The sequence below is a fragment of the Sebastes fasciatus genome, chromosome 16, assembly GCF_043250625.1.
Source record: "Sebastes fasciatus isolate fSebFas1 chromosome 16, fSebFas1.pri, whole genome shotgun sequence".
NCBI lineage: Eukaryota > Metazoa > Chordata > Actinopteri > Perciformes > Sebastidae > Sebastes > Sebastes fasciatus.
In genome coordinates, this window is record NC_133810.1 from 24,044,826 (window position 1) to 24,113,218 (window position 68,393).

Here is a 68,393-nt window from a genome sequence, read left to right on the forward strand (position 1 = left end):
TTACGATCCATATTTGAATGCAGACCATGTCTGCTCAACCATGACGTGATGGCACGGCCACTGGTAGGCTACACTATGATCGTAGAGTGTTACTTTGAATGTGTTTGCATATTTCAGTGTGTGTGTTTTACAGTCATCCAGTATAGATAAACTAATCTTATTTCTATTCATACACCTTTTCATACTTTGTTGTGTGAAATATTTTAAGCTTAGAGTTAAATAATGCAACATAACTGGGATAACAACCATTTATTGAGTGTTTAAAAATCCCAATGCCTTGAGAAATCTAAAATTTAAAAATAATCCAAAAGTTGGAAAAAATACAAAGAGTTTGGAAATTTGAATTAATCTGATGATTATCTTTCCTTTCCCTATGTGAGACCTTGGTCTGTTCTCTACAAAGTCTCTGGTGGAGGCCAATGCGGAGCATGCAGTGGAGGTGAGGACTCAGGTCCAGCAGCCCGCTGATGAGAACTGGGATCCAAGCGGTTCGGCGCAGACGTGGCCCTGTGAAAGCAGCCGCTCGCACACCACCATTGCCAAATACGCTCAGTACCAGGCCTCCAGCTTCCAGGAGAGCCTGCAGGTAGACATTTTCCCTCATGACAAACACATGTACACACGTGCACACAGATGTTTTGATATATAGTGGATATGGATATAATTAAAGGGGTTATTAATTGCAACTCTCATCTAAATGAAAAAAACATTTTACACAAAAAAAAACAGAGATGCTTGCTTTACAGACAATGAGCCTCATTCAAAAAACACTTTCTTCACAGGGCAAAACACTCATCATCATGGCTTGCCAATTTAGTTTTTTGTTTTTTTTAGATTTCATGTTTTTAATTTGCATATTCGGTATGAGTTAAATAATGATGTACACATAATCTTTGTCCAGGACTAAGCTCGAAAAGTGAATCATGTAATGATGCATCCATTTTTAGCTGTTGGCCAACCTGTCAGCTAAGCTCATGTAGATGTGTTATAGGAGGAGAAGGAGAGCGAGAATGAAGACGAAGGAGAGCAGTCTTCAGACACAACAGCCGCCACCAAAGCTGCTCTGACATTAGACAACATTAAAGGTGGTCCTGCCTCGACCGCCATGAAAGCCAATTCTGCTACCGTCTTCAACAAAGCCCAATCTGTTCAGGCCAACAGCACACCCAGGTTAGCACAAAACTGTGATCTGTCTGTATGAAGAATTCACTGTGTTAACAATACTCAACTCAGACGTTGTTCTTTTCTCCAGCTCCGAGCAGAAAACAGGCGGAAAGGTCATTAAATTTGGGACCAATATTGATCTCTCTGACCCTAAAAGGTGAGATTACGTTTTGAAATGCTGCTTCAAAATGAGCTCACTGAGGGTCCTTGTTGTTTCACATTACCTATCTTATGTTTTTATTAAGGTGGAAGCCCCAACTGCAGGAGCTGCTGAAGCTGCCAGCTTTCATGCGTGTGGAGTCCAGCAACAACATGCTCAGTCACGTCGGTCACACCATCCTGGGCATGAACACCGTCCAGCTCTACATGAAAGTGCCAGGCAGTCGCACGCCAGGTCAGTGTGTGTGTGTGTGTGTCTGACAACACAATTAGGCACTAGTAAACCTCTGATTGATGTTTCAAATGAAGGAAAGTTTTTGAATGAATAAACTGACTTGTTGCACTTGTCATCAGGTCATCAAGAGAACAACAATTTCTGCTCTGTCAACATCAACATTGGGCCCGGTGACTGTGAGTGGTTCGCTGTCCACGAGCACTACTGGGACGCTATCAACAAATTTTGTGAGAAGTGAGTGAAGAGGTTGTTTAACAACTAGGGCTGTCAATTGATTAAAATATTTAATTGTGATTAATCGCATGATTGTCTATAGTTAATCGCGATCAATCGCAAATTAATCACAATTTTTTTTTTTATCTGTTCAAAATGTACCTTAAAGGGAGATTTGTCAAGTATTTGATATAAGTATCAACATGGGAGTGGGCAAATATGCTTACTTTATGTAAATGTCTGGATATATTAATTACTGGAAATCAATTAACAACACAAAGCAATGGCAAATATTGTCCAGAAACCCTCACAGTTACTACATTTAGCATAATAAAATATGCTCAAATCATAACATAGCAAACTGAAGCCCAACAGGCAACAACAGCTGTCAGTGTGTCAGTGTGCTGACTTGACTATGACTTGCCCCAAACTGCATGTGATTATCATAAAGTGGGCATGTCTGTAAAGGGGAGACTCGTGGGTACCCATAGAAGCCATTTTTTATTCACATATCTTGAGGTCAGAGGTCAAGGGACCCCTTTGAAAATGGCCATGCCAATTTTTTCTCACCAAAATTTAATGTAAGTTTGGAGCGGTATTTAGCCTCCTTCACGACAAGCTAGTGTGACATGGTTGGTACCAATCGATTCCTTAGGTTTTCTAGTTTCATATTTTGCCAGTATCTTCACTCTATCTCTAAGAATGAGCCCGCTACAACTTAAAAATTGCAAGTTGCGTTAATGTGTAACAGAAATTAGTGTCGTTAAAATGAATTTGCATTACCGCGTTATCTTTGACAGCCCTATTAACACATTTAGCTTCAGTATCTGTGCATGCTAAATTACATTGTTGCAAATTGTTTCCTTCAGGCATGGAGTAGACTACCTTACAGGGTCCTGGTGGCCAGTCCTGGAAGACCTCTACAGCTCCAACATCCCTGTGTACCGCTTCATTCAGAGGCCGGGAGACCTGGTGTGGATTAATGCGGGGACTGTGCACTGGGTCCAGGCGGTGGGCTGGTGCAACAACATCGCCTGGAATGTGGGCCCTCTCAACTGTAAGTCACAGCGAGGACCAAAATGGCGGCGTAAAGCTTGACAGTCAGATGTTGTTCTTTGTGTCAAATTACAACTTAAATATGCTGTTGAATATGCGGCCTACTTTCAGGCTCAACACTGTTTTTTTGCTCTCTCAGCGTACCAATATCAACTCGCCCTGGAACGCTACGAGTGGAACGACGTTAAGAAGGTTAAGTCAATCGTTCCCATGATCCACGTTTCCTGGAATGTGGCGCGCACCATCAAGATCACCGACCAGGATACCTACAAGATGATAAAGTAAGATGTCTCTTTGTGCTAATCCATGTGTGTGAGAAAAAGAGTGTTACATCTTTCACTATTCTCTCTCAGACACTGCCTGATGCAGTCCATCAAGCACATCCAGATTCTGAGAGAGCAGCTCTTGGCTGCAGGGAAGAAGATCTGCTACCAGAGTCGCGTGAAGGACGAGCCGGCCTACTACTGCAACGAGTGCGACGTGAGTCCCCTCTTCTCCTGTCTGTCCATACAGGAAATTGCACATTTGTGTGTGTGGTGATGCATTACAAACATGATATGAACTGCAGTAACCAAAACTGTATCTGTGCAGGTGGAGGTGTATGACCTGTTGCTTGTGACCAGTGAGAACAGCACTAAGAAGAGCTACGTGGTGCACTGTGAGGACTGTGCCCGAGCTAAGAGCCCATCGCTGGCAGGTGTAGTGGTGCTGGAACAGTATCGGATGGAGGACCTGACTAGAACCTACGACACCTTCACACTGGTCAGTGTCACTTTCTAATCACTAACAGTAACGTCAGAGTAGTTTTGAGCGAGGTTCTGAGGCTAGACCAGGTACAAACAGGACTCCATATTGCATCATCCATATCTTTATCTTCTTTATCAAGAATTGCCCTTCTTCCACAGTGCAAAGGTGCAGGGCTGCAAGCAAAGTGAAAAAATGTCTCACATATCAGATATGCCAAAAACTCAGATAAGAATTTCTGTTTACATTGCTCTTAACCCTTTTCCAAAGTAAACCATACGATTTTAGATTGATTTCCTTTCTTTGAGTCACCCATTGGTTCAGTTCATGTCAATACAATAGGAAAATCAGCTTGAAGCTTGCTTGCGATTGGTGATCCCTTTTGGTTTGTGTAATCATTCCTCTTGTCCATACTGGTCAAGAAGAGATCCCTCCCTAAAGCAGTTCTAATGGAAGAGAAAGGGGTACAAACTCAACAGTCCTCGTTTTGTGTAAAAATGTATTTTAGAGATAAAAGATAACCCAGTCAGTTTTTTTGTGGCCTGCCTGGATCGGAAAACATGTGATTCAACAAGCCATTCAGATGTGGCTCCCCTTCCTACAGTATGTTACATGCAGGCTCATTAGAATATTTCGCCACAGCTTGAGAACTAACTTTGCAAAGATGGACCATGTTTTTCTCGCAAGCCAATCAGAGCAGACTGGGCTTTTTCGGGAGGGGGGGCTAAAATGGAGCGTTTCAGACAGAGGGTGAATACGGGTATATTCAGACAGTATAAGAAAAATGTCTTTTTTGAACATTAAAGACCAAAGCCTGCTTCACGTCGTGCCGAACAACGCCCCTTAGCTGTGATATTATCACAACATATCACAGTCTGAAGGGAGCTATTACATTTATAAACGGTCAACAAGTATGGCAATATGAAAGTTACAGACGCATTCCAATTTAAAGCTTTTTTATTATTAATAAATAATGTTAACAATAAAATGGACCCTCCTGCCTGTACATACTGAGGCGGTTGCTAGAACAGCGGTTGCTATGGAACGTACGACAACACAGGCTAGCGTTGTATTGATTTAAATTTGTGGCTCTTTATTTACATTATTTGTATGTTGCCATTTATTGTGCAACCACTGAGAAACTGTCCAGCGTCAGTAGGAGGACTTTGAAAACTGCTTGTACTAGGCTTGCCTTTTTTTTGTGTGGAGGAGGTGTGTTGCTTGGCGTGGCGAGGATGTTGCTCCGGTCCCCGAGTTTCGGTTGCAAATCTACTAACCATCATATCTCTCTCGTGTCAAGACCCGCATTAAATAGTTTCTGAATCGTGCTGTAGAGGCAGTGGTAATGTATTTCAGCTGCATTACTGCTTGCTTGCATATTGCTTGCGTAGCGCTGCATGTTGTTTAGCAGGTGGATTTTCTTCTGGAGATGTGCACGGCTCAATCCAGTCCTCCATAGAAGTTAATGTTTCCATTTTGTAGCAGGTTTTGGCAGCTAACACTCTTACTTTGTATCTGTAACCTGTGCCGTGTTGTCAGAAGTGATCCCCCCCTGTGACCATGTCTCTAAGCAACCATGAGTCTAACGTTTTTTTACCGTATTTTTCTCAGACGTGTAGTGATACTGAAAGTGCAAAGGTTAGACGCGTTATAGCAGTGGTATGTGGGTATTATATCACGGCTATTGCTTGATTTTGAGTTACCCGTTTTATAACATCTAGAGTGATGCGTGGACATTTTTACCACAAAATAAAAATAAAGATAAATTACGGTAAGTATTTTGTGCATATTAGTTTCCGTATCATAAGTTCACTTTTTCAAAGTGGCAAGCTGAGCTGTGTCTCTTCTTCTTTTTCTCCCCCTTCAGGCTCCATCACCCCTTTCAAAGTGAGGACTCCTCCCTGGTGTCTTTCAGCCATAACCAAAACTCTAATGGCAGCACAAATGTTGTCTTAAAAGGCAATCTATTCCTGCAAACATTCTCTGAATCAGCCAATCACGTTTACTCAGTATTGTTTACATCACACAATAAGGTATGGATACTCAGCCAATCCAACTATAGCTCACTGTCTTCCCCATACCAGCTGCTGATTGGACGTGTGTTTTGAAATAGAATGACTAGAATGGTACTTCTCATGAAAAGCATTTCAGATATGTACACAAGGAAAAAAAAAAAAAAAACATGAGCACTGCTAGCACTGAAAATCAGGTTATATGTTCAACGGACACTGCTGTGATTCAAAAAGCGTCAAGTAGCCGGTTCTGTGTGTAAATTCAGGTACTTTTATGCAAATTCCGTAGAACTTTTTTACACCAATCTAGTTATTCTATATGTCCATGAATTTGCTGTGATTCTGTTGTACCAGCAGGGGAATCGCTTCACAGGAGAAGTAGCTGATTGTCACATTTGGCATCGTATTGGTTCCTGTTTTTTCTTTGGTATTCAGGTAAACTCTGACATTTGTAATTCCTGTCTGTATACTCTTTGAGGTGCTATTCCAATCTAATTTATTCCTGTTAGATATTTAAAAAGTTTTACCAGCCTATAAGAACACCACATTGGCCTTGCAAACTGTATTTAAAGGAGAGGTAATTAGAGGATTAAACACACAAATAAGGATTTATGTACGTATTAAGATAAAAAAAAAAAACTTGTCAGTTTCTCTAAAATACGGGTTTACTAGAGGACTAATATGGTTTCATTCTCAGTTGGAAATTAAGTATGTTGATGGAAAATTCGATATTTGTTGTTGTTTTTTCCAGCTAAATCATTGGTGCGGTTTCTATGATACACCCGGAAAACAGACAGTGTCGTTTTTTTTTATGTTTGAAATGGGAAAACAATCCCAGTTTTATACCTCTTTTGTTGTTATGTTCTTGTTTTTTAGATGACAGAGAAAAATAAATAATTGTAAATTGTGAATGAATTTATGGGATACACAGTGGTGTGCATAGACGGGGTCCAGAGAGGAGGGGAGGGAGAAGTCACCATCGGTGTTGGTGTCAGTGAAGTGCCCGTTACGGTCTGAAAAAAGTAATACGTCCAAAGAGACACACAATCATAATCTTGAAATGCAAAAAGCCAACGAGGCCAAATAGATGAGCAGACTGAATGGCACCTCAGTGTTTTTCATTTTGCCCCCAAACATCCGTCCTGATGAGAGTCCATGCACTGCCAGGTGGTTCAGTATACTGCATTCCCAGTTGAACATGTTGAAGAGCACACAAGTTGAGACATCACATGAAAGGCCCAGTCGTTGTTTTTATTTTTTCCCCCAACATTTATACAGACATTTTGTTGAGATGTTACTCCACTGGACTGTATTCAGATGTAATGATTTGGTCGCTCTAGATTAGACCTATTTTTTTCATTCTCATCATTTGCATAGATGTTCAGCATTACTGCTGTAAAAGCATAATAATGAAATCCCCACAACTTTCATATTTTTAGCCCTGCCCTCGTTAGGTCTGTGCACACCATTTACTGTACATACTGTATCTGTTTTCAGGTTCACTAAAAGACTTCTGTAGTTTTGTTCTTTAATCACAAACCTAATTTGTATATGGTCAAATTTGTCCACCTCAGTCATTTTTGTTTTTTGGTTGTTGCTGTATTATAATACACCCTAAAAAAAAAATATCCTGTTTCACTCTAGTTTAAATTACTGCAATGGGAATTTCTTCCCACTTTTATACCTCTTTTTGTTGTCAGTTTCTGTTTTTTGGATTACAGAGAAAAATTGTAAATTGTGACATTATTTATACTGTACATGGTTGTTTTCTTATATATTTATTGCATATCAAAGGTTACTTCACATGATAAGGGGCTACAAGGTATTTTAAAGATGTAGTATGGTCATAATGTGTGGATAAGGAAAGTGCAATCAGGGGGCGGTTTAATTTTCATGGTGCTAGACCCCTCCTTGCCTCGATGCCCCCTCATTAACAGCATATAATGATATACAGTATGAACATATACAACTCAACCGGTTGGTGCTTAGAACCATTTCAACACAGTTTGGTGGTAACAGAAATGGAATGATGTCTTTGTACTGTATCTAAGAGATGAATTACAAGATCTTTTAAAAAACGTTTTTTCCATTGTATGAAATTCATAATCTTGTGAAGCATTAGTGGTTTTATGATGAGCATTAGCAGTAGTTGTAATTCTTGACACTTTTGCAGAGACTTTTAGGGATGTGACTTTTGATGATGTTGAGGTTTCGTTTTTATGTGTCTTGTCCTCATTATTAGTATTATTTGAAGGATGTAATGATGCTCTTTTTTCCTCGACTTGTTTTGATTTATGCTGCACTTATTGTTTCAAAAAAGAACTCACATAGAAGAAAACCTGAGCCAGACCTGTCTTAAATCCCTCTGTGATTTTTCTGTGACATATTGTATTGTTGTTCAAGAAAATAAAAATGTTTTGATAAATTATTCAACAATGACTCTTTGCCTTTGATTTCCTCTCCGTAGTCTCACCAGGCATGTTCTCCGTATGTGTCCTACATGATATGCTTGATATGAGTTTCATCTGTTATCAGCTCTTGGGTAAGTAGATCGGATGTAAAGATTGAATGTGAGGAAACTTGAACTACTTGATAGGCATGATACTGTTGAGATGAACTCAATGTGAACATGTACATATTGAACTACTATCTTGCAACAATTATAGGATAAATAGCCATGAAGTACCAATGGCGAGTTTTCACTCATTTTGTGAAATATCTCAACTTGTACTTGAATTGTACTATGACTTTTTTTTTATTGTTTTTATTGTTTTGACATACTTTTTTATTTTTTGGACATATTATATGACTTTTATTTTTTGGCATATTATACCATGACTTCTTTTCGACATACTATGACTTTTATTTATTTTTTCAACATACTATATATTTTTATACAATGACTTTTATACGACATACTATGCTATGACTTTTTAATTATTTTAGACATAATATAATATGACTTTTCGACATACTATGACTTGTTTTTATTCTTTTGACATACCATATGACTTTTTTTATAGATACTATAATATGACTTTTATTCGACATTCTATTATTTATTTTAGTTTTTTGACATACTATAATTTTACTTTTTTCATTTTTTTTACATACTATATATGCCATACTATAACTAGTGAAATAGCTCAGGGTGGTAGATGTCTGGTTGGAATACTGGAGGTTGTGGGTTCGATCCTTATGTGGCACAGTGAGCTTTGAGGGCTAACTTCAAATAAAGAAGTCAAATACGATAACAAACACTACATTAGTGTATCTGGTCAGATAGCTCAGTGTGGTAGATAAATGGTTGGAATACTGGAGGTTGTGGGTTCGATCCTTATGTGACACAGTCTGTTTTCAGTTCTAACTTCTAATGACGAAGTCAAATATACGAAGAGAACAGTCCCAAGTGCGTGCGTGTGGCATTGGTGGCATTGGTGGCTTGGTTGCTAAGTTCCCGGTTCTGTCTGCGGCAGAGCAGGGTTCGGATCCCCACCCTCGCATCGATGCCCGGTGCCCGACAGTGGAGTGAGACAGGCGTCTCTTCCCAGGGTTTACCAGAGATACAACTGGGGGGTTATGCATCAGTATATATATTAAATATTGTTATGTTTTTCTGTATGATGTTTATCACCATGTGCTGTATGATATGTAACCCTAACCCCGTTTTATATAATATATAGCCCTAACCCTAAATAATCCCTCTATTTATTTTTCTAATATAAATATTAGAAACCATTGACAACGGACATTAACCATCCCAGCATAGCAGCAGTAAAACCAAATTTCCAATTTCTGTTGCATAACCCCCCAGTTGTATCTCTGGTAAACCCTGGGAGGAGACGCTCGTCTCACACCACTGTCGGGCACCGGGCATCGATGAACCCTGCTCTGCCGCAGACAGAACCGGGAACTTAGCAACCAAGCCACCAATGCCACACGCACTGACTGTTCTCTTCGTATATTTGACTTCGTCATTAGAAGTTAGAACTGAAAACAGACTGTCACATAAGGATCGAACCTTACCTCCAGTATTCCAACCAGATTTCTACCCCACTGAGCTATCTGACCAGATACTCTGATTTAGTGTTTGTTTTTGTATACATGCTATGAATTTTTTTTCATTAAATCTTTCGACATGCTTTTTTTCGACATACTATGACTTTTTGTTTTTACTTACCATACTATAACTTTTTTAATTTTTTCGACATACTATGACCTTTTTTCGACATATGACTTTTTCCCGATATACTATAGTATAACTTTTTTTCAACATACCATACTATGACTTATTTTTTACTTTTTAGAAAAAACTACTACTGTATGACTTTTTGTGACTTTTTTCGACATACTATATGTGTTGTATATTATATACTTCATTTTTTACTTCTGTTTGACACAATATAAGATGACATTTTTTATATATGATGTCTTGACTATTTTGACATACTGTGCTATGACTATTTGCAACATATTAACTATTCAATGACTTTTTAAAAACTTTTATGACCTTTTTTCGACATACTATATCATGATATTTAGACATATTATGATGTGACATTTTTCAACATACTAGTGTAAGGTTTTGAGGTAGTGAACCCTTACATTTAGGATCAAAGTCAGCAGGATTGAGGTGCAAAGCATGGTCGAGAAATGAGCAGCAACAGACAAACAGGGACTATTCCAGAGCTCCGATTTTTACCTGTGATCAGAGAGAAGTTAGAAAAATCCCCCAAATCTCACCGACAGGTAGCAGATGCCAGTGGCTGAGGTAACACTCAACCTGATCCCCTCCCTCTGACAAACTACAATGCTTTCCCATCTGGTATATACCTATACCTGCATCTATACCAACAATGAAGGGCACGAACACTCCCACAATAAATTAAATTAATACATTTACAACTTGACCTTAATATTTACATATACAAACAACAAACAATTACATAATACAGATTCATTTAAAGAAATAATAAACTGAAGAACCCCTCGACCCACTCCCTTCCCTCTTCCCTGGCTAGCCTAACAAGGTAGGTCTAATTGATGTCAGCTGCAGTCTGGTGGATGGATTGTCAGGTGTGCACTCCATGAAAACACGCCCCCGGAAGTAGGCCTCAGTGAGGGAGTGCTTCGAGGAGTTCTCCAAAATAAAAGTAAAACATAATAACATCAACTTCCTTTATTAGTCTGTTTTGTTGAACTTTACACATTCAATGGGCATGTCCTTTTGTTCACCTCATTGAGGGGGATGCTTTCAAGCTCCTTTTCAACTTTTTTTTAATTTAATTGTTTTACTTTTTTCAACATACTATGAGGTTTTTTTTAATTTTACTTTTTTCAACATACTATGATTTTTTTTTAATGACACCCTTGCTCTTTTGTGGTATAATTGTTCAACAACATTCACATGTTGAGTGGCAGCTGTGGCTCACGGGGTAGAGCAGGTCATCCTTTAACCTCAAGTTTGTCAGTTCCATCCCCCAGCCCCTCCTGTCCGCATGTCGAAGTGTCCTTGAGCGAGACGCTGAACCCGCTGCATTTAACACTGTTTCTAAATGCTTAGGATGGGTTAAATGTCAAATTTCATGTATGTATGCGATGATTGAAATAAAGTTAAAGTTAATGTTGCAGCTGCCCTTTAGTCACAGTCTGCAGCTGATGGCCACAGGGTGGTTCCACTGGACAAGTTTACTTAAGGCTACCTCCAGAGTTCATGTTGAGGGAGGAGAGAGCAATACTCCTTTATTTTTCCCTCCAATATTTCCCTGATACCATCATGTCAAAGCTGCAGCTGCTCCATTTAGTTAAGAAACATTGTTATCAAAATAATGTGAATAATAATAATATCAAACTAATGAAATCTCTGACTTTTTGAGGTAATAGTGTGGCCAAGATGATATGATCCAGCTGTACCTACAGTTTATATACTGTCAATGATACAAACCAGGTTGTAAACTAGAATAACATAACAGATTTAACATTAAAACAGCAAAAAGCAACAATATTCAGGGCAGTACATGTAATCAGACTGACGTGCTTCCTTTTACACGTGTAAACTGGAGCTTTTGTCTTTCTGGTTGCTATTTTTGCCATTTTTCCATCTCAATCTCCAGGGTTAGAGGACAAAAGGTTGCCAAAACTGCAGATGCGGGGACATCTCATCTTAGAACGTGGACACAGCAGCGGATATCCCGGTTCCAAGGACAGGAAGGCCGCTCTTCCTCTACCAACCCCCTCAGACATTGACATACGCATATAAACAACACACTCTGTGGCATTGTTAATGACAAAACCACACTGCATTTTTTTTTTTACCCACTGCACTAATGCGGCGGACTCTTTGATCATTTTCCCAGTACTAACTGTTAAAATGCCATTATTCTCTCCGGGGAGTATCTATCTACCCCTGTGAAGAAATTGTAAATAAACAAAGCGGGATGAAAAAATGAGACTTCATATCAAAATACTAATTTCACCCTTTGAACTGAGTCTCTCTGCTTTCTTATCAGTCCCATGATAGCCTCTTTTCCCCCACCAAATTAGTCAGCACCCCCCACCCCCACCCCCAATCCTCATTTCCTTATGTTTTCTGAGAGCCGAGCTCTGTTTTTCATCAAAAGGTCAAGGGCCAATCTCTCTGTCATCCCTGCTTCTGAGACCAATCTTAAGCAACTCTTGCTTGCCCTTTTTACCTCCTTATTTCACAGTTATGTGCTTTCGGAGTGGTTGCTGTCTCATTGTTCACATCCTTATCAGTACAGTATAGTGTGATGGAGTGCAGCATGGCCTACAGCTTATGTAACAGTCAGTCTTAAAGACACAAAATGTGATTTACCTTTGACTTTTTATTTTGCATGAACGCCAACATAATACTTGTTTTGAATTTTGTAACCCACCTTATCAGTATTTAACAGTGGAGCAGAGAAAGTGCTCAAAGTAAGGGGGTGTAAAGTGTTGTGGATCGGGCAGCATACCCTGACTCCTCTAATCTCTCCAAATAAACACTCTTCCTCCCTCCCCCCTGGTTCCAGGGGTTATCACAGAAACCCTCCACTGCTCCCCTGCCCAGACACTAACAGCTGCCTTTAACACAGCCCAGCCTGCGCCTCTGTGCATTCACATTAGAAGCAACACAGGATACACACTCACACACACACACGCTCGTAGCCACTCAATCATATCTCAAACTGGAGTCGGAGTGAGGAAGCAGAATGTCAGGGAAGGAAGCGCTGAAGCCAGTGGGAAAGCAGAGTTTGCCTCAAGTCTACAGAGCTCTTTTCTGACCCACTCTACAGAAAGGTCTGAGGGAGACGATTTGGATTCATAAAAAGCGAGCAAATATCTGATGATATTGTTGTGGAAATAGTCCAGAACACAAAGGGATTTTATATTTAGTTTAAGTAGTAGAGAATTTACGCGGATACCACTCTCAAGATCTGGATTTTTTCAAACCGAGAAGACACACATCAGGAGGAAATTCTTGAAATTCTCTTTGTCTCCGAGCACTCACCGCTCACCAGGCGTTTCAGAGTTCCATCATCTGCTGCCACCATTGACCTGCAGCAGGACACAGAATCAGGTTTACCGCACAGTGAGTACAACAAACTCATCACTTCTTTTTTTTACATGTTGAAGTAACAGAAAAATGCTAATCTTGAGACTAAAAAAGGGCTCAGTTTACTCTAATTCAGGCAGTACACCACTGAAATGAAACATCCTAAATTATGTTTCTTCACTAATGCTATTCCTGTTATTCTGGAAAGTTAGTTTTGACTCCTGAATTTGGTCAATCTGTAAAATAAGAAGGCTGTGTTGATGACGTCATAAAAAAGCAAGTGTTTGAGCTGCTCCGTGATTGAATGGAAGGCAGACTTTGCTGACGTACACTCACTCACTCAATTCAGGATAGTTGGAGAACCTAAAAAAGTCTTTCAAAAGAGCAGGAAACATAATCTTCTGTTTGTTATTGCTATTTAAACAATCTAAAGAAAAGACAAGAACTACAAAAACTGAAAAAGAGAGTGTTTAAAAATCACATAATGTGCATAAATCCTTAGATTTTATCTTTAAAAGAAGCATCACAAACAAGTGAGCTGATGATGATGGATGGGGCATACTGCAATTTACTTAAAATGATGCTGACGGACACAACAAAAATGACTTGTAAAAATGCTTGTAAAACCCATGTGTTCACATGGTTCTTGGCATTATAACAGTAGCTGCTAACACACTCGACAACAGAGGGAAATGGTGGAGCTTGCCCCTGTCGTTTTCTCATCACAAAGTGAAAGCATTTATTTCCAATTCACTTTTATTTTGTAAACTCAATCTACCATTAATGTGTAAGAAAAGGTTGTAGCATTTGTTCTTTCAAAAGTAAAGTCATAACATTGTTCTGACACTCAGATTAGTGGGAATTTTTCCAGTTTCCCAGCTGTTCCTGGCTCATTGTTCTGGGTCGTGGTTATCCTGGAGTTTGGAGGTGGGGTCAGTGGAGCCCCATTTCCTCTGACTAAGAGCTGTGCAGTTATCTGTGTTGACTTTCCACAGCTTTCACCACATTATTTGAAGGAACCCATTACTTCATGGATTAACATTCTTTAGTGTTCTATGGTTTTGGTGGATGTATACTGAAGAATTCAGGGCGTGCAGGAGAAGAGAAGATTTTTAGTGCAACAGAAAATAGACAAAATGTTTTATGGATATGGTTTTTCGACAAAGTGCAGACGCTTAAAATACTTGGCACACTCTAATAAATACACATCTCAATATTGTGAAATACAAAAATTCAGTGCAGACTTTCAGTCCTATAACAGCAGGGTTAAATCAAAGCGATCCAGGATATATTTATGGAGTTACTGGGCTAAAACTGTTTTTCTTACCTGCAGCATAGACGACAAGGAAAAGATGAGTCTGTCACGGAACGGGACGCTGGAGAAGGCGATGTCCGAGCAGACCCACTCTGAGCTGGGCTCCCCCTCCAGAGCGGGGTCAGGGCTCGTGGTGCCGCCTCCGTACTCTCCGGGCGGCAGCGAAGGAGCCGACACCCCCCTGGAGTTAAGGGGCTCTCTGGACTGCTGGGCCTGCTCCGTGCTGGTCACTGCACAGAATCTGATCATAGCGCTGGTCAACGGCGGGCTGGCCAGCGTCATTTTTGGCACCATCCTCACCCCTGCCCTTGTCATGATCATATTCGGCTTCCTCTGCCACTCCACGGTAACAATCCCTTTTTTTTTACTGCAGACTGGTGCTGTGTCCAAATTCCAATACATACAGTCATAATAAAATATGTCATGCTGGATGGTTTCTAAAGTTAATATACAAGAAATCTTTTGCACTAACAAGATATGATGATGTAGACTTGTCAATCAAACTGTGACTTTCAATCAAACTGCACAAAGAGGAAGAAAAATGTTTTTCCAGACATTTGAAACTGTTTTCCCAAGACCTTACTGGCTCTTCCTGGAGCTTAATTAAATTATTTTGCAGCCGTGACTAAACTACTCTTGTTCCCTTTGTGCAATGCATTGTGGGACAGTAATGTACCTCAACAGCACACTCAAAAATATGTAGTGCATACTGACTTTTTTGAGTATAGTTAATTAATCACACGTGGGAGAAGTTCAGCCAGATATCTGCTTAGGTTTAGGCAACAAACCTGCTTGGTTAGGTTTAAGAAAAAGATCATGGTTTGGGTTGACATAACCCTTTCTTGCAGAAAAAAGAGCTCTGAAGGCAAACTTCTCCCATGTGCCAACCAACTAGATGTAGTTTTGTGCGTGGGTGTGTGTCCTCTATACTCCCTAATTTTTGCATACATGCCATTACTCATCATCCTCCTCCTCCTCCTCCTCCTCCTCTTGCCCTCCAGGTGCAGCCCCATGGAACATCTCTGTATTGCTCAGACATTCTGGATGACGGCGGCTGCGTGGCTCTGCTGGTGGTGGGCTTTCTGCTGCTCACCCCTCTGCTGGTCCTGGCACTCGCCGCCTACTGTCGCCTGGCCAGACACCTCCAGCTGGGAATGTGTTTCATTCCCTACAGCCGTGCCGTCTACAAGAACCTGCCTGCCACACGCCGGAGGGCTGACGCAGGAGGCTGCTGTGGCCAGCAGGGAGCTTCAGAGAGGGAGGGAAAGGGGAGCGTATGGGTGTAGGAGAGGAGGAGGAGATGAGGAGGAGATGAGGAGGAGGAGGAGGAAGAGGATTGTATATGGTTGTAATATGTATCCCTGTTGGATTGTTTGTATCTTTTTATTTTTTTAAGCCAATTGCAACTGTATTTCTATTTCTATTGTAAAAAGCCATCATATTTCATCATATATAGCAATTGTTTGGAGGTCAATATTTTGTAACTTTTGTATGCGATTTCAATGTATTGAATGTATTTTATACCTTTTTACAATAAAGTGTCACTTGACCTGTCGAGCTTTGTGTTTTGCAAACTGAAACAGGGTGGACAGTAAACTTCCTCTATTAGTGAAGGAGGTGAAGTTTAAAGATGTACACTGAATAGGGTAAACAGGTGAAAGATTTGTGTCTCATGCAAGCTTTCATTATTATAGTATGCCATAAAAATGACATGAAAAAGTCATTTAAAAAGTCATAGTATAGTATGTCATCATAAAAATTAATTGAAAAGTATACAGTATGCCATAAAAATGTCAAAATAAGTCATAGTACCATGTCATAAAAAATGCCATAAAGAGTTATAGTATAGTATGTCATAAAAAACACGTTTAAAATAGTAATATAGTATGGTGGCTCACACGATAGGTGCTCTTCAGTAAGGCAGGTAAAAGTACATGAAACAGAATCCAGGAATGCTTGGATAAATCGTCCTCAAGTGGTACAGACAACCGTGGAAAAAAAAAAAACTAAAGCACTCCGTGTTCAGGGGAAAATATATATTAGTATTGATATAGTATGTCTTAAAAAAATTCGAAATAAGTCATAGTACTAGGTCATAGAAAAGTTATAATAAAGTTTGTAATTAAAAATGTTATAGTATAGTATATCATAAAAAACAGGTAAAAAAGTCTTAATATAATGTCATTAAAAAAGTCAAAATAAGTCATAGTAATATGTCATAAAAAGTCCTGAAAGTCATACTATGTAATATAAAAGACATTAAAAAAGTCAAAGTATAGTATGTCATAAAAAGCCATAAAATATTGTCATAAAAAAGTAAAAAAAAGTCATAGTACAGGATTTCATAAAGAAGTCAAAGTATAGAAATTCATAAAAATGTCATTAAATGTCATAATTTATGACATACTATACTATGACTTTTATGACATTTATCACTCATAAATGTCATAAAAAATCATAGCATAGTATGTCCTTGTTTTTTAGCCGCCAAACACATGTTGCCTATTCTCTAATACGAGCTACCGTCAGTCTACATGGCCCAGGCAGATAGGTACATGTGCTATCTGGTTCATAGGCTATCATCTCTTTATTCACACTGGAGTTCTACTTATGAGCAGCGAGCACACTGTATATATCGGCAGTTTCATTCTGATGTTGTTTACACATCATAGATTAATTATTATGTAGTTGATGTAAGTTTAGTTATTAATTTAGTTTTCTAAAAATGTGTTCTTCTCAAATAATAATTTGTTCAAAAGTAATAATACATTTCAAGTCAGACTAACAAATAACTGATGTCCAAAGAATGACTCAAAACAAGCTTCACCCACCTCTATTGGTGACTGTTAGGAATTACATATGTTTGCCATTAAAATACATTGACTCTGTGGTAAATTAAGATTCTAAATTACTATTATTTACTTCATGGAAAATATCGTCAGTCTAATAATGATTATATTCTAGTATTTCTGAAATGACGTTCAATAACAAGTTCTATTTATGTTCAGACATTTAATGTTCTGTGTACTGGAGTGTGGCCCTTTGTGTTTGTTAAGCAGATACGTGTTTAGTGTAGTACTGGTGATATTAGACATATTTTGTATAAATGCATATAAATATGGATAAACATTACAATTTGATGACACAGTTGTGACATTTCGGTTTATTTAATTGAGTGTATCCTTGATTTTTAAAGACAATTCTAAAAGATTAATATCATTTGATATAATAATTTACAGTCGGAGTAGTAGCTGATCCCAGACCATCGTGTACAGGTCACCAGGTCACAATAGATACCGAATAAAGAGCAGCGTTTTTTTGTGATTGAGATCAAATAACATGTCAGAAAAGGAGATTTTAGACATTTCACTGTTCACATTTTACCTCTGACTCAATTAGATTAAAAAAAACTCAAGCATTCTGGGATCATTAACCTCCATGTAAGACTTGATATCTGATGGTAGACTACACGACTAATGGTCAACTCATGTCATGGGATTTTAAAACAAGACCTGCTGTGGAAGAAAAATTGGTAGGATTAACGATAGTTTAGCTTGAGTGCTATTACCCGTTAAAACCACTAGGTGGAACCAGAGACACGGTTGGAGAGAGGGCTAAAGCTGCAGAGGTATAAACAAGTATGCTGTACAACAATTTGAAAGAGATATAAAACCTTTATTCATGTATAAATTACAAACATTAGGTTTGGCAGGTGTGGTTGAATAAAAATATTTGTATTCCTTTAAAAAATAGTGGATAAAACTGAAGATATGTTTTTCTGTAATATTGTGCTTTAATAGGTCCATATTTCACATTGCAATGTCTGGATTTGTGTGTCTGATATGTCATCTGAATGTTACAGACGTGTGAGGTTAACAGGGTTGGTTGCTGATATTCATTAATAGTTTGTGATGTGGGGCTTTGTATGGAGCTGTGAATGCACCGGGTTGCAGGGTACCACGTCCGTCTTCAGCCACTTGACCCATGATAATGTAGTCGGAACCTATTGGAAAGTTAAAAAAGGACCAAAAAGAATGATCAGTATTATATTTTTGAGTAAAGGGAAACGCTAATAATTAGGGACATTAACGTAACTTGCGATTTTTAGGTTGTAGCGAGCTAAAGCTAGAGTGAATGAAATATGAAACTAACCTCTCCATTGGTACCAATCATGTCATACTAGCATGTCGCCAAGGAGGTTAAATAACGCTCCAAACTTACAATTAATTTTGATGAGGAAAAATTGGCATGGCCATTTTCAAAAGGGGTCCCTTGACCTCTGACCTCAAGATATGTGAATGAAAATGGGTTCTATGGGTACCCACGAGTCTCCCCTTTACAGACATGCCCACTTTATGATAATCACATGCAGTTTTGGGGCAAGTCATAGTCAAGTCAGCACACTGACACACTGACAGCTGTTGTTGCATGTTGGGCTTGCCGTGTTATGATTTGAGCATATTTTTTTATGCTAAATGCGGTACCTGTGAGGGTTTCTGGACAACATTTATCATTGTTTTGTGTTGTTAATTGATTTCCAGTAATAGATATATACATACATTTGCATAAAGCAAGCATATTCGTTCACCCCCATGTTGATAAGAGTACTAAATACTTGACAAATCTCCCTTTAAGGTACATTTTGAACAGACAAACAAAAATGTGCAATTGATTTGCAATTAATTGCGATTAACTATGGACAATCATGCGATTAATGATTCATATTTTGATCGGTTGACTGCCCTAGTAATAATCTTTGGTGTGTGTGTGTGTTTGTGTGTGTGTGTGTAAATCCAACATACCTCTGCGGAGCAACGGGCACTTCTTGCACGTTGACACCAGCTTAACCGACATGATCTCTCCGGCTTGCGCGATTATTAGTCGACCTGCCTTGTAGGCCTTAATGACGGAGACGCTGACAAGAAGAGTGCCTCTGGGCCCGGGGGCCAGCGAGGACACCTTCCCGGTTATCACTGCAAAAAAAAGGAGGGCTCGGTCAGAACACAACATCCGATTGGTTGCTTGTTACATCATGTGAACGGTAGAGGAAACTCACCAAATTCACTGGCACAGAAACTGGTCTTGATGGTTCCCTGTCTTTTACAGGCTTTGGCACAGAGAGGATTCTGAGGGACTAAAAACAGAAAGAAGGCATTCAAAATGTACATTAGATATACAATGAAAACACAAGCATGGCGTGCACATAACATCACCCACCAGGCCTCTTTCCATTCGGCCTTGTGGCGGGCACTCTCCTTTCCGGGCCCGTGGTGCCCTGTCCGCGGCCTCTCGTGGGTTTGACTGGTTTCGGTCTCACGGTGGGCTCGGATGGTACATATTTAGCGGTGGGGACGGGTGGCCGGATGGTAGCGACAGGACGTTTGGGTGCAGCCGGTTTTACTGCAGGTTTTGGAGGGATGAACCTCGTACCAGCTCCTGAGTTGAATGTTGGTATCTGAGTACCTCGTGGGACGGCGGTGTAGTGGGCGAGGAATCCATCAGATGTCACGCTGAGGTCCGACACGAATTGGACCAGTAGTACGTTGCCGCTGGTCATAATTGGCCTGGACAGGAGACAGGTAGAAGAAAGTTAAGATTTAAAAATAACTTCCAACAAGTCCAACAAACGCCTTTAGACATATCTGCTACTTACTGTGGGGCCTGATCGCCACAGTATTTTCCAATCAGCCGCGAATCATCTTTCTCTCCACCGTTAAAGAATGCCACGTAGTCAAACCGACAATAGCTGTCAGCTTCCAAGACGAACTTATCAAACAGCACCTGGATAACCTGGTGCACAAACAGAAACAGAAACTTTAAATGATCACTTTAAAACAGTTGTTTTCCATGTTGGGTGTTTAGAGACTTTGGATAGTAAAAGGTTTCCATGCTGGGAGTGAGCGTGCCACTGACCATATCAGCCTCCACAGTGATAAGCCAGGAGCAGCTGGTTCCTGCAGGGTATTTCTTGTCAGGCCAGTTGGGCGTCTTGATCTCTCCCTGGGCCTTCGTTATCTTCCCCCCACAGAACTGCTCGTCTGAAACAAGACATACACACTGCGTGAGAATAATGAAGGAAGATAACGGCGGTGATAGCATTTTGACTTTTAAGGTTGGAGTTGGTCATCAGTCATGCTTATCTTGAAGTTAAAGATCTTAGTTGCACAATTAGGAGCTGGTATCTTTAATCTAGCTGTTAATGTTGGCAGAATCATAACTATCCATGAAGGAACTACATTGTGCAAGCTCAGGGCTGTAGCATGAAACTTGGAGCCAGAAAAATATGAAGGCTGTCCGTCATTTTGACGAACCGGAGGAGGCCTTGGAGCATGTCTGTGACCATTCGGGTCACAGAGCGGTGCCCATGCAGCGGTGCAGAAGGAGAGCATGTTGCGGGATTTCCTCCCGGTGAAGCGAGTGCTTGCAGGATTGGGAAATCCCACGTTCAGAGAGTCGGGTAATTCCAGTCTCAATTGTGTCAATAGAGTGCAGGTTCAGCCTTCAGAACAAAACGAAAACAGCTATGAGAAGAAGTCGTCTGTCTGAGGCAAAGACTACGGGAAAAAAAATCATTCATCTGCTTCATGTGTGTTGACATGAAAAGAGACTGCACGCTCGGTGTCGTGTCTCTGTTCATCTTTTCTCTCCATGCCCTTATAAATGCATAATATATAAGCTTGTTCTGTATATCAATTATTAAAAAAACACAAACAAACACACACAGTGACATACAGCGACACAGAGCGAGCGTCGCCGCCGTGTGAGGCGCTGTGAGTCAGGCTTCAGTCCAATACTCTAAATTTATTGACAAAAAAGATAGGGCTGTGTATGAAAACTAAATTTTTTTGCAGCACGCACACACACACACACACACACACACACACACACACACAGAATGGACAGATAAGATAGCGGACTGTGAAGAGATTGCTGAATTTGACAAAAAGTGTATTGGATTAGAATCACAGACTCCACCTTTAAATAGGCCTATGTGTTATTGTCATTAAAAAATAAATGAAAATTAAAATAATGGGTAATAATAGATTATGATGGAATACTTACAACCGTGTCCGTCAAAATGATGGACAACGACAAAGTCTAACGCAACCAATTGATCCGCAAGGTAAACTAAGATAAGCTGTTAGGTAGCTATGGGTTCAATCTACTTTTGTAAACCTTTGCATTATTATCATTATGGTTAACCTACTTATCATTTATAGATAAGTCATTACTAAGATCCAATTTGGGGTTGCCATATTTGTGAAGAATCTCTTTGGCTAGTATTTATCTCTCCTATTTGATAATAATGGTGTTATTAATGTTGGTCAAAAATGCTTAATAAGTTGATATTAAAGTTGGATTTTTGTGCAGATCCTCTGCAGTCTTTTTCCAGATAGAAAGTGGTCATACGGTCCAAAGAGTAAAAGGGATTTTTCTTTAAACTCCAATTACTTTAGGTCTGGAAAATTACAAATTATTATGAAAAATTACATGAGTTGATTTTTTTAAATTTCTGGACTTTTTTGTATTATCACTTGAAAGTGTAAGTGCTGTATTCTGGGCCTATAGTTCACATAATTTGTGGTGTGTTGGTAAGTCCATGTTTGGCTGGACAAATTTGTATGTGTGATATAAAACAAAAAAACAAAAAAATATTGTGACCACATACCATCTACGTACGGTTTGGCTCCACTGAAGTAGGCCACAAACCCTCTGCCCTGCGTCTCTCCATCACTCGCCATCTCTAGCATCATGGTGTTTGTGGTGGAAATAAGAGCGCCGGGCCGGAAAGTTCCACAAAAGCGGCCTAGTTTTTGCACCAAGTTGGTATTGCCGTTGTAAATATCCAGATAGTCGTAGCGGCATTGTGAGTCGGCCTCAAGGTCAAAAATGCGGAAAGTGAGCATGACCACGGTGCCCTCTGGGACCTGGAAACCAGAGAGATCGTACATGAGTCACACACTGACACAATGAGTGAGGAAAGAGTCAGAGTTTAGACATGCTGCAGGGTATGGTGACTCACTGTGATACGCCAGGTACATTTACTGTTGGGTTTGTAGAAGCTTGGGAACCCCTCGCTGCCAACAAAGCCCGAGTCTGACACCAGGTCTCCTCCACAGTGGAACACAGGCCTGTGATGAAAGAGAAAATATCATGGTCAGTACTAATGACATTGTAGGTCTAGGAGACAACAGAATCGTATTAATATACAAGCCTAGAAACACTCAACTCCCACAGATACAAGTATTTTGACTTCCTTTAGCAGTCTGTAGTCACTCTGACTACTCTAGGCCACTGAGGTATTGCAAAACTTACTGGAAAAGCTGAGTGTACTGTAAGTAAACAAGAATTTTCATTGTCTAACCATAAGACCACAAATTCTTAGCTTTGACAGGATGTACATGTACAACAGTTATTGTTGCATTGTAGTTCCCTAATGAAAGACTGTAATTAGATTGCCTAAGTTCACAGCAGTCCACCCTCCATCAAGTTATTTGTGTCAACACTTAAGCTCTGTACAAGAACATGTTTAGATGAAGATGATTTATTTACACAGACCCCTTGTTTACTCATCCATCTCAAACATGAAATATTACAGCCTTAAATTAGATGTGAGGCCTCGTTTTATTTGAAATGTCAAGTGACTGTTATGTATGGAGGGCACAGAGTGCCAAAGTGTATATATATTAAATAAATAAATGAGTGATTATAAAATAAAATAGTCCATTGAATAACTTGTGTATACATTAAAGAATAATTTTGAAATAATAATATATTTGTGAAATAATTTCAAGTTTTATAGGTGTTCATTAAATAGCTGGCTAACTAGCGAGGCCGGGTTTGAGATTGGTTTATTACAGCTAACATTGGCTGGTTAATTCAGCGTTACCTCCGCAACATTTGGATTGTCTCTCTTACGAGAGAAAATACTTCAGCATTGTTGTTGCTCTAGATAACAAGAGCTAAATAATTTGGTATTACGTTGTTCGGGACACGTGATTGACTGGAATGTGGGGGTGTGGTGACAACACAGCTGTCATGAAAAGTGGCATGAAGTAAAACTTGACATAAGAATTATGATTGGAAAAGTGTTACTTGGAAAAAAAAAAGCCATTATGATATCAACATTTTGTTGCCTGATATTCAGGTATCAACAATGAGCTAGTGTTGCCAACTTCAATACAAACATAATAAAGCTCAATCCATGACCATCCACATTCATAACTTTATGTTGAAATGCATTGGAAACATTGTTAGCTGTGGTGGTTTCTGAATACTAACACTAAAAATGACTTCTCATGGTATAATTTACTCCATTCCAATACTTTAAGTGGTTTATTATGGATGGGCAAAGGGTTCCTTTTGTTGTTTACATTTTATAATGTTTCACCACATTAAAAACGACGCTACATATACTTTATTACCCACCAATAAACATCAGAATCCCCCATAGGCCACAGTGTTAAATGAAGCTGTGCCACAGCTCATAACTGATGATTTTACTGTAGTAATGTGGGTGGAATGAAAAAATAATCCCTCTGTATGGGTGCCATGTTTTGAAATGTTAGGGAACTACTGCTTTAAGAAGCATGAACGAAAAAGATCTGTGGTTCCATTTTTCAGATATATAGCTGACAAGCACATTTTACAGCTGACAGACTATTCCAACACTTATTATTGTGTTACTTTATGTAATAAATTATGTTACTTTCCAAACGCTCACAGAGCTCACTGACTGTCAAAATGAATTTCACAGCAAGGGGAAATTTTCCTATTTCAGACTGTCGCCAGCAGGGATACGTACATAAGGCCCATTTGTATACTTGTGAGTCAATAAAAGAAAGGCCTGTTGTTATGAAGTTGTCATTTTGGGGCATTTTACAAGCATTTAAAGTTGTTGTTTTTTGGCTCAGCCGTGAAAATGATGTTGTTTTAAATTATTCATGACATTTCACAAGAAGTAAGAAAGTCAGAAAAACATGTCAGCCACCTCCCCCATTCTGAAGAAGTAAACATATACTTAGATGCGATGGAAAAACAGTTTCCCACAAACTACGAGCTCAGAGGAGTAGAACCCCAGCAAAGTCAGACGCTTGCTGATTAGAGCCAAGATGACCAGAGTTGCCAAGTTGTTCGGATTCGACCCCACAGGCAGAACCAAGAGCATTAACATCTGGTGGCGGCTGCAGCCACTGCAGACTCAGCATGCCTCACATCATGAGCCAAAAAACCAACAGGACAACTCTGAGCCTAATCAAACACTGGACTGGAAAGAATTTGCTTACGGAGGCAGGAAAGAATTTTTTTAGTCCTTAAGTTTTGCAGCCTCTTGTGAACTCAATAAGTTGATTTTTTGTGAAAACTAAGAAAGCAGCCTCACCAAAAATATCACAAAAGTCACTTAAAAGAAGCTTCACTTCAAAAAGTCCATCACACATTCTCCTCACCTGGTGTTGTTGGTCTGCTGAGCCTTCGTCCATCCCAAACTCAGGGACAGGAACAAGGAGAGACCCCAGATGCGGTCCAAATGCATCATGATGCAGCGTGCACACACAAAGCAAAGCAGACTGTTGCAGAAAAAGGGGAGATGATAACTGGAGGCAAGAGGTGAAAGACAGACAGACAGGCAGCTCTCTTCGGGATGGGCGGAGAGAGTGAATGTGTTGGGAGGAATCGGAGGGGGGTTGTGGGGGAGAAAGTTCGAGAACGGATGAGGAGACGGACAGAGATGCTGAATGGACAACAGTGGTGACAAAGAGCCATGATGGGGGGGGGTGATGGTGACGTGAGCAGGGAGGGAGGGAGGGAAGGAGGCAAAGGCTCTAATTAGAGCCAGATGTTTCACCATAATAACCCTGGTTTCAATAGAAGAGACGGGCTTCTAGGAAAACGGTGCAGAGGGGAGTGTGTCAGACGTTGTGGGCATTCAGAAAGGAGTAAGAGTGTGACTTTTTTACAGCAGATGTTTCTGGTTCCTTAAACGTTTGAAAGTTAAAGAAGCTTGGTTTGGATGGGCGTTGAATCGTCCATCCTGATTGTGTGTGGCTGATCATTATGCAGAGTGCACAGGTGGGTGGCCTGAGGCCCTGTGGGCTGCAGCACCCAACTAGTAAAGCCATAAATCTTTACATTCCACAACATGTACCAGATCTTTCATTTACTAAACTGAATCTTTTCTTGCTAGATAGATAGCATCCAGTTTGAACAAAAAAGATCCAAAAGGAGCTTAAATAGGATCTGGACAAAGAAGTATCGTAAAACTAATAATCTCCTTCCTCTCTTCCCGTATTTCCCTAAGCCCCAGGGGCTCCTTTGGCTCCAAAACATCTAAGCCAGAGAGCGTTTCTATTTGCCCCCGCAATCCACCAAGGCAAGAATAACACTCCAGAGGGGGGAGTATTCTTTCACTGTTAAAACTTACTGAAGAGCAAAAACCCTCTGGCCTACATTACTGAGGCCTGTGGAGGGGATGCTGTTTCAATAACACTATAAAAATCAGCAACTTTTTTACAAAGCTGCAACACCTTGATCAAAGTCTGGGGCAAAGCAAGATGGATAGGTCATAAAAGCGCAGAGCAGAGTGTGTGCATGTGGCATATGACTTTAGCAGGGTTTCTTTTTACATTGAACTGCTTCATAGTGAGCTGGAGAATTGGAGAATCCTGCTGCGCTGTGTTTGTGTTAACCCAGAGTCCTGATAAGACGCAGCAGAAGCAGGAATGCGATGACGTGCAGCAGAGTCTGCTGGGGGGCGGACAGCAGTCTGAGTCTGCACAACTGTGTAGACGCTGCCATTATGTGTGGGAGGAACAGTGACCTTTTACACTCACACAAGAATCCAAGCCGAGGGTGTAGGTTTCTTCTGCAATAACTCCAGACGACTTCGAGTTAAACGTGCATTCCTTTTGTAGAGTCAAAGGGAAGAGCAGCGGGGGAGTAGATGACTGTTGTGTGAGGGGGCAGAGCGATGGGTGAGGAGAGGAGGAGGGGCTGGAAAAAAAATCTGAAAACAAACTTAAAACAACCTGACAAGAGAGCAGAAAAGTTGTTTTTGCATGCATCCTGGAGTCAGGTCACGATCAAGCCTCCCCTGAGCCAACACATGACTGTGTTATTAGCCTACTCCACACACTCCCTCTGCAAATTACCCTACTATTATGTCCAAGATGAATACCTCAGATTCATAAAAAGCACTCTTCAATGTGACACTGTGCTGGAGAGGTGGAAAACAGAATGAAAAATGCGTGCAGTAGTGTGCATTTGAAAAAGTGACAGATAAAAAACTGATCATTTCATAACAATCTTAGACTCATCTGCTCTCTGTAATTGTCCTCCTCTCAAATTTACTCTCCCTCCCGCAGTTTAAAAAAAGATCAGTCTTTCAATTATGGCCAAATGTCATGTGACCTCAGCGATAAATAGAAACACATGCATGCGCAGAGATAAAGATTTTACTAGAAATGTATGTTCCTGGTGATAATCTGAGACATTAAGATGGAGTATGAAACATCCAACATGTGTCATCAGTTTCTAAAAGCATCTGAGTTGTCTCAAAGAGCTCATGTGCTTCTCTCACACCCCTTTACTGAGACTTTACTGTCTTTCAGAGGCTCTAGTAGGTTTAGTTTTAGTAACCTAAGGAATCCATTGGTACCACAACCACGTCATGCTACCATGTCGGGAAGGAAGCTCAATAACGCTGCAAATTTGGGCTAAATTTTAGCTAGGAAAAACTGTCTATGGTATTTCTGCTCAGTAAAAAAATGGGAGTACTTCTTCCACCGCTGCTCATAGCACACACACACCTCATTGGCATTAACAGGATATTGCAATGAAGTGAAATCTTATAATAATAGGGACCCTAAAACACGCTATAGATGCACGTGTTTGTCTAACAACAGCTCATATGAAGCGTACAGTGTCACACTTAAAGCTCTGAGCCTCCACTTACTTTCCATGGCAACTGCTCAGGAGACACATCATCATTTGCCAGTAAGTGCAAAGTCTGTAATGACAATAGCATAGCAAGGAATGTAAATCCCTTTCACAGTAGACACAAGTATGCTGCGTATGCGAATGAAAAGCACAGTGGAAATTTCAGACATCTTCATCAGAGTCATGCATGTGTGGTAAAGTGAATTTTTTTTTGGTTCCCTTAATAGTGTCTGCAGCTCTTGAACGCAGCCCTTTACATGACTCCTCCTCCACCAACCCACTAATCAGGCCAGGGACTAATTGCCCCTTTAAAATACTTTTGTTTCAGTGGCCTCAGCTTAGCTTAATTTTGGACTGGCAGCTGTACTATTTTAAGGTCACATTAGATTTTAAATTTCGTATTAGGCCTTTTTTTTAGATATTGTTAAAATAAAGAACAATTTTAATCACCTCATATTAGTTTATGTAATTTTTTTATCTGTTTAATTATTTATTTCCCTACAGCTCCAGTCCCATCTTATCTTGTGATTTTTCTTTGATTAATTCTAATAAAATATTTGACTTCTTTTGCAAACTGCCTCATCAGTAATAATTCTGTGTGCCTTATCCATTTACCAGAGAAGTGTTCAAGGTTTTGTTTAGTATTTCCTGGTTATGCAAGTCCCCAGGTGGCGATGTTGGCTAGTCTACTTCCAACTTCCTGTCCCCACCACTCCTTGCCACACATGGCTTAGCTGACTCAAAGGATGACTAATTGACCAAAAAAATTGTGGTCAAAGGAAAGGAATTGTTGTTGCAGTGTTGTACTTTTGCTACTTGCAAATGCATAAAGAAGCAACAGTAAAATGTGGAAACATGACATCTACTGCACGTCTGTCCATCCTGGAAGAGGGATCCCTCTTTGTTATATTGGGCTATACAGATAAAATGTATTTGCTTTGATAAGACTTCCCCCCCCCTAATATTTTCAGGTGGAATTTAATTTCATTCTCACTGTGCAATATCATTTTCCACTTGTGCAATTTTGTTAATAGTCTGTTTATTGTCAATACTGTATATACTGCTCCTATTTTTATACTTCCTTCTATTTAAATGGTTCATATTTTGTTACACTTTGTTTAGCTCTTTTTTTTACTGTGTTTGCTGATGCATCTTGTTTTTTGCACTATCCCCTTTGCTGCTGTACACTGCAAATTTCCCCACTGCGGGACTAATAAAGGAATACCTTATCTTATCTCTTACTGTGTAGACCTACTCAATATAGTCTATGTAGTAATACATAGAAAATATAATACATTTTTCATTATTCTAAAATGGTATTATCCTTGAACTTACTGGCAAATTCTGATACGTCTCCTGAGAAATATAATTATTTTGTTAATTTTAATTATATTTCTATGGTATAATACTAACTACTAACAGATCTAATAGTAACCCAACTACCATCTCAACAAAAAGGTAAAAATTCAGGCTTTCCACACTGTGCAGCACTTTCTGTTCACTTTTAACAATGATGGGTTCTTATTTACTATACTTTGCATATAGAGAAATGTCTTTTTTTTTAACACAATATTTGTATCCAAAAATCAATTATGTATTGTTAATATGCAGTTATGTAATGTAGACTAGACGTTATGTGATACATGTATGATGAATTAGCTGCCATCTTTCCCTCTGAACACTGGAACACAGTTGTGTGTGTGTGTGTGTGTGTGTGTGTGTGAGTGGGTCCACAATGTGTACATGGTGACACCTGGTGGTGACCACTTGAAACTACAACTTGGGGTGGAGGAGCTGCTGTGTACTGAAGCTCCATACACTATATAAAGTAACAATTCCCGTAGTCAGTCAGGCTCAGGGAAAGAGTATTTTGCTCTGACCAAGCAACTAAAGAAAGAAAAAGAGAGAAATGCCAGCGTTGCAATGTGTCAGCTGTCCTCATACACTCATATCCTTCACTAAGCACGACAAACTGCTACTAGTGCACAAAATAAAGCCTTCCTTACCGTGTTTACCAGCATGGTTGAGCGCTAGGGAGGCATGCTGGGAGTTTATGAGGTGTATATTAAACATATTGATAAGATAAAGCGAAATAAGAGCAAGAAGTATGATAGTTAATTTATCAGACTTTGGCTCATGGATGTTTTATATCATGCATGCTTATTAAGAGGCAATCTGGAGCAGGATCGGTGTACTTCAAAATAAAAGTCGCCGGAAGCGGAAGCGACTCTCACTGCTGAGTCCTTTTACAGCACAGTGAAGTTAGTTACTAGTGATGGGAAATACGGCTCTTTTTAGTGATCCAGATCATTTGGCTCAGCTCACTAAGAAGAGCCAGCTCTTTCTGCTCCAAAACGGCTCTTCATTTTACCACTTCTGCCTTTTATAATTCAGCCAAATTTAGCGCTGTTTTGACCTATGATTAGTATGTGTGCACATATATCACTTCCATTTTTCAATTTAATTATATTAAACCTTATAATTTCCAGAATACTGTAATTTTACATGATGCTTCATTTCCGACTGTCACTCATCTTGTCTGCTATTCGCGCACCGCACTCCTCTCTCTTTCTCTCCTCCTCTCCCTCCTGCTCTGTACCTGTAGACTGTCAGCGCGCAGTGCACCACCGCCCCTCCCTGCTTGATGTTATAATCCTTGTCTGTCATCACCTGATTGGTCGCATGGACGTCATTAACGCAACATTCAGTCACAGTTAGTGCATGGAGTGCCAGTGGCGCCGAGAAGATCGTCCTATCATTCTGTCTTGAATTAATAAAAAAAAATTAAAAAAAACGGCTCTCGCACGGGAGCCGGCTCTTATCGTTCACTTAAAAGAGCCGGCTCGTTCGTGACGACACATCACTATTAGCTACCTACTATGACCGACTACAACCGAGTATTAGGGCCACATTGAGGGGAAAAAATCTTAGATTTCGAGAATAAAGTCATAATATTACAAGAAAAAATATGTAATTTAATGAGAATAAAGTCATACTATTTCAAGAAAAAAAGTTGTGATATTACGAGAAAAACTAGTCATAACTTTACAGGAAAAAAAGTAGTAATATTACGAGAATATAGTCATAATTTCACGAGAAAAAAGTAATTTCCTCCTCCACAAAAGAGGCAATTTCCCCATCAGGTCTGTGTGGTTCCTTCTTTGGAATAAATGCAGTTTCTTGCACAATCTTTTCAAGATCCTGATACTGAAGATAATGTGATGCTGATGTGCCAAAAGATTAAGTATTTTGTTATTTGTGGAACCTATACAAAAGTATAACTTCATAAGGTGCTCCACGTACCTCATTTTCTGCTCCATTTCCCCTCTAAAATAACACGTAAAATTACTACTTTATAATGTTATGACTTTATTCTCATAATACTACGACTTTTTTCTATTAAACATATGACTTTATTCTAATAATATTATGACTTTTTTTTCTCGTAAACCTACGACTTTAATCTCGTATCATTATGACTTTATTCTTGAAATCTCAGATTTCACACACTTACATGTAATTAGGATAAATTAAAGCCAGAGGTGTATCTTTATATTGATAATAAATTTATGCTTATTCATACAGGTCAGATAAGGTCCCAGAATTGCGGTCAAAATTGCATCTGCCCATTGTTGCACACCCACAAAGCACGTGAAGCACACACAAAAGTACAAGTTGTCATAGATACTGTTTTTCCAATATACATATATTTCATGATGTTCATCAATATAATAAGACATTGATAGATTTACACTACAATTATTTTATGTACTTTAGTTTTTCATTCAGTCTCCTCTTCTTTGCGTTGAGTCAACCTTGTTTAGTTTTCAAATCCCATACCAAATGACAGCACAATAAATCTATCAATAAATAAAAAGCAAAGGAAAAGAAAAAGAAAGTAAGATAAAAACTGAGCACATTGCCCGTGATCCTCCAGTCCTGTCCCTCCTGTAAGGCCAGACGACCAGGGGCAATACGGGCCTTCATCCCAGAAACCCCAGTCCCAAAGAGAAATCAAAATCTTTACCTCAAAAATAAACAGATTTAAACAAAAAATAGATCTTGTAGATACAAACGGCAATCTGATGTAAACTGTAGAATCATTCTAAGCATTCTGGACAATTGAAGGTAAAAATACTTTTTTTTCCCCATTTAACTTCCCCATTTTCTTTACCTTTACCCATCAGTGCTTACATATAAACAATTCAGTGACATCTGGAGTTATTACTAAATTGATGCAAAAGAAAAAAACAACACAATATTTGGTTTGAAAATAAAAACATATATTTTAAGTAGAATATTGTACAATTATAGCCATCCAGTGACCATTCAGAGACTCAAAAGGTTCCCTCCTATTGCTGCTTTCATACCATTTGGGGGCGACGGTTAACATTGGGGAATATTTCCTGCTCTGCACATATTAAATGACGCCTTTTGAAAGATTGGTCTCTTTCTTTCTGCTTGTTTCCTTCCAAGTTTGAATTACAAATTCACAAGTTATAATTCAAACCTGGAAGAGGGTCTGAACATTTTTTCCTGTGTTGGAAACTTGCATTTCGGATCACCCCCCCAAATGACTTGAACGCAGCGTTGAGATCACTGAACAATTCTTAAGGTTGACATAAAGACAATATTCTCCACCGAATCGTGTTCCCATCCCACCAAAACGAATGAATCACAACAGAAAAAAAGTGCCACGGTGTTAAAATATATACGCACTTCTTTTCATACGGACAGTAAAGCAACGGGAGAGAAAAAAAACAGAGCACTCACATCATTTTCACTATTGTGACCAAATTGGTTGAGCACTCGCAACAGATTGGATTCATGGATAACACAGAAGTCCTACCCCAATCAGTAGTGTTATTTCACTTCAGTAGGATGGCTAAAAGGACCACATTTGTAACCCTATAATGATTTTCTATTGCCAAAAACCCAATTTTACATTGCTTTGCTAATATAGATTTTGTCCTCATATATATATTTTGGTAAATAATACCTTAAACCTGAGGATATAGGACCCCCCACCCCCCAAACACCCCCATATTACAACACCAAACAATGCAGATTTTTTATAACATTTTTTCTAGGTTTATCTTTAATAGCTATAGTTATTTTATATCATTTTAGAACTTGTCAGCACTATGGAGACACAAAAAAAAGAAGAGTTGTGCTATTATTAGTTATAGGATCGTGTGTCTAAAAACTTTCCAGATTAAAGAGGCTCTTCTTCGGACCTGGATGGTGGGGCGGACTGTGTTTGAGATTCGAAGCATGCGGCCCTTACGTTTTGGTTTAACTTGCATATGTTAGAATGGCACACTCACAAGCCAAACTGACACACCGTATAAGTAGTGTGTAATGGTCCTGTAATCTGTGGATTAAATAGGGTAAAGGTATTTAAAACAGACTTTCGATAGTTTGGATAACCTGTTTCTCTCCGCTTGTTTTTGATGGCAATTGGCAGCGTAAGCATGGAAATCTGGTCTTTGGTAATCTTCTGCAGTTCACTTTTGGAGGAAAAAATAGGTAGAGGGGGTAGGGTGGAGGGTTTGTTAAGGTTCGGGTCCTTCCTAATAGAGCTGGCCGGCAGATCTGTGAAACTGTCTGCGCTTCAGTGGTCAAGGAAACAACGTGCCCTCACTCTGAGATTTAAGCGGCCTAATCTGTCGGGATAAACCGGGGATATTCCCAACACAGAGCTATTCTAGCACACACACACACACACACACACACACACACACACACACACACACACACACACACACATTGATGCACCTGCGCTCACACATGCACGCACACAGGCACACACACGCACACACACACACTGTAGGATTCTGAATCAGTGAGTTGAGCAAAAGGGGGGGCAGGCTGGTCTACTCAGCTGGTGGGGAAGATAAGAAGTCATGTTGAAAAGGCTACTAAGGCTTTACACACACTTGCTTTGAAATATTGTTGGTAGTTTCATGGTCTCATTATCTTTCCAGTCTACTGTAAAATCTGAAATCAAAATGCATACATTTTAGGATTGTTAACAATGACATTAATGGCAGTAGAGCATGAGCTGAGTCGCTTCCTTGTTCCTGCACACTTGGAAATCTTCCGTTTCATGAGACAGAGATTTAATTGAATAACTGAAATTCCAACAATTTCAGATCTTTTTTTTTTATGTGTACAAGGCCTTAGTTTGACAGAGCATTAACAAAAAGCAAGTGCATCATATTGCCCTGCTCTCCTGCTCATAAGGTAGCCAAAAGGGTAGTATAGTCAATGCTGGAAACATGTAAAAGGATGTTTTTAAGACCAAAACCAGCGAGGGCACCGATGAAAAGAAACGACTGCAATAAGAATAGAAGCCTCTCCCTTGTTGCTTGGCAGTGTATAACGCACGGAGCTGAATTACAAAAAACACGCCAGACAGAGGTAAAGAGGAGCTCGCTGCTGTCGGCAGCAAATAGCACTGATTGCACACTTCCTCTTTACCTGTCTGTTTCACACAAAAATATACTATAATAAAAATAGAATCTATTATATTTAAAAAAGAAAACAAAAAGGCCTTAACTATAGGGAGAAACACTGAGACAGAACCACTGCGCTAGCAAAACACTCTTCTTAGGAGCGCTGCTATTTTTTTGAGTAATTGCTTTCTCGTCGCTAACCTTTTGACAGTATATTTCTGAGCCTACCCCAAAGTTGCTGACCTAAAACTCAACTGTGAATTTGACTTTTTTTTCTTTTTTTCCTCATTAGCCTCGGTCCCTGTTCCTGGATTAGCGAATAAGGCGGAATTGTCTTTTTTAATGTGCTCTTCTTGTGGAGAGGTTTTGCTGCACGAGGATCTCCTTTTGGCCAGGCTATTGACCAGCCAGACAGCGCCATCAAAAACAAGGTTGTTTGTGCATTTTAAACAGATTCCGTTTTCTTCAGTCAGCCACTCCCCCTGCACGGACTAAATGTACGAGGGTGTGTTTGACTGGTAATATCCTACAGTAACTAATAGAAGTGACTGAAGACTAAGGCTTTACAGTGTCCATGTAGGGCCAGTAAGTATTTGCTTTATGGAAATTAATCTATTTACGCAACGGCCCCATTTTTATCACCTCGCGTTAGAATTGTTTTTTCAAGCCCATATCCACAGTTTGACATTAATGACATCTCCACAGTATACTGTAAGTGTAATGTTAAGATAACATCACCCATTTTTACAAAAGAAAATCATTTGGACAGATTGAAAGTCTAATCCAAAACTTATCCTTACAGCTATTAACTATAACTATTTTTTCTCCTATGGTTTGTATGACCGACGTTTTCGACACAAGTTTCATCGCGTGTATTATTTTTTTTTTTAGTTAAAGATACTTTACATTTACATGTGCTACGGTAAGACCATTTGCACTAGACTGCAATGAAGGAATGTTTTCGAAATAAGACACTACGTTAATATTTAAATAAAAAAAGAAACATCTACAGACATTGGTCCGACTGTACTATGGCAGTTTTAGAAATTAGCAGAAGAAATCGAGGTGTTCAAGCATGCCGACAGACAGAAGAGTGTTAGAGATGAACGTTATTGTGAAATGGAGAAAGAGAAATGACACAAATACTGGGAGGTTCAGATGGAAAGGGCTGGGGAATGATGATTACTAGGGGTTAGTTTAACAATTCATGCATTATTTGGATGTTTGATCAATATCGGTGAGCATTTACTCTCTCAGAAAGCCAGCAAAGAAGCTAAAACTTGAAATTGAATGCTGGCATCAAGTTATAGAAATCTAGAGCTGAAGTAAGAGTAACTCTCATGGGCAGTTTTGTCGGTGTGATAGCTCAAATTTCTGTAACTTGATATTTTCTTAGTACAAGTTTTAGTTCCCTGACATATTTTGGACTTTCTTAGTTGACACGAGTAACACAGATGAACTCGAAAATCAAAATGTCCATAGTGAAATGGAGACAAACTCCACTGTGCAAAAAACACACCGAAAAGAGAGAGACAGAGAGAGAGAGTAAGCAGGTTGACAGACAGATGATAACATGCAAGATACACACTTTTGATTAATAGGCAGTAGTTAACGCTGAAGCATACGTAAAATTAATACAAAAAATTAAAAAATACAAAATGCACACACACGCACACGCACACACACCTACAAAACAGTATATATCAGAATAAAACTCTACAAAGAACTATATATATCAGTTATGTAACAATTATCGCCAATCGTTTGTTTCCTTTTCTGTTTGTTGCATCGTCACAAGTGTTTTGGTTCTCGGTATGGCAGGTTAGAAAAGCCAAGAGTACCCAGAAAGGAGACAGGGCCACACACTCACAGGACAAATATTGACAGGGGTCCAGAGGCGAGGTGGTGGAAGTGGGGGAGCCATGGGGCCCTGAAGGTTTAGGGGTGTTATATCGAGGCTAATCGGGAGATATATATAATAAATGAATTATCATGGATCATTTTGTAATCAATTTGAGGGTTTTTTCTTTTCTGTAGCAAGGAAGGATTAGACTGGGGTAGGAGCAACTCTTCTTAGGTGCTGAAGTACACTGTGGAAAGACAGAAAGGAAAAGGAAAGTCTGATTCATAATGCTTAAAGTAATGCATACGTTTTCAAAGCAACATTTTCCAACAACAGGTAAATTCATTCAGGGACATGCCTTATATTATACAGTATACATGTGCAGAATGTGAGAAATAGTTTTATGGTTAAATCCATTGAGATAACAATGACAAATCTATGTGCTCAGGATGTCACAGAAATTTAGTAGTTGGTACTAATACCAGTGAAATTCAACGATTCTCGATACCCAATTTGATACCACGAAAAAACCCCAAAAAAACCCACTTGTGTTAGGAAGATAAACAGGTCTATAATTCCCTCTCTATTATCTATTTTATATATTACTGTGGAAACTTCTCCTTCAAACAACTGGATTTATTCAAGTATTCTCGCCAAAAATTACATTTTACAAGATTTCATTTGAACACATTATGATAACGTTATAATTTACCTTTGCCTTATAATCATTTTTACTGAATAGAGCTTAAACACATCATAATGAAATTCAATGCAACCTCCGTTAACGTTAGCTGTTAGCACCGCAAGACTGTGCTGCCCCCTCTTAGTCGATTAGTCAACTAATTGGTCGTTTTGGTCTTAATCGACTAAGATTTCTTTAGTCTATTAGTCGTTTTTTTATGCTTTTTTCATGCTGAATGGTTTATTTCTAAGAAACTTATGAGCACATCTCTGGTAAACACAAGATTTAAAGTATTGCTTTTGTGTGATTCTTTGTGGAGAAACTCAGTTTTACAGATGCGTCGATTAAATCAACTAATCGAGTAGTCGACAAAATCGTATGTGCTAGTCTACTAAGAATTTATTTGATCGAGGACAGCCCTAGAGTTTACTGCGTCCTTTCAGATTTTAGAAGCCGTTAGTCTGGAGCCCCCGGTACCTATAGTACCACAGGGACTGTAGAAAGATGAGTACCATCGCGTTTTTTGGCAAAATTTCGGCATTGACTAGGTACTGGAGTATTGGTTTTCGTGACATCCCTGCTATGTGCACATAAAAGTTAGAAGGTTTCTTACCAATAATGACGATGAGGACAATCACGCATATCACACCCAGGATAATCATCATCTGTAGTCAGTGGATATTCAGAAAAAGTCATTAGAAAAGTAGTAAAAAAATGTTATTTTTTCAATTTCGTCACACACACAGTAACACAAAAATCACACCAAAATTGCACCTGCTCCTGTCTGTATTATTATTCATGTCTTTTTTTTTTTCATTTGTCTGTAAACAGGGAAGTTTAACTCTGCCTTTCTACACAGGTATTTGCTATTCGAGTCAGCCCGTCTGCATGTCCTCACCTTGGCATTCTTCCACCAGTATTTATTCTTCAGTTTTGCAGCGCTGGTCTCAAACTGAGAGGCTCCAGCCTGCAGGGCGTCAGCCCTATCGTCGAGTTCTGACAGCTTCTGATCACGCTCCAGAACCTTATCCACGTTTACACGCATGATATCCACCACCTGGGGAAAGACACGCAATGCAATGTAATCATCGGTCAAGACAGAATGACTCTTTGTGAGGGCCAGACGGGACAGAGCTGACGTGATGGATAAAGATTATGATTGAAAGTCGTTTATTAAGTTTCACGTCAAATCGTGCTTTTTCCGTTTTAAATATGTATTGTATGTGAACAGGCAGAAAAGATTGAGTTAACAGTAAGTGACCAGTGAAAGAGGCTAAAACCGCAAATGTCTACATCTGAGCTTGACAGCACGACTGAGTTTGCAGAGAGGCATGTACTCACCTCATCCACTTGTGCCTGTGTCTGCTGCAGACGACGGTTGCTGGTGAGGTTGGGGGGCTGATTCGCATCTGCGGGGGCTCCAGCTGGGGCAGACCTTATGATTAAAAAAAAATACAAATATTCAGCGGTTATATAAAGCATACCCATTGAGAAAAAGTTAAGAAAGCCTTGAAAACACAATAGTAACAAAAAACATGACAGAAGCTTTCTATCAAAATATACATATACAAATACAAATACAAATATACATATTAAATACATCATAAGATTTCTATTTTAGGAATGATTCATGTTGTTTCGGTTTGTATCTCTCTTTGGAAAATGGTGTGTTCTTTTTTGACAAATGTGTTGAATTATGTAGTGCCATGCACCTCTACTGTATTGCTCCTGAATGACTTGTCCTTGCTAAATCTATCACAAAAACATATCTTACTAGCTGGCCTAACAGCCAGAAATAAAGATGCTGGCAGTATGTTGGAGTCTTCCATTTTTTTTGTAGTTTATTTATATATTTTATTTTTTATAATTATTTTAATGTTAATGGTAATGTCATGAAGAAACTACCGCTACTTTGCTGCGTATCAAAAGGGTGGAAAAGTGCACACATTTATGTTGGGTATTGAGATTCAAGTTAGAATCAGAAATAATTTGTAGGATTTGGAAGATTTACTGTGTTGCAGAAATGAACATCTCCACGTTTTTGTGCAGGAGAGTCCAGATAATTACCTGCTATCACAAAGAGAATCAACTACTGGAGGTTTTGCAAATGTCAAGTTGATTGGTCATGTCATGTTGTATTGCAACATTAGAAAACAGAGTTTATTGTCTGAATCGCTAGTTTCAAGTCTTCTTCAATACAGCATGATATTCATTTAGTAAATTATTGTCCCATTTACAGTAGAATAGACGATAAAGCAGGGGATGATTTGGTCGTGCGATTGACAGGTCGCTACCACGGCGTTGTCCGGTCTGGGAGTTGTCCATGTTTTCGTCTTAGAACTTTAACCCTTTCATAGTGTGTTTTCAGTTCATCAAAGTTAACTATAACCTTTTTGGTCGCCTAAAAATGTCTTATTCAGCGTTCGGTTGTACTTAGCTCCACCCTCTCGTGTATGGTTGCAAAAATCCAAGATGGCCACGGCCAAAAACCAAGATGGCGATGACCAAAATGCCAAACTCAAGGCTTCAAAACAGCAGTCCACAAACCAATAGGTGACGTCACGGTGACTACGTCCACTTCTTATATACAGTCTATGGGTAAACCGCAAAAACTACAGACCAACTGTTTATCTCATGCAGGCAAATCATTAGTGATCCAAGACTCATCAGAAACATAGAGCACAACATCATGTAACAGCTGAGCCACAACCTACCTACATAAACAGAATTGGCAAATCAATCAAATTCTCCAAATATGCATAATTCTCCTAATTCTAAAGGCTATACTTTTTAACATTAAAGGGGAAAGTTCATCCTAGAAATGCACTTTTAATGGATTTTCTTTTGAAATGTTAATTGTTGTCTAATTTGAAATATACACACTCCACTAAAATGAAAATCTAACCCTTCATATCATCACTGAAACCACACACAAAGCAAATACAAAACCAGTACGATTGATTAACCATAATTCTAAAAGGAACAACAAGCTAGTCTCAAATCATTTTAAATGAGATATGATTCTCACAGCCTACTAATATCAGTTTACCTTCAATAATAATATGTGCCCATATCAATTAAATGTCTTAACATAGTCTGAATATTAAATCTGAAACATTCTGCAAGTTGATATAGCAGCAGACACATTAAAACAGCCTGCTTAAAAGGCTTAAATACTTAAATATTGCATGTAGTGTGGAGTAGCCCAGCATGTTTAATTTAGTATGCTTTATTGCCATCTATCAGTCCAGAGAAATCAATATAGCTAGACAGCTAAACTGTTTCTAAAATTAGAGAGTGAAACTGACTGAGGCTGTAGTATCTTCTGACAAAGTTATCGTAGTCGTAACTCAGCTGCTCTGCCAGTGTGAGACAAAACTCTGTATAAAGGTCACCTTTACACGCTCACACATCACTAATCCTCTGACAACAACAAATCCTTTTGGATAGGCCTGATGGTGCTGGTGGTCCCTGTCAGCTGACAACCAGCCCTAATAGAAACTACCACTATAAAACACCCAAGGCTAACTGATATACTGTATATAATGGTGAATTATTATCATTATGTGTCTCAAACAAATATATACAACATATATTGCTGTATTTCGTGAGATTTGAGAGATTATCATTCTACAATTTCTCTATGCTTACAAATCAAAAGCTGTGTTGGATAAAGAATTGTCGACATTCACTGCCTAATATTAAACTATATAATCACTGTATGCTTCCTTTCACTTGTCGGCAATAGAGTATCACCACAGAGGTTCACGCTATCATCACCTCTGAATTGGCGTCCCCAACCAACCAGGAGGAGTTGCTGGTGAAGCAACAAGATTTCTCCTCAGCCTCCACATCATGTGAACACAGCCTACTGCGCTCGATTGAGCGAAAAAATGGGGGTAATTGTTTCTAATCTATTTGGTGCATAATCTTCACTTTTAATTGAAAGAAATGGATTTGGTCTCACCAAACTGGAAGCTCCACACACAGGTGGGAAAACTGTTTCTAATCTATGCCACTTTGGTGTGTAATCTTCACTATAAATTGAAAATAATAAACTGAATTTGGTCTCTACATGCCCCAAGGATTATGGCACATGTGATAGTAATATCACAACCTGCCTCTATTGATGGATTTATTGATTTCATTGATGCAGTCAACAGATATTGGTGGTGAATATAACCCGGGGAACCTATTTCATTTGTCTCAAAATACCAAAAAAGACCATAAATTTCAGCCTTTTGACAAAAACTATCTCTACCTGCTGATGAATTTGCGTTTAGAAGTAACTACATGAAGAGAGCACATACTTTCAGTTGCATCCTATTCTCAGAGCAAAATAAGGAAAACAACAAAACCAAAATAAAAAGGAATTCACTTTTCAATCAAACATCAAACATTAGGGATGCACCGATACCAATACTGGATTGTATATCGGGCCGCTACTGACTCAAATAGCTGGATCAGATATTGGTGTCAATCTATTAAATTCAATTCTATGTTTATATACTATGTACATTATATACTGGAATTTCAATTCCTGTTTAAGTTTTGACCAATTTGTTGCAGCAATAAAAAGGTCTACACCTGAATTGTAATTCCTGTTAATTTTGAAGATTTTTTACCAAGTTGCTGGTGTACGATTTATTATTTTAATAATAAATAACAATTCACTAAATTTATATCAATGTATTTATTTGTTACATTTTGTTTTGCAAAGTTAACAAAGCAATGTTTAAGTCAAGCCTGGTGTTTCCTTACACATACAAGAATGATTCCAGTCACTTCCACACAGTGAGGCATACATCTCATTAATTAAACACTGGTATCAGATCGGTATTCGGTATCGGCTGATAACCAAAGCCCAGGTAACGCTATCGGTATCAGGACTGAAACATCAGATCGGTGCATCCCTACTACAATTACAGCATGTTTACAAATCAGATGCTGTGTTGGATAAAGAATTGTCGAGAAACTGTTTCTAATCTGTGTCACTTTGGTGCATAATCTTTACTTTTAATTAAAAATTATACACTGAATTTGCTCCGCTGATTATGGCACATGGGATAATAATAGCACCACCATTACTTATGGATTTATTACAGATATAGATTTGTTGGTGGTGAATGTAACCCTGTGAACTTATTTCACTTGTCTAAAAATCTCAAAAAAGACACTGTTAGCCCATACATTTCTCTACCTGCTGATGAATTTGCATGTGGAGGTAACTACATGCACTCTATTAACAGGGGCAAAATAAGGGAAAACAACAGAAAAGGAATTCACTTTTCAATAAAACATCAAAAATACACAACAAAAACTCTGATCTGATAATAAAGGCAGCTAACCAACATGCTGGATTGGTAATGTCTCTCATCCCTCTCTTTACAGTCCACTGCTAATGTCAGATTTGCTAAATGAAATGAAATCTAAATATATCAAGGACAGAGCTTATAATAATAGTCATGTGGTTTTCCAAAGAGGGCTCCTGCCACATTGAAGGGTCTGTGCAAGGTTTTCAGGGGCCCCTTGGTGAAATATGAAAAATATTAAAATATGAAACTACTAGGCTAACTATTTGTTTTATGTTCATAAAACCAATGGATTTCTGTTTGTTTGCTTACTGCTATCTGACTTTGAGCACTGGAGAGCGACATTTCAGCACTGGACAGCTCCACAGCAGCCCAGACCAGACCAGTAAGCGTCTTATCCCAGCCTCACTATCCCAGCCTCACGTGTCTGTTTGATGGTGCTGAACTACATTATTTTGTAATGTCTCATATTCCTCTCTTTACAGTCCACTGCTAATGTCAGATTTGCTATGAAAGCTAAATATATCAAGGACAGAGCTTATAATAATAGTCAGGTGGTTTCCAAAGAGGTTCTCCTGCCACATTGACAGGCCTGTGCAAGAAGGTTTTCAGGGGCCCACCTGATGAAATAAGGGAATCATTTAAACACTAAAACATATGTACCCTAAAAGTAGATCATTTTACATTTGATTTAAAATAAGGCTACTATTTTTTTTTCATAAAACCAATGGATTTCTGAGTGTTTGCTCACTGCTATCTGACTTTGAGCACTGGAGAGCGACATTTCAGCACTGGACAGCTCCACAGCAGCCCCAGACCAGACCTGTAACAGTCTGATCCCAGCCTCACTATCCCAGCCTGTTTGATGGTGATGGTGCTGAACTGGAAGCTGACCCACAGCACCTTTCCAGTTCTGACCGTATATCCACCACCACCAGGAACTACATAATAACCTGTCTTGTAAAACATCACTGTTACACGACGAGCACGACGACAGGGGCCTGTAAATACAGAGGAAGCCTACCACACACACACACACACACAGAGGGCGGGGAGGTTCATTATGATAGAGGGGAGGGGGGGTGGATGGATTTGAATCACTTGGTTGAACAATTATAACCAAATGTTGGTGACAAATGTAGCTCACACAGCCCACAGAGAGGGAGTGTTAACAAACATGTCGCCACAGTACAATGACATGTCGACGTTTTAACTACCTCCTATGCAAAAAAAATGAGCTATCTTTCCTTTAGCCTATAACCTTTATATATATTTGAATACACAAAAGGGACAAATATATATTTGACAGGGTTCATTTGCCCCTGAAGTGTCAGACACGGTGAGATATATTAGCTTGTCCGCCCTCGCACGACAATCGACGACATTACAGTAGGAGGCTATCCCCCCCACCACCCCCCACTGTGGGTTGCACATATCACGGTAAACTAGGCCTTTAAGCCTGCTCCAGAGCTAATAATATCACCGTCTAGAAGAAGCTCTGTGGAGTAGTCGTCGAGTAATGTCGACGCTTTTAATGCTAATTGTGTCCTTTGCTGCTGTTGAATTAGCTTAAATGGTCACCTGTGGAAGAAAAAAAACACGACGAAGGCCTGTACATGTTGAGTGAAAAGGAGCTTTTTTATTGTACATGATGTTTCCCTTTCATGTGGTTTTAATTATTAGCCTGTGGGGGTATAATCGCACACTAGACGGTGTCCTTTATGAAACCAGTCCAAACTGGATAAAGATGCGTGCGTGCTGTTCTCCGGTGAAAAGCAAACCAGACGACTCAAATATAAAACAAGCAGGTGATAAAACACCGTGAGCTCGTTTAACGTGTAAAAACGCTTTAAATTAGGCTAATAATAATGTGTTTAAAAGCAATACACCCTGTTGTCTGCTCCAAGGTTAGGCCGACGCGTTAGCTTAACTACATTTAGGCTCATATTATGAGAGAAATAAGAGCTGTGACATTAAATTTACACTGATATATACCGACTATAACGCGACTCCTCCAGTGAAATAACCTCAAAGACATCCAGACACCATTAAACCCGGATAGCAACGTAAAGTCGAGGACGACATTCATTAATAAATTAGGATTTTGAAAAAAAAAAAAAAAAAGCTTTACTCACATTTTCCTGGTAGTATATTGTGCTGGGCAGCTGTGTGCTGAGAACCGGACTGGAGATGTTAGCGCGTCCTAAGTGGCTGGCAGATGGATGTGGATGTGCCTTCTTGTTGCGCTCCTCTCTCTAACCCTCTGGCACCCTTTTGGTTGGCTTATTGTGGCGTTTCCCTGCCTATATAGCCGAGGAGGAGCACTGGCTCTGTGTCTGCCACTGAGATATGTGTACAAAAACCTCCTTTTTTTATCCTATTTCTGCAGGCTAACTAGTGGAGAACCCGGCGCTGTCCGTGTCCGTGCGGTAATGAAGGTGTAATAAACAGCCGGCTGGATTAGAGGTGGACAAAGATGGCTCGGTGACGTCAATCGTGTTGAAAATGGGTGACCGGAGACTTCACCGCTTTTATCTCCCGGGACAGTTTTCACCTATATGTGCTGTTATTAGGACTCCACGCTTATTTTCTTTTACATGCATTAACATGTCATGGTCATGCTTGTGGGGCTAAAGCTTCACTTAAAGGAGCTTATTTTCATTGCAAAGACTGTGTCAACAAAATGGCGTTCCTCTGAAAGGGGGTGTGGCGAGCTTCGCAGTAGGTGTCTGATTAGCTCTCATAGTAAATGCACTGTTAAGAATTTCCCAGTAAAATAACAGTAAAGAACTGGCAGCATGTTATGTTACTGTAAAATTAACATTATTATACTGTCGCTGAAATTTACAGCTTTGTACTATTAATGAAAAATGCTGTTTTTTAAAATTAATTTCACAGTATTTTACATTTAATTTACTGTTTAAAGATACATTATATAGCTGTTTTTTCACCTTTCTTTTACATTATCTTACTGATTTATTTTAATGCACTATTTATTTTTTACATACATTTTAATAAACATTATATTTGCCTAGATGAATAGACTTAGCAGGTTACAGACATAGGAATAGTCACACTAAATACAATTAAAGGCACTTGTTAGGAAAAAGGCTAGAATAGACTTGTTGACACTTTTCCCAAAATGTCTGTCTATAGCTGGCTGCAAGCACAGAATGCAAACCATAACAACATGTGAGTGAAGAATAAAGCTAATTCACTGATTTTACAATCATGTACAATGTACAAGCCTCACATATGCAGATCAGGTCCCAGAATTAAAAAAAAATACTGCATGAAACGGTTACTGATGATACTTTAGACAGTTGATCAGCAGTAAAGTGCTGTTTTTTAAGAATGCATTATAAAAATTATGAGTGTTAAATTAACAGGTTTCTTTTGTATTAACAGTAAAGCACTGTTTTTTAGCAATAACAGGTTAATACTGTTGAAATCCTGCTGTAAATTAACAGCAATCGTTTACAGTGTGTGGATATAGGGAATAATTAAGATAGAATACGTAAAAATTCACAATAGTGGTATAGACCCTCAAAAGGGAATGGATTCTTGTTTTTGAAAAATCTTTTTATTTTATTTATTTATTTATTATCTATATATTTATTTTCTGTTTGTGTGTATCTTCATTTTTGTTAGAGGTGCCATTTAACTGTTCAGTTGTCTGATTGATACTGTGAAGCTGTGTATTGATTTTGGCCCTGTAAGAAAGGGAAAAGTTAAGAGAGAACGGGTGGGTGTATGTTATGTTTGTTAAAGTAAATCCTGTATTGAATATATTGCATAATAATGCTGATGTTTGTATAACAAAAAAAACAGTAAAGACATTGTTAAAAATAAAATAAAATCTGGATATAGGGATGTAGTGGAGAGGAAACCCACCTGAAAGCATTTTTACCAACCTTTTGTTTGAGGAACAACGTTTCACTGTTATTTCAAGCTGACAGTAATCTGCATTACGTTCAGTATACTGTCTGATATAATTAATGTGAGTATATAGAGACTTCTAAAGCAGTGGACCATTTATTTTCAGTATAATTCCATCCATAAGTAACACAATTAGAGAATGTATGACTATTTTGGTCATACACTTTCTGTAATAATACATCTAAAAGTAAAAAAATCCTATCAGATGGGGGTGGCCATGGGATAAAATCGTATCAAATGGGGGTCTAATGTGTGTCAGTTTAGGGGTTCTTGGTGTGAGAAGGTTTGGGAACCACTGTTCTAAGGCAGATGTTCTCAAGCTTGGCCCATGGGGGCTTATAGGGACCCTTCCTGAGGGGGTTTGTGGAGTTTCCCCAAGTAAATTAAAACAAAAATCATTACAAAATAACCCATTTTTTTTCTAAGAAGATGGTTGATATTCTACTCACTAACATTTTGTACAAAAACAGTTATATTTTTTAATTCATTATGTATACGATGACACATAATATATTTTAGCCTTCCCTGTAAACAGCCCTGTAAGCCAATAAGGAAATACATACAAATGTTAATTAATGTTTTTTTAATTTATTAATTAAATTTCCATTCAATTAAATTGTTTTTGTGATCTTGAATCTATTATATTCATGTCAGAAAGACATAAAGACATAAAGACAATAACATTTTTAAGAGGTAGAATTTGTTGAATTACTGTACCATAATAAACCCCCAAAAAAGGTTGGAAGCAACTGCCACCTAGTACAGGATCTAATCAATAATCAGTACATCAATAGGCCTCATCCAGTTTTTATCATTTCATGTCTAAAATCTTCAGCATCACATCTGTAACAGGAATAAATACATAAAATTGAACAAAGATCCTTGACTGGTGTATAGTCATAAAGGCAAATGCTGCCCTGTTGGTGTAGATTTTCAAAAGAAGTCTTCATAAATCCAAATGCTTGGACACATTTTTTGGATGCATGAATAGGGTGTCTCGTAAAGAATGTTGCAATATAATCATGACGATTTTGATAGTGATGCGTTGCATTGTTTTATAAGTGTTAACTGTTGTGCTGGTAACTAATGCTGGAGGAATCCCTAGTCAGATTAAATCCAACCACTCAAACATCCAGTAACATATTTAACGTAAACCTCTCTTGACCTCACTTGACTCAGCAATTGGCTTTCTTCGCAGCATTAGTCCCGCAGGCTGAAATCACATGTGAGTTTGTAAATCCACTCTCAATCTCACCACTGAACTATTGCTAAACCAAATAGATGTTTTCTATAGTAATTTCTTCTTTCTCGTTTAGTGTAAAATATAATATCTTGTTTTGTTTTATATTTTTTGCATTATCAGACTCTCCATATACATGTGGATATGCCTGTAATTTATTTGTTAATTATTAACATGATTGATTAAATTGGATAAAATCACAGATTGGGCTTTTTAAAGAAGCAGCATTGAAGTAAACATGTTACAAGTAAGTAACAAATACATGTTATTTATTCCTCCTTTTCTTGATAGGCTATATAACCCATATTATTACATATTTTCACTGCAACTGAAATTATTTACCACCTACATGTTGTAGGGCGAATCATTTTGCTATAGAACTGAGACATTGTCATCTGAACACTGTATGTACAAGCTATATGTATAGCTGTATACATTGCATGGTTCCAAAAAGAAAGCAGGTTAAATCTTGTAGATGTTGAACTCAGTGGAGCCCACATGGTGGTGCTATACGACAAGTTTGTTTTACTGTTAACATCCCTAAAAAATAGATGTAGAGGTAGCTGCCCTCTTCGTGGTTATGACCTCAATGATATTTGGGAAAATGTACAGCATGTCAGACACGTTTTAAGAATTTACGATTAATTGCACAAGTCAGATATTGACTAAAGCAGAGCTTCTCAATTATTTTTCAGTGAGGGACCCTTTAAAAGATAGAGAATATACAAGGGACCCCCTCAAAAGTTGACATAGCCTTTTTTTTAGTTATAGAATTATAGATTTGTTTGATTACAATGTAATCTATGAACTATTATAGATTTAAACATTTTAATATTATTTGTTGAACTATGAAATCTCATGAGAATTTCAATGAATGAATGTGAAAACATCTGTTCTGTTGTTGAATTTTCGATTACTTTGCTTATATTTTACTCAAAATGCAGCAAATTCATACTAATTAAATGATTCCAGATTTGCATATTTGTGGATTTGAAGTTATACGCGAATGAACAGAACCCAAAACAATATTTTTCACGATATATTTTGATTTCATTAAGTACACAATTCTGACAATGCAACAAACAGGAAACTGTTCAAAAGCTGTTCTGGATAGAAGCTGTGAACAAAAATCATTGTCATGTATAACCTGTAACTATTTCTCACACACTGTGGATGAGGGAGGAATTGTAATGTGTTGGAGATCCAGGTGTATTGTACAGCGCAGATACGCAAGTCTTGATCTATAATTGATCAAAGCTTTGAGCCGTGACGTCTTTTGAAAAATTGAGGCAGACGTCGTGAACCCCCACTCCCCCTGCCCACACACACACACACACACACACACACACACACACACACACACACTCTTCTACTCCATAGTCCAAGTCTAAAATGTTAGTAGAGAGATTTGAAGTTTGGACTGTTCTGCTTAGACGTGATGTACCACATAGACAATAAACATAAATTTGTCTAGGCCAGGGGTTCTTTCAATTTTTCGCACCAGGGACCTCTAACAGGGGGGAACATTTTCCAAGGACCCTCTCTTAATAATAACACCGATTAAGCATAATGCTTACTACCATTTGTAGTCATAGATGCCATTTGTATTCTAAAAGGTTTCAACCTATATGCTTCAGACCTGTTTCATAGTTATAAACAGAAACAATTTCAATTTGAATCATGTTAAGATAAGATGATATAATCCTTTATTAGTCCCACAGCGAGGAAATCTGCAATGTTAATGAACGTTAATACCACTTATATACCTTTAAACTGAGTTATTTTATTCAAATTGCATTTGGACTCAACTTGACAGCATTTATAGCCGACATTTCAAGTTATTGATCTTAAAGTTTTCGGGAAATGAACAGTGGCAAGACTGGACTGGCATATTTATATGATAAATCCAGATATTTAAATTTACAACATCTAAAGCTGACTTTCAGTAAGTGTTTCAACTTTAAAATAATGAACTTATTGCTGTGTGTCACAATCATATCCGAGTTTCTATCGGCCCAAAGCTAACGTGGGTGGGAGTAATGGACCCAATATGCTGGTTTTATTGGAGCAAATGGTCCTCATCTGTAGATATGCACTTTTTAAACAAATCTATCATTTATAGCAAATCATTTAGCGGACCGCCTGACAGAGTGCCACGGACCTCTGGGGGTCCCCGGACCCCACTTTGAGAATCGCTGCTCTAGACAAACTGACAACATGTTACCCAAAACTATAAAGTAGTATAAATATCAACATTTATATTACAGTGCTTTTGCTCACCTTTGTCATGTGTTTTGCTGTTTTATGTGGTTCTATAGTCAAAAATCTTTTCGTGCCCTTTGGAGTTTTCCCGCTGACATAAAACTGTCATCATTGCCCTCAAGGGCTCTGGAGAACAGGTTTCCACACGAAACACAGTCAAAGAAGCAGTTGCAACAGAGCTGGGAAATTTATTTTTTTAGTTTAAAAGTGCCTTTACAGTACCCCATGAGGTATACAATTTTGATGAGATGAGGAGCAATGGTTGTCGATGACCGACTGAAAGGATTTGCGGTTATGGAGTTACACACACTGTATGGATAAGAATCTCATGGCACAATCTAATGAGAACAAAAACAAACAAGACAATGAATCCAGAAATAATGTTTCACATGTTAAAATCCTGTCAGTTAAAAAGGGAGGATTTCAGTCACAGTTGTGGTCCTATTTTGCATTTTCTCACGTTCCAACAATCACAAACGGTGTACGGCACCAAAACTATCCCGTAGCCCCTCAAAAGCCTCAAGCACGAACGTCGAAACAACCAAACAACACGTCCCTGGTGAAGCTCTCGACTTTCTAAAATAAAACTTTCTACATATTGCTTATATATTTTTTGGATGCATATGTGCAAAAAAAATCTCAGTGACGATTAACATGAACAAAAAGTAAAACCCACACATACCTGGGACATCACTAACTCGTTTCGTGTAAGGAGTGATATTGCACTGCTTTTTTTTTTTAACAAACAGAAAGGTTTTATACATGGTATCCTGTCAGTACACCCACGATACAGGCACCCACTGTGGGGTGGAGGTGGCACGCTCCAAGGCCTCCTCCACGCCTTTCACGCTCTCGTCCACGTCGTTGTTGACGAGAACCACGTCGAAGAAGTGTCTATATGTGGTCGAAATGGCGTCCGACTCTTTCTGGATCATCTGCAGGTTTTCTGTCTATAGGAGGCAAGAACACAGAGGGTTTAGAAAACTGAGAAGGCCGAGTGAGTGTGGTGTTTCAAAGTGCTCGAGTGTATTCAGATAGAGATTTGGCACCTGGGCGGCCGTGTTGGTCGGAGCGATGAACACCACGAGAGGTGCAAAGTCAGCAGTCCGCAAGACTTTCAAGGTCTGAGAAAAGAAAAGAAGAATTTCGTTAAACTGATTAAAGGGACAGTGTGTAGGATTTGGCGACATCTAGTGGTGTGGTTGCAGATTGCAACCAACTAAGTACCCCTCCGGTATTATTATTAAAAAGTCATTAAAGAGAACAATTTCCCTCAATCACAACTACCCCTTTCATTTCACGTCTCCAGAACAACCCGCGAATGCTAACCTGTGGTTCGACATCCAGCAGAGCGATTTTGCCTTGCTCGTGGATCTTCTGGATGGTCTCGATTTTGGTACCGAACATGTTTCCCTGGAAGCTACCGTACTCCAGCAGCTCGTTTCCAGAGATGCACTTGGTCATGGCGTCTTGGGAGATGAAATAATATTCCTGTCCGTTCTCCTCCTCCTTACGCTGGGGTCTGGTGGTGTCTGTGTAGAAGGTTTAGGACTTAGCCAAAGGACAACTCAGCTAAACTCGGCTGTTCTCTTGAAAGAAAAGTCTGTGGGTCTACTTACGTGATGTAGGGTAGGAAAACTTCTCAGCGTATTTGGTCAATAGTGCATTTTTGATATGGCTCCTTCCCACACCAGGTGCACCTAAAAAGAAAATAGAATTTACATTTCTAAGGACATTTCAATCAAACATTAATGTCTGAATCTTTGATTAAAGTACCTTTAAATTGTTTGAGATTGTATTAGAGTTCTGTACATTTGCAAAATTTGTAATTTTTTTTGCGAACATGTGATCAGAAATGTCTTATTATACCTTTAAAGGGACAGTGTGTAGGATTTGGCAGCATCATCCCTGAGCTATTATTCTCATTATGTATGAACACTTGAGCTGACATGACACAATGAGCTAGTTTCGGTTGTCTGGAGACCTGCTAGCTAGCTACAAGCTTGCGACAACAATGGCATGACAAAGGAGGGCTTTCATCATTTTCTATCTAATACAAAATACGCATATTAAATACATCACAGGATTTTTATTTTAAGAATGATTCATGTTCTCCATTTGAATAAACAAGAAAAAAGACAGCAGTTTGGCTTGAAAACTAAATAATTCAGGAAGTAAGACAATAAGAATTCTATCCGTTATTAAAGTTAAAGGTGCAGTGTGTAGGATCTGACGACATCTAGCAGTTGAGGTTGCAGATTGCAACCAACTGAAACTTCTCCCGTGTGCCAAGCGTGTAGGAGAACTACGGTGGTCGACGTGAAAGCGCAAATGGCCCTATCTAGAGCCAGTGTTTGGTTTGTCCGTTCTGGGCTACTGTAGGAACATGACGTCCGGTTCCGTGAAGAGGACCCGCTCTGTATGTCGATATAAACATTCTAAGGTAACGAAAACACAACGATTCTTATTTTCAGGTGAAGAAAAAATACTTGTCTATATTATATTCCATTTCTGCCAATAGATCCCCCTAAATGTTACACACTGTTCCTTTAAGAATTTGATACCACTAATAATTAACGTATAACCGAGCTTACCAATAAGCACCAGTGTTTTCCTGGTAAAAGCAGGGAGCTGAACAACCTCCTCATAAGAAATCACATCCAGCTGGTCGAAAACTGCAACAGAATGGATTTTGTTTTAGACAAACCCACAAACACACTGAGAAAAAACATCCAGAAAACATGATCTCTGCGATAGACTCACTGGAGCTGTGTTTAGCCAGGTACTTGTCTTTGCACTTCTTTTTCTTCCCAAACGGGCTGCAGGACTGACCGCCCCCTCTGGCCTTGCTTTTACTTGCCACCCTCCTGCAGCGGGGAAAAAAAGATTTAGGTTAAGATTGGAACATTTTTGCTCAGGTGTATGCTGATGATGCACATGTTCATCTTTTTGGCGTTGTCATCACTGTCAGTGTGACTTCATACTGCAGGGTTCTTTGTCAGACAGTGTGACGGAGTTGTTTACCATTCCTGGAGCTCCGGGGAGGGTATCAGTCCAGCGTAGTCCGCGACGCCGCTCTCCACTCTGCCCTGCCACCAGTTGGGATCCTGCTTGTTGATGATCTGAATGATGTCGCCAGTTTGAAACTTCAGACCCGCCTCTTTGCATGGGATGAGGTCATCCTTGGTGGGGTCATAGTCAAACTGGGCCCTCATGTACATCTATAGATTAAGAGTACATATTCTTTTTATACTTTTTGGGGGGAAAACAAGGAGCTCATAAGGACTGTGAGGTATGTATTTGGTGTGACTGGACATTACCAGACTGGGCGTTTGCTGGTTTGGTGAATCTGAACTAACTTAAGTCACACAATAACACAAACAAACCGATCGAGGCTTTGGTCTGGTAGCTTTGGTGAGAGCATAGATAACGGCTTCAGTTCCCCGTCAGAAACATAGACTGTATAGCTGTCTCACAGTAAGGTAAATCGGCGAAAATATTCTATATATAGTGTACACTTAAACTGATATTGATTTTTTTAGGTGAGCCTTTCTTTTTGGTGGCTAAAATAAGTTTTGCTGCCGGCCCCCATCCACAGCAGTACATCGCTTTGCTTCTGTGCAGTAACTCCTGTCTGCTTCTCCAAGCTGGAGGCGTGCCGACCGTCATCTACTGCAGGTAATACACTGACTATGGATAAGTACCTCATACAACCCCACTTCAAAACACCCAAACTATCCCTTTAATCAGTCTAATCTTGGACAGTCATTATTTACACTGAGGGTTTTAAGTGAGCTCATGATAAACTTGAAATTAAATATTCAATCTTCAACGTTTAAGCCACAAAGATGTTGTACATCTCGAGCATATTTTCCAAAATCTCAACCTCAGCTCTTTTGTATATTTACTCTATGCAATGGTGCATCAGAAGCCGTTAACAGCTTGCTGACAGCGAACACAATCCACTCATATTGTTGTAATGAGAGCTTAACGTTACAACCACTTCAAAGACCTGCAGTACATCCACATACATATGAATTCTCAAGAATAAATATTCATATTCTGACACACAGATTTAGATTCTGCAAATGTTAATTGGGAAATTCACCCTTTAACAGAATTTACACGTTCGTGACATGATCTTGGACAGCTCAATTCATATTGTGAAAATGTAACTATTTTCTTCTAGGTCCAGGCATGACGTCTAATTCATCAAACCATCCATTCTCTTCCTTTAGCTGATGTGCAGAAAACATATCAGAGAGTAACTGAGGCTATGAACTGTTGCTGGGATTTGCAACCTTATTTTTGAGAGAGATCAGTTTATGTAAAAACTGTCAAAGATCACAGCGGGAACACATGTAAATTCTCCTCAGGGTAAAATATTACTATTGTTAGTAGAGTTCATGAACATTTATGGTTTCCCCAAGTCACTCCAGCGGTAGTTGTACATAGACAAAACGAAAAATACACCTATTGTGTACTAGGAGTGGGTATACTGGAGAGGTCTGGGTCACCAGAAATGATGCTCTTTGAGCATTAAAGAATGAAAAGGGTATTAACTATGCCTACATATTAATGGACTATAAGCTTTTAAGTAGACTGCCATCACTGACCACAGCAAAGTCGGAACTTAATGCAGTGATAAAATGTATTTCTTCTTTGTGGTTATTAAATTAAAGCCATTTTTAATTCTTATATTATGCCACAGGCTGTTGTTATGTGTTGTTAAATCAACCCAGCAGCCATTTTTAATGCATAGGAAGCACGTGAATGGCTGCAGGAGAAAATGTATTGTGGCCAGTAGATGGCAGGATGAAACACACTACCAAAGTGGTTCAACTAGCAAAACTAAAAGTGAGAGACGTTCTTTAAATTTAAACTTATTGTATAGTCACCTGGGTTGTTCATTGACTAACAGAAGTTTCACCTAACAAAGAACAAAATCCTTTTAAAGAGTAAAAGTTGTAGATGGAAAAACGGAAAGAAATGCAATCAAACTGGATTTGGAGTGGATTGGATTTGAATGTAAAGCTCGTTGTCTTGGTTTACTCATGCAAATTTAACGGAAGTTTGGAGAGAACAAATATGAAAACACAAAATTCACCACAAGACCACAGCTACATGCACATTCGGCCGGTCGTGTTGTTACCTCACAGGCTCGGGATCGACCGTGCATGTTGGGAACGATCTTCATCGTGACTACTCCGTTGGTTTCTTTCTGCGTGTAAACATGACACAGTTTTACGCGTAAGTGCAATACTTAAACAAATATTTGCATTAACTTTCGTCCGAAAAATCAAAGTTATAAGATACCAACTTACCAGGATCTTTTGTAGCTGATCTACACTTTGGTTTGTTACACTTTTCCCATTGATTTCTGCTATTTCGTCCCCTTCGTGTAAGGAGCCTGGAGAGAGGAAGACACCAGGAGAAGTGTAGTAACTCCAAATATGCTCTTCTGTGTTCCAGCTCAGTTTCTGTATTGCAGTTATTATGGTTCTAATATGTGCCAGCAGCTACTGGAGTGATATTGATTCTCTTGAAAGATAGGCTAAAGACAAGAAAGGCCTTAAAAAACAAGAAACGCAAGAGAAAACCATTTATCAAAATCGCAGACTGGTGTCCTATAAATTACTTTCCCATATAACGAAACTGGATTGTCAATTACGTTTCGAGGGAAACATATTTTCTCCCAGATTATATTTGTCTACAATTTTTTTTTTTATCAATAGGACTTTTAATCATGTGTTTAAAACTGCGACTAATCAGGGAGAAAATATGTTTTCTTCAAAACATAATTGAGAATGCAGTTTAGTTGTACGGGATCGTAGGAGACATGGTTGAAAATGGCCATAATGCAGTTATGGCCATTTTCAACCCTGTCTCCTACAGAAATTATAGATTTTATTACTGACAATTATAATATTGCGTAGCAGTCTGAATCCTCAAATCATAACAGCACAATGTAAACGAAAAAATAACACAAGTTATACATGTTTGAAATACTTTAACCTGATGTATCATATATTACAGCTCGGCTTGCATACGGCCTGAGATCAATATGTGATTATTTACCTTGTCTGTGGATCATGCCCCCGTGCAATATTCTGGCCACAGTGCACCTCTGTTTGTTGTTGAGCTTCAGAGTGACCCCCTGCAGAAAAAGACCACAGTCAATGAGGAGGAATAAGCAATGCACATGTACAAATGTGTGTGTGTGGAGGCAGATAGTTTACCATTGGTTCTGAAGGATTCTTTTCAAATTCTACTTCTTTCATCCTGGTCAGTTCTGTGCCGTTCATGTGTCCAGCGCTGCCGTTGGTGTAAACCTCAGCTCCCTTATTCTCATAGGTTTGCATAGCAGCCTGTTAAAAAAAAAAAAAAGATATTACATTTATTGTTTTATCTTACACCCAATTAAAAGGAACAACAAAGTTTAAATCTTCCTTTATGCAAATAATTGGACTAGTTAATCTGGACAGATCAGATCATTATCACACTGCTATTTCCCATAACTGCAGTGAAGCCTTCTTTTCCTAATGTGTGCCAACAGCCATGTTTCATTTGCAGTTTCAACATATGTTCGAGGTTGAAAATTAACCCGGTGTTATAACACCTCATTAGCCACGTCCAGTGATCTGGTCCACCTGGTTGGTGTGGTCATGGATACCACCAGTCTCATCAGGTGATCACATCATAGAGTAGCATTAATGTAAGGAAGCTAATTCTTCTTTGGACAATCTTACAAACGTGTAATGTTTGAATTCATATTCAAAGTTTGGTTTGGTAGAATTCAAAGAAGAAACCACAGGCTGACTTTGTGGAGTCACACTGTGCTTTTACACTTAAATGAACCCAAAGACGAGTCCAAAAGCAGGAAATCCCTAACCCCCGGAAATTTCCATGCTACTTCCATAGTGTCAACAAAGATGGTCTCCAGTCCAGATCACCGTCGGAGAAGACATCCACATTATTTTTATAACTACATGAGAAAGAGTCCCTCATACAAATCCTGCTTTTTTATTGTTTCCTTAAGAAAAATGACTACAACAACCTAAAGCATAATAATAATAATAATAATAATAATAATAATAATAATAATAATAATAATAATAAATACGTACAAAATATAGAAAATAAAAATATAAAATAAATTAAAAAAATTGAATAAAAAGTAATAATAAATATAAACAAATAAAAATAAACAAATAAAAGAAAAGAAAGAGCTCCTCTTTTGAATCATCCTTAAAAAAATGACTACAACAACCTAAACCATAACAAATAAAGACATAACTGTAAATCGAAAAACAAAGCATTCACAAATGAGGGATGAGAAATAATAATAATAATAATAATAATAATAATAATCATAATAATAATAATAATTATCTAATTAAAAAATAATCAAATATTTTAAATAAGACTAAATATAAAGACATTAAAATAAATAAATTAATGAAATAAACGAAAGAGCTCCTCTGACAAATAAAGACAATGCCATCACTGAGAATCACATTAAATGTCTAAGATATAATGATCAGTGGGATTCTGTGGATAGCACTCATGTATAATATAATATATATAGAAATTAATGCACAATAGCAGAAGATATATACTGTAAATTGCCAACTTAAGTGACATCAGAGACACGACTACCTGCGTCAGCACAAATTTCCTGCATGGAAATGACGCATCAGCACTGCTTCAGCAAAAAACTATATTATCTAACTTCCTGCATCAGCACTACAATAAACCAATAAATATTATTATCGCCCTCCTCCTCCTCCTCCTCCTCCTTCTCCTTCTCGCCTATAACCCTCAAATACTGCATACTGTAAGAGCAAGTTGGTGTTAGGCAGGAATTTCTACTGTATGTTTATTTCTCTTAAGCATTTCATTCATGTCATTTTAATTAAAAATATGCATCCTTGGTAACATTATTATAATTTAACATGTATGTGTTCACGTTATTTTGTCTATTGGCTCCTCTGGAAAACTTCATAATCATTTAGTAAACAGTGCTAGACTGGAAGCAGGAGTCATGAAAGCCAAGCAGTTGTTTTTCTGTGCAACATGATAGTTATTTACCAGCCTCGTGCTGTTATATGTCAGGAGGATTGTGCCGTACCAGGGAGTATTTGGATCGGGTCCCATGGTGAACTGATGAAATTACATCCTCTGAGGGAAGGAATGTGTACAGCAGTCCTGCTACAGATAAATCTATCCCTGAAAACCACAAAAACTGACTTCTATCTCTTGACTTCAACTTGTTATTTCTATATAACAAAACTTTATTTTCAGTTTTAGAGCTTAGAAGTTATTTTGTGGAACCACATACAGCATTTGTGATCTTATGACTACCGTGAATTAAAAGGGCAATATCATGAAAGACTCACTTCTTTTTCCAAAAAAAATTTCGTGACGGTCAAGCAAGCCAAACAGAGCAAACTCTTAAAGAGACCGGCGCTAAAACGGAGCGTTTCAGGCGGAGGGTGAATACAGGTATATTCAGACAGACACTATGAGAAAAACAATGTGTTTTTTTAACATTAAAGCATGTAAACATGTTCTAGTAGAAACCCCAAATGCCTGTATGAATCTGAAAATAAGCACGATATGTCCCCTTTAAGTTGATAAAAGTGCATAAAAAGTACCAGAAATTGCTGACATTTATTGTTTTGACCAATTTAGAGAAACTACTTCATAGGCTGGAATAACTCTTCAACCAATATTCACAAAGATAAGGTCATTTTCCCCCAAGGCACAGAGCAGGAGACTTCATTTCCTCTCAACAAAGTGCTGACCCTCAGGACTGAGCAGGAAGGAAGCTGACAAAGCTTATCTGAACAGAATATAACAGATTCATCACACACAGTATGTCTTACCAGCGAATGCTAACATATTGGCGTGATTAGATTTGGATTAGCACTGAAAGGCGCTTTTAATTAAACATGTCTCCTGAGGATTTTCACAATGAGCCCCATCAGTCCTATCACTCACACTATCAGAGGGTAAAGACGTAAATGATTAAAAGGTATTCATCTGCTTTGTCACAATGTGTTCCAATCACTGTTAACAGTCAACACACTGTTACTATAACCGGGGTCAGAACGGCCCTATACAGAAACTGGAGTGCCAGTCTCGGGTGTGGACCGGAGAAGCAACAGGATAAACAAACAAAAGGCCGAGTGAAAAGCAAAATGCATTCAGTGAAGAGCTGTTAATCTCATCTAAAGGTGGATTGGTGGCTTTATTTGAAGTAGATCAAACAGAGAGTGCATATCGGAAAAGCCAATCTCTGGATAAAATAATGAAGGCCTTATTGTTCTACCTGATTACATTAAAATACAATCTGTCTCTTTCTTGTGAGATGATTTGCCTTTTTCAAGCCAAGAAATATTATTTACTAATCACTTCCCCCTGTGGGATTAAGGGTGGGTCTTTATCAGTCCCGATACTGATAGAGTTACCTGGGCTTTGGGTATATCTGCCGTTATGGAGCACCAAACTGATACCAGTGGTTAATTAATAAACTGTATGCCTCACTGTGTGGAAGTGACTGGGATCATTCTTTTAAGTGTGAGGCAACATCAGGCTTGACTTAAACATCGCTTTCTTAAATCTGTGAACCAAAATGTAACAAATAAATACATTTACTGAATTATTTATTATCAGAATAAATTGTACACCAGCAACAAATTGATCAAAATTTACACAGGAATTCAAATTCAAGTATATAATGTATATAGTATTTAAACATAGAACTGAATTGAATAGATCGGCCCCATTGTCACCGATATCCGATCCACCTATTTGAGTCATTTGCCATTTCATACATGAAATGTGCATCTCTGGTCTGCTGCCAAAAGGCAAAAAAGTATTGATCTCTTGAAGGAACACAATAGGAGATTAATATTTGATGAGGAAGAATTTGGATAGATTAGAATTAGGATAGATTAGATTAGAAATAGCTGGGAGAGGAAGCCAGGACATTCAGTCCTCCATCCCATTCTACTGTAGGTTTCACCTATTTGTTTGGGCAGCGAAAAGTCTGGCTAAAATAACAAGATATCCTCGAGTTGAAATGGATGAATGGCTGTCTATGTGGGGCTGTAGTGCACTGAAGTGTTTGGAGTAGTCTCCAGAGGAGCATAACTCACTGTAAAAGGCAGAACAACACTACCGAGTTGGAACATACAGGCCTAAATAATCCGCATACGATACGATAAATCAGCCAGATGTCATGTAAAATATACACTCACATACCACAATAGGAACATGACACACTGCAGCGTCTGCACTGTGAGATAACGGACCACGTGACCTCACTTGAAGACACTGATTTCACAATTGGCCGTTGAGCAGAAGAACACGTTGCCAAGATTGTAACTTCAAGGCTGCAAAGTGCTGATGCCAGGGAAGGAGTTTCCCCTCCCTTCACCATTTCCCTCAGTATAGCTCACTGCTGACTTTTCAAATTGAGACGAGAGGAGGTTTAGGACAAACAGTTCCCTCTGTGTTACTGGCTGCCAAATAAAGAGGCCTGTTTCCAAATCATTGAAAAAAAAAAAGTTGCAGCTGTTTTAATCACTTTGTGGTCATACATATCAGGTGTTGCCCAGTTTAAAGCCACTGGATTCGCAACATAATCCGGCCTTAACTTGAAAACAAGTTTATGCCTAAAATACCGGTACAATGGGATGTAGTAAACAACCCGCCTGGCCTCAGCTGACTGTTGACACTAATTCAGCTCAGCAGCTGTAGCTGGAGGCAAAGTTACACAGCAGCACTGTTGTAACTCTTATTGACGGACATAAACTTCATTTCCCACCTATCTTCTTTAATAGAGCACACATTACGCCTATTATAAAGTCTTTACACTGGTTACCTGTTGATGATGACACTTGAAAACCTGAGGAATCCATTGGTACCAACCATGTCATACTAGCTTGTAACTTGTAAATTTTGGCGAGGAAAATCTGGCATGGCGAATTTAAAATAAAGGGGTCCCTTGACCTCTGACCTCAAGATATGTGAATGATTCTATGGGTACCCACGAGTCTCCCCTTTACAGATATGCCCACTTTATGATAATCACATGCAGTTTGTGGTAAAAAAATTTTTGTTTTTTTGCATGCAGTATACATTTGTTGTTTTTGCATAATATAAAACGGTATATTTCTGGTGTGTTCTTTATACTATGACCGTTTTCCTAAAATTAAAAAAAAAAAAACGCAATATATCACAATATAGTGAACCCCAGTATCATGATACGTATCGTATCGTCAGATTCTTGCCAATACACAGCCCTACTAATGACCTTGAGATGACTTTACTGCCACAGTTAAACATTACTATTACGTATAATATCAATTGTATGGCTCTATACAACTGTCTTATGATCACAGCTATAGCCTACATACAGACCTTATAGACATGTGATGTATAGCCTCATTTCCCCAATTTGTCAAAATGTTCCCATATTATGTAGTTCTTGGTTGGAATGAAGAAGTGAAATTGCCAATGTAATGTCTACTGGGATCCAACTAAAGGCTGACTGAGCAACACTGAGCAATGCAGTGGTTAACTAACTATACATATAGCTGCTGATTGAAGAAGATCTAACTAACATATATACCTGCTGATTTAAGAAGATCTAACTAACATATAGCTGCTGATTTAAGAAGATCTAACTAACATATACCTGCTGATTTAAGAAAATCTAACTAACATATAGCTCTGATTTAAGAAGATCTAACTAACATATATACCTGCTGATTTAAGAAGATCTAACTAACATATATACCTGCTGATTTAAGAAGATCTAACTAACATATACCTGCTGATTTAAGAAAATCTAACTAACATATATACCTGCTGATTTAAGAAGATCTAACTAACATATAGCTCTGATTTAAGAAGATCTAACTAACATATATACCTGCTGATTTAAGAAGATCTACATCTATAGTTGTGTGTTTCTCAGCTGTATTATGAAAACACTACCAGGTCTATTTTTAGAGATCTTGTCGAGGAACAAACAACAAGTCATGTGCACCATCTCTCTGCTTCCCGGAAGCAAACATGTACATCTGGGGGGCCAAAAAACAACAAAAAAAAAGGTAAAAAAGGAAACCCTACCTTGTCAGACTTTGGTTTGTTTTGTAGCAGCTGCTCCAGGTACAGATCGGAGAGGGCCGTCCGGACGCTGTTGACCGGCTCCAGGATGACAGCGGGTTCGTTTTTATTGGATTTTAACGTCATCTTTCCGTTAGCTAGAAAAAATAAAAAAGCTGTGAACCCGATGTGCCCCCGATCAAGGTCCGCAAGAGGCCGGCGCACTGATATGCTGCGAGGGAGGAAGCTGTCGATAAGGTGTGATCAGTCACTCCGGGAGATAAAAGTCCAAGGTTCTGATCAGCAGCAGGTGATCGAGGAGCATGAGAGAGATCTGTGCTGTGGGGACACCGCTGACAAAGCAAGTCAACACGCAGCTGACTGCTGCCGCTGCTGCTCAGAGGGGCAGGCTTATGCTGCGTTCATGTGCGCCCCGGAAGCTCCCAAATCACAGTACTCCAGTTGTTTATATTATTAGCCTCTATGCGTTGAACTGTTTCTACACGGAAATTAAAGCATGTAACATGAGTTTTTTTTTTGTTTTTTTCCCCGGTGTCTGTTTCTTCTAGAAGGGCCAACATAATAGGCTACTATTTTTTTTCATACTTTATTTTGAAAGTAAATAAATATATATGTTCAAATTTTCCATTACAAAAAAATCAGCAAAAATATTTTACAGTATATATATATATATATACAGCCTTGACATATATATATATATATATATATATATATATGAATATATAAAACAAATTATATAACAAATAAAATGCAAGAAAAGGAAAAGATGAATAAAAAAAAAAACATACAAGAAAATGAAATGGCTAAACAATCAAATTTGTTTTGGTTTAAATTGTTTTTTGCCAACTTCAAATTTTTTAGTTTTTAAATTTTCAATCCCTGTCAAATATGTTTTAAAATCTTTAAAAGAATAAAAGGAGAGTATTCTTTTAAGCCATATCATTCATAATAAGTTGCTCTTATATAAAAGCATAAAGAAATATAAGAAAATAGAAATAAAGGAGTATATAACATGTAAATTATGTACAAAATGCTACAAAATATAACGCAATGTATGTTGAAATGAAATATAAAAATAATAAAATAAAAAAATTTGAAATATAAGAAATATGTACAAAATGTATATACATCAAACGCTTACAATAAGTAAATAAAAAATGCAGACAAGTGGGATTGATTAAGTGTGTTAATATAAATGCAAGAATAGTATAAATAAGAATTTAAATAAGAATATTTCTTGAATGTACCATATAAATGAGTTTTATGTATTATTGAGTATTGCATAGTTAGATCATTGTACAATTTCTGCATTGCATGTCTGTATTGTCTTAACTTACTGTTCAGTTGCCTTGCTCTGTTTTAGTCCTTTTATTATTTTCTTTTTTTTACTCTATTAATTCACTTTTTACAATGTATGATTTCATAATCTGCTGCAACTAATTCAACTTTCAACGAGTGTAATTTAATTTACACTCGACGGAAACACTTCAGATTTCCGACCATACCTGAATGCGTCATTACCGCAGCGTTCCCAGCAGGGCTGCACTAGCACGGCTACAAGGAAGCAGCATAACAGAGTGCTACTGACGGTCATCCAGCAGCTGTTCTGTAGAGATGGCCATTATGAAACAACGTGCCAGGCTGCAGGATGTTTGTCTGGGTGCTAATTTTAACAATCATCATATATATACTCCGATCACGTGATTTATTCAATTTTATTTTATTTTATTTTATTTTATTTTATTTTATTTTATTTTATCTTAATCTTAATTTAATCTAGTCTTATTGAGATTAAGATCTCTTTTCAAGAGAGACGCTTCAGATGTACAATGCAAAATAAAAAAAAATATGCATAGACTTTATTTTGACAACAAGACCTGAGTGTTATAGTGTATGGGTACATATAACTATAAAAATCTGCTTATTTTCCCTGATGGTTCCAGTCCCTTTAGCCTACCTCAGATTGAAAATGTACACAATTTACACTTTAAGATCCTGAAACAACACACAAGAATGCTTTTCAAATTGATTAATGACATGTTCAACTTCAATACAGAGAATGCCTAATCCAACACCCCAACTTGTCACATACCGCCCCTTGGCGTCACTTTATTTTAGGCATTAAAACCTCTTACCCTTGGCCTCACTTTAGGATTAGGCAACAAACCCCTTAGTTAGGTTTAGGAAAAAACTGGGTTTAAAACTACTTGTTTGTACAGTGAAAATGAAACTGAACATTGTGAACACGGGACACGAACGAGCTGATTGTAACGTGACGCACTGGACACAAAACATCATGGATGAAAGGCTTGGTTGCGTCCGAAATTCCACACTAACAGGCTATTTAGTACGCATGTGAGTATTTTAAGTATGTCCGAAACCTTAGTATGAAACCAATAGTACGCAAATTGCATACTATTTCGAGTGAAATATTACAGTATGCAACGCTGGACACTACGGCGACATAAATATCCCAAAATGCATTGCGGCAGTAACGACAACATTCATAATTGACGTTGACGGACAGCTCTGTAACGTCAACAACGCTTCAATTTAACTGGAAGTATACAATTTCACTTTGCTATAGGCGTAATATATCATTTAAATGTACTCAGACTTTGATTCTCACAAACCGTCGTTTTGGTCACATGAGGTTGGCAAGGGTTACCATGGTTACACGTCGACAACCGGCCAGGGGGCTCTCAGGAAGGGACAACGTAAATTACAGTTCAGTGCGTCCGAAAAGATTCATACTACTGTATATTCACACTAAAGTATGTGAAACGATAGTACACCTATTGACGACATAAACATCTAAATGATTCCCTTTGTATTTTCTGTTGCAATGTGTGTTAATGCAGTAGCTGACAGGAAGTGAACATGGACCAAGCAACAGAATGGAAATGAAAGTGTCTTTAACAGTATTATACTGATGATTACTTCATAACAAATCATAATACTCGTGATTTATGCATGATGTATTCTTGTTTTATTAAACTTACTGGTTTATTTTGGATACCCCGGTGTGCAGTATTGGCTATTCTGTACAGACAGCTGTGCCCCACTGCTCTTCATTGTGAAGCACAGACTGGCAATTGAAGGAGAATGAAAGCGGTATTCAGCCAGGTGATGAGTGTGATAAGCAGCCAATTTCCAGAGAGGACTCCAGAGGGAGCCAGCATGCAGGTTTGTATCAGCCATCCCATCCGCCACTAACAGCACGGCCCAGCAGCCTGCTAATGCCTGGCTCCTCTCGAATAGGCTTAGCAAGCTTTTGGCTTCACTTCGGCCTCTAATTCAAATAGTCGTCAGGTTCCTACATGTTTTCTAATTGAGGTGGGGCACCTCACCTGAAACAAAGATCACTTCCACTGACATAAAACATGTCAGCTTCTTTGTTGCTGAGTGTAAACAAGAGTTTAAACCAAGGGCCCCACACCACACTCACATGGGTGTTTTCACTTATTTTGGCTGCTTATTAGACCTCCTCGTTGGATTGTGGGGGCAAGTAACCTACAAATTAATAATATTGTGTTATAGGCCAGTGGTTCCCAACCTTTTTAACGTCAAGGACCCCGAAACTGTCATAAAATTAGAGGACGGATCCCCATTTAATATGATTTTCACCTTTTGGGTCCCCCATTTGATAGGATTTTTGCTTTTAGATGTTTTATTACAGAAAGTGTATGACGAAAATAGTCATACATTCTGTGTTACTTATTGATGGAATTATAGTGAAATCAAATTATTCCCCTTATTGCTGGGGACCCCCTGGAATCCCCTCAAGGACCCCCTGGAGGTCCCCGGACCCCACTTTGAAAACCACTGTTACAGGTGACAGGTGCTTCTATTATTTTGTCTAAACGCTATAGGCTAAATAACAGAAACACCTCTCTTTATAATATAATACAGTTCAACAGCACCCCCAAAAAGGACCATACAGTTAAATCACCTCTGAAACACACTGACACCCTTCTATGTGAGCTGTACATCCGGGTATTGAGGTCAGGGGAACCACGCACGTGCCAAACTACTCCAGCAGCACTAATAAACTCCACGGTCCTTATATGGTTAATCCTACACTGTTAGTTTACTTTTTAACAGACAGCCCAATCCACTAGAGAAACTATGATGTGTTTAATAATTAATCTCGGCATGTCGATGAACGTTAGATTAAGATTGAAGAGGTGAAGCGTTAAAGGAGGTGCGACGGTTCTCGGACGCTCGGTGCTGCTCTTCTGGTGGCTATCATTGTGAAGTTTGGGGGTTTATTCTGTTTTGGTTCATCACGCGTTGTTTTCATGATGTTGGGCGCGTTGAAGAGGACATTAGGACTTGCGATCAGACAGGCTCAGCCTCAGCTGCTGTCTGGAGGCAGAAGCTCACAGCTGCCATGGAGACACCAGACCCGCGCCAGTACTGCGCGCTCGGTAACTTTCCAGTCCCTGGAAGACTGCCTCGGTGAGTTTCACTACATTGTAACTCAATGGATGCGTATTGGTGAGGCAGTATTAACCTCATGCATATGAAATCGCCATGCAGTGCTCAACTATGGAGGAACGCGGATGCATCTGAACTACGTGTGGCTGCGGGATCACTGCCGCTCTGCGTCTGAATACAACTCCAAGACTAACCAGAGGAACCTGGACACCGGCAGCATAGACCTCAACATCCGTCCTGCTAATACTACCGTGCAAGATGGCCATCTTGTCCTCACGTGTAAGTTAAGTTCAGTTCTACCAAACTGAACATCTGGAAATAAAAAGGCTCTGTTCAGGCAAAGCATTTTAAATAGGGCTGTCAATCCATTCAAATAGTTAATCACAATTAATCGCATGATTGTCCATAGTGAATCACGATTAATCACATGATTGTCCATAGTTAATTGTGATTAATCGCATGATTGTCCATAGTGAATCACGATTAATCACATGATTGTCCATAGTTAATTGTGATTAATCGCATGATTGTCCATAGTTAATCACGATTAATCGCATGATTGTCCATAGTTAATTGTGATTAATCACATGATTGTCCAATCATGATTAATCGAATGATTGCCCATAGTTAATCGCGATTAATCGCAAATTAATTGCACATTTTTTTATCTGTTCAAAATATACCTTAAAGGGAGATTTGTCAAGTATTTAATACTTGGGCAAATATGCTTGCTTTATGCAAATGTATGTATATATTTATTGTGTTAACGCGTTAGTATCTCGTTAACTTTGACAGCCCTAATTTGAATGATTTGTCGAGTCATATTCCACTGTCAGTAACTCATATTAGATCATCCAACAATGTCAATCAAGGCGGACCTGCAATATTGCATGATCTTGTGTCAAAAGCTGCATTTAAGACTATATTTGAGTTTATTTTGTGCTCATCTGGTGCATCTTCTTATGTAAATGTTGTTTATTCAAATTGCCCCCAAACTAACTGACACAGAAAACACTGGGCCAGTATAGTACACTATGTAGCAGTACTGGTTGGTTTACAATGTAACACAGGAAAAACATGTTTTACACAATGAATCCGACCGTGTTGTAAGTGCACGGTCGGATTCATTGTGTAAAACATGTTTTTCCTGTACTACTGTAACGGCGTCTTTACTGGTCTTCCTAAAAAATCGATCTGACAGCTGCAGCTGATTCAGAACTTTGCTGCTAGAGTCCTCACTAAGACCAAGAAAGTGGATCACATCAGTCCAGTTCTGAAGTCTCTACACTGGCTCCCTGTCTCTCAGAGAATTGATTTCAAAATACTGCTGCTGGTTTACAAAGCACTAAATCGTTTAGGACCAAAATATATTTCAGATCTTCTGCTATATTATGAACCATCCAGACCTCTCAGGTCATCTGGATCAGGTCTGCTTAGTGTCCCCAGAGTCAGAACTAAACATGCAGAAGCAGCATTCAGTTTTTATGCACCAAATATCTGGAACAAGCTCCCAGAAACCTGCAGGGCCGCTCCAACTCTCACTTCTTTTAAAACAAAGCTTAAAACTTTCCTGTTTGCGGCTGCCTTTTATTAAACCAGATAATGATCTGATACTGCACAAGAGCTTTTACTCTTTTGTGTTTTATGCTATTTTAGCTTCTATCCTAGCTTTTATTTTTAGCTTGTTTTTTTATTTTCTAATCTTTAATGTTTTAATGTTTATATGTTTTTATAACTGTTTTAATTATTTCTTAATGTTCTTTTGCATTTTGTCGCAATGTTCTTGAATGTTTATGTAAAGCACTTTGAATTGCCCTGTTGTTGAAATGTGCAAGCCTTGCCTTGCCTTGCCTTGCCTTGCCTTGCCCCCAAACTAACTGACACAGAAAACCCTGGGCCAGTTTATTACACTATGTAGCAGAACTGGTTGGTTTACAATGTAACAACATGAGTCAAACATTAGATCACATTATCATCACAAGTGAAGTGGACTTTTCCCTCTGGTGGTGGTGTTTTGAGTTCAGATAGACTGTGTTGTCAGTTAATCCTGAGGGTGCGGTCAGATAATGCTAGAAGATCCAGGGGCGTAGAACTGGGGTGGAGGGTGGGGGGCACACAAATAAAACAATGAATATCCTTGAATGTGGGGAGGAACCCATATAGGGCATTCCCATTTGACCGTGATTTGCATTCCCATTAACAGCTTTAGCTGTGAGTTGTGCCGAGTCGCAACCAAGATGGACCAACTCTGGAGTCGGGCCAAAGTGCGCCCAACCAATTTCCAAGCGGGTTTCGGTGATGTCTCGTGCACCTCCTGCGTCCCCGTTTGTACTTTCAGATATCTGCTTTATTTTACTGTTTTGCTTTCTACACTCCTACCTGGACTTCTTCCATCGAGTGCCATAAAAAAGATATTCACACTTAAATTGATCATTATGTAACTTGCATTTATACAGTATGTCAACCTCTATCAGCGACCGTTGAATTGCAACATCTTTTATGAACTGTGCAGCTTGGAGATGCTTGTGCTTTCTCGCTGTGGACTGTGTCTGTCTGGCTTATGCTACTCAGAGTTGTCCCAGACTGACTGACGCCTCCCTGTGGGCTCCTAGGATGTTACAGTGTTTTCATTTATGCACAAGAGCAGCACTGAATCTTATGTTAACTGACAAATAGGGACCTGCCAG

The 68,393-nt window shown here is 38.8% G+C and overlaps 6 protein-coding genes and 1 long non-coding RNA gene across 7 annotated transcripts in view; 3 read left to right on the plus strand and 4 right to left on the minus strand.

Moving 5' to 3' along the window:
- kdm6bb (lysine (K)-specific demethylase 6B, b) overlaps nucleotides 1-8,013 on the plus strand; it is a 25,328-nt gene extending 17,315 nt beyond the window's left edge. The window contains exons 13-22 of the mRNA XM_074609958.1: nucleotides 381-586; nucleotides 992-1,170; nucleotides 1,253-1,321; nucleotides 1,410-1,558; nucleotides 1,678-1,792; nucleotides 2,641-2,828; nucleotides 2,967-3,108; nucleotides 3,181-3,307; nucleotides 3,419-3,589; nucleotides 5,439-8,013. Of these exons, the coding sequence (XP_074466059.1) occupies nucleotides 381-586; nucleotides 992-1,170; nucleotides 1,253-1,321; nucleotides 1,410-1,558; nucleotides 1,678-1,792; nucleotides 2,641-2,828; nucleotides 2,967-3,108; nucleotides 3,181-3,307; nucleotides 3,419-3,589; nucleotides 5,439-5,462 (1,370 nt within the window). The 3' untranslated portion in view covers nucleotides 5,463-8,013. The remainder of the gene's footprint in view (nucleotides 1-380; nucleotides 587-991; nucleotides 1,171-1,252; nucleotides 1,322-1,409; nucleotides 1,559-1,677; nucleotides 1,793-2,640; nucleotides 2,829-2,966; nucleotides 3,109-3,180; nucleotides 3,308-3,418; nucleotides 3,590-5,438) is intronic.
- A 4,625-nt stretch (nucleotides 8,014-12,638) lies between these two features.
- Nucleotides 12,639-16,008, plus strand: tmem88a (transmembrane protein 88 a). The gene is made up of 3 exons (XM_074611282.1): nucleotides 12,639-13,174; nucleotides 14,472-14,799; nucleotides 15,455-16,008. The coding sequence occupies exons 2-3, from the start codon at nucleotides 14,491-14,493 to the stop codon at nucleotides 15,737-15,739; spliced, it is 594 nt and encodes a 197-aa protein (XP_074467383.1). The 5' UTR covers nucleotides 12,639-13,174; nucleotides 14,472-14,490; the 3' UTR covers nucleotides 15,740-16,008.
- Nucleotides 16,009-18,107: 2,099 nt separating this feature from the next.
- Nucleotides 18,108-25,161, minus strand: pcolcea (procollagen C-endopeptidase enhancer a). Its single transcript, XM_074610211.1, has 9 exons — nucleotides 24,902-25,161; nucleotides 22,477-22,585; nucleotides 22,123-22,381; nucleotides 20,367-20,491; nucleotides 20,107-20,243; nucleotides 19,671-20,017; nucleotides 19,510-19,587; nucleotides 19,256-19,426; nucleotides 18,108-18,456 (listed from the first exon to the last, which is right to left on the minus strand). Exons 1-9 carry the CDS (start codon nucleotides 24,988-24,990, stop codon nucleotides 18,326-18,328), a joined length of 1,446 nt encoding a protein of 481 aa, XP_074466312.1. The 5' UTR covers nucleotides 24,991-25,161; the 3' UTR covers nucleotides 18,108-18,325.
- Nucleotides 25,162-32,991: 7,830 nt separating this feature from the next.
- LOC141752358 (uncharacterized) lies at nucleotides 32,992-33,270 on the minus strand. Its single transcript, XR_012590220.1, has 2 exons — nucleotides 33,200-33,270; nucleotides 32,992-33,167 (listed from the first exon to the last, which is right to left on the minus strand). It is a non-coding gene; the product is annotated as an uncharacterized LOC141752358 (long non-coding RNA).
- A 413-nt stretch (nucleotides 33,271-33,683) lies between these two features.
- vamp2 (vesicle-associated membrane protein 2) lies at nucleotides 33,684-44,192 on the minus strand. The gene is made up of 5 exons (XM_074610212.1): nucleotides 43,820-44,192; nucleotides 37,714-37,807; nucleotides 37,271-37,429; nucleotides 36,986-37,037; nucleotides 33,684-35,937 (listed from the first exon to the last, which is right to left on the minus strand). Coding segments are annotated over exons 1-5 (324 nt in total). The 5' UTR covers nucleotides 43,822-44,192; the 3' UTR covers nucleotides 33,684-35,920.
- Nucleotides 44,193-49,293: 5,101 nt separating this feature from the next.
- Nucleotides 49,294-61,669, minus strand: mpp1 (MAGUK p55 scaffold protein 1). Its single transcript, XM_074610768.1, has 12 exons — nucleotides 61,270-61,669; nucleotides 55,365-55,493; nucleotides 55,204-55,282; nucleotides 54,450-54,535; nucleotides 54,278-54,346; nucleotides 52,150-52,346; nucleotides 51,889-51,992; nucleotides 51,720-51,800; nucleotides 50,745-50,825; nucleotides 50,455-50,657; nucleotides 50,175-50,249; nucleotides 49,294-50,075 (listed from the first exon to the last, which is right to left on the minus strand). Exons 1-12 carry the CDS (start codon nucleotides 61,390-61,392, stop codon nucleotides 49,899-49,901), a joined length of 1,404 nt encoding a protein of 467 aa, XP_074466869.1. The 5' UTR covers nucleotides 61,393-61,669; the 3' UTR covers nucleotides 49,294-49,898.
- Nucleotides 61,670-65,421: 3,752 nt separating this feature from the next.
- Nucleotides 65,422-68,393, plus strand: part of LOC141753089 (trimethyllysine dioxygenase, mitochondrial-like) — a 5,454-nt gene continuing 2,482 nt past the window's right edge. The window contains exons 1-2 of the mRNA XM_074611431.1: nucleotides 65,422-65,727; nucleotides 65,809-65,985. Of these exons, the coding sequence (XP_074467532.1) occupies nucleotides 65,568-65,727; nucleotides 65,809-65,985 (337 nt within the window). The 5' untranslated portion in view covers nucleotides 65,422-65,567. The remainder of the gene's footprint in view (nucleotides 65,728-65,808; nucleotides 65,986-68,393) is intronic.

Excerpts from the sequence above, each read along its gene's own strand:
- tmem88a (XM_074611282.1), top strand. The coding sequence starts at position 14,491 with ATGAGTCTGTCACGGAACGGGACGCTGGAGAAGGCGATGTCCGAGCAG. Across the intron at positions 14,800-15,454 it reads GCTTCCTCTGCCACTCCACG|GTGCAGCCCCATGGAACATC; the intron begins GTAACAATCCCT and ends CTTGCCCTCCAG.
- pcolcea (XM_074610211.1), bottom strand. The coding sequence starts at position 24,990 with ATGATGCATTTGGACCGCATCTGGGGTCTCTCCTTGTTCCTGTCCCTG. Across the intron at positions 22,586-24,901 it reads CAGCAGACCAACAACACCAG|GCCTGTGTTCCACTGTGGAG; the intron begins GTGAGGAGAATG and ends CTTTCATCACAG. Across the intron at positions 20,244-20,366 it reads TCACTGTGGAGGCTGATATG|GTTATCCAGGTGCTGTTTGA; the intron begins GTCAGTGGCACG and ends TTTGTGCACCAG.
- vamp2 (XM_074610212.1), bottom strand. Across the intron at positions 37,430-37,713 it reads CACAGGCACAAGTGGATGAG|GTGGTGGATATCATGCGTGT; the intron begins GTGAGTACATGC and ends GTCTTTCCCCAG. Across the intron at positions 37,038-37,270 it reads ACTGGTGGAAGAATGCCAAG|ATGATGATTATCCTGGGTGT; the intron begins GTGAGGACATGC and ends CACTGACTACAG.
- mpp1 (XM_074610768.1), bottom strand. The coding sequence starts at position 61,392 with ATGACGTTAAAATCCAATAAAAACGAACCCGCTGTCATCCTGGAGCCG. Across the intron at positions 50,826-51,719 it reads GAAAACACTGGTGCTTATTG|GTGCACCTGGTGTGGGAAGG; the intron begins GTAAGCTCGGTT and ends TTTTCTTTTTAG. Across the intron at positions 50,250-50,454 it reads TGCTGGATGTCGAACCACAG|ACCTTGAAAGTCTTGCGGAC; the intron begins GTTAGCATTCGC and ends TTCTTTTCTCAG.